At 43.9% G+C, this 71,642-nt stretch overlaps 2 protein-coding genes and 1 non-coding gene across 3 annotated transcripts; all 3 read left to right on the forward strand.

The window, feature by feature from the left end:
• The first annotated feature begins 21,957 nt into the window (after positions 1-21,957).
• APOLD1 (apolipoprotein L domain containing 1) lies at positions 21,958-29,428 on the forward strand. The gene is made up of 2 exons (XM_059682247.1): positions 21,958-22,103; positions 23,848-29,428. The coding sequence occupies exon 2, from the start codon at positions 23,851-23,853 to the stop codon at positions 24,607-24,609; it is 759 nt and encodes a 252-aa protein (XP_059538230.1). The 5' UTR covers positions 21,958-22,103; positions 23,848-23,850; the 3' UTR covers positions 24,610-29,428.
• A 1,059-nt stretch (positions 29,429-30,487) lies between these two features.
• Positions 30,488-44,866, forward strand: DDX47 (DEAD-box helicase 47). The gene is made up of 12 exons (XM_059682248.1): positions 30,488-30,624; positions 31,211-31,304; positions 33,946-34,134; positions 34,379-34,450; positions 35,330-35,448; positions 37,666-37,737; positions 37,831-37,947; positions 39,096-39,242; positions 39,764-39,901; positions 41,852-41,922; positions 42,821-42,950; positions 44,301-44,866. The coding sequence occupies exons 1-12, from the start codon at positions 30,538-30,540 to the stop codon at positions 44,430-44,432; spliced, it is 1,368 nt and encodes a 455-aa protein (XP_059538231.1). The 5' UTR covers positions 30,488-30,537; the 3' UTR covers positions 44,433-44,866.
• LOC132229083 (U2 spliceosomal RNA) lies at positions 31,818-32,004 on the forward strand. Its single transcript, XR_009451646.1, has one exon. It is a non-coding gene; the product is annotated as a U2 spliceosomal RNA (small nuclear RNA).
• Positions 44,867-71,642: the final 26,776 nt, after the last annotated feature.

Here is a 71,642-nt window from a genome sequence, read left to right on the forward strand (position 1 = left end):
CTGGCTCTCAGTGTGCTTTTCTTTCCTTCTAGTTGTAGAATTTACACTCAGCCAGCCTTCCTGTTGTTCTGGATGATGTCTGCTCTGTGCTTTGCGGTATTTTTCAATTGTTGTGGGAGGCGGCAATTTCCCGGTGTTTATCTATGCCGCCATCTTCTACATTTCTTATATATCTCTAATTTCATCTGGGTGGCTGTTTCTTGGAGGACCCGGAATAATATTGGATGGATACCATATGATTTCACTCATATGTGGAATCTGATGAACAAAATGAACTAACAAACAAAATAGAAACAGACTCCTATAAAGAACAGGTTGACAGCTGTCAGAGGGGAGTGGGGTTGCAGAGCTGGGTGATAAAGGTACAGGGATTAAGCAAAAACAAAAAACAACAACTCATAGACACAGATAATACTATGGTGATTACCAGAGGGAAAGGGGGTAGGGGGAGGTAAAAGAGGGTAAAGGGGGGATAAACGGTGGTGAAAGGAGACTTGATTTTGGGTGGTGAATACACAAAACAATATACAGGTGATGTATATACATTTTTATTGGGAGGGAGGAGGGAAGGAAAAAAGGAAAAATTATAGAATTGTACACCTGAAGGGTATATAATTTTATTGACCAATGTTACCCCAATAAATTCAGTAAAACATGTTGGATGAAAGGGCAAAGAAATGTGTTGTTGTTGTTGTTTTTGTTCTAAATATTTTAATACATACTGAGTTTCAAATGTAAGAAAATGTAGTACTTGGATCAAAAGAACAATTAAAAAAAGAAGAGAAAGGTAATAAAAAATGTACCAAGCAAATACATCAAGAGAAAGCGTTTGAACAATACTAAAGTTAGATAAAATAGGGACAATAGGGAATGAAATACAAGAGGAGAACAATTTTAAGTACATGTTTGAAGAAATATGAGGGGGGGGGCGTGAAATAATAAAAATGCAATTTTATGTAGTATCACACCACCCCCTCTTCAATGGGAGTAGCCTCACTTGTCAACCTGGTTGAATCTCAGTCTTGGGCCACTCCTTTAGCTTACTAACTTACTCTTAAATGACAGAAATCCTTTCTCCCAGTGTCAATTCGATAATTAACACTATCCAGTTTAATGTTTACCCCAAACTCCATCTTCATTTAAGGGAAAAGCTGCTCCTTACCTACCAGCTGGAACAAGAACCATCCTGTGGCCTTTGCTTTATTCTATTTGTCAAAGCAAGTTGCATGACTGACTCCAAAGTTAATATTCAAGGAAGTATACTTATTCCTGAGTGAGGAACACTGCAAAGGTACATGATGAAGGGTGTAGATAGAGGGAGGAACAAAAGTCAGGGTCAGTAGTTCACTCTTCCATAGTACCAAAGGGAAAGCCTAATTAGCTATGCTTGGTCATGTGTTCATCCCTGACCATTCCTTGTGGGCAGGGTGGGGACATGGCAGTATGACTGGCAGCTATAATAGGACCATGTGCTTGAAGAGGGTCAGAATTGCTGCTCCCCGAAATAACGAGATGCTGACCCTGGAAGAAAGGAGGCATGCTGGACAAACAAAACAAGCACTATTCATACCACACCCTCCAGCCTATCTCCCCAGTCTCTGTAATCATTCTTTCAATAGGTACTACTAATACCTTCTTTTTACAGTTGAGAAAATTGAGGTTATGTAACTTGTTCAAGATAACACATCTTGAGTGATGGAGATTTTTGGATTAAAAAATATAGGGGCAAGCCCTAATTGGTTTGGCTCAGTGGATAGAGTGTGGGCCTGCGGACTTAAGGGTCCCAGGTTCGATTCTGGACAAGGGCATATACCTTGGTTGCGGGCACATCCCCAGTAGGGAGTGTGCAGGAAACAGCTGAATTGATGTTTCTCTCTCATCAATGTTTATAACTCTCTATCCCTCTCCCTTCCTCTCTGTAAAAAATCAATAAAATATATTAAAAAAAATATATAGGGGCAAGATATTTTCCAATAGTGTGGGTCAACTGCCTCCTCCCCTGCGTCGTCCCCTCCATCCCCCCAGGCAGAAACCACCTGGATAGCAAAGATCTGCTTGAGAAAGGTGACCTCCCTAGTGTGAGGGAATGACTCAGCACAGGAAACTGGGGTGTCTGCCTTTTGAGCTCTAACCCCAGAGCCTCTAACCCTGGCTCTGCTCACAAAGCTCTAGTCCACTCTGCCCTGTCTCTGCCAGAGCCCAAGGTGAGTGGCTGCACACGAAGTTTTGTGCATTGGTCCTTTAAGAGGGTGCCTGCATTTCCAGCATCTTTCCTTGGCAGGCAGAAACCCTGCTGCTTTTCACAGCCAGATGTTATGTGGGCAACTTTCTCAGTTCTGATGATCTCTGCTGGGGAGGGAGGGGGGGCAGCTTAGGGATTAAACCCCAGAGTTCTCAGTGGCAAACCCCCACAGCTGAAATATCTCTCCAGAATTTCATCTGCTGTCTGTGGGAGCCCGGCCAGCCCTTTCATGCCTCTGCCCTTCCTACCAGTCTCTACACCAGTGGTTCCCAACGTGGGGCACATGCCCCACAAGGGGGCAATTTGATTTTTAAGAGGGGCAATTGGAGAATGAGTTATTACCAGTGAATCTTTTTGCATTTCTTATGGTTCTAGGGCCTCATATACAGTATCTATATACTGTAGGTCCTCGGGTTATGTTGGAGATCTGTTCCTATGGTGTGATGTAACATGATTTTTACCGTAAGTCAGAACCCACATACATAAGCACCTATGTCACTCACATGGAGCACATACACAGCAGTAATGAAGTGAAACAGTAAAAAAAATTTAAGAGAAAGATAACAATTCCTGACCTTTACTTGTGGTAAATAAATAATAAAAAACATAAAGTACATATGTACATATGTCGAAATGACAGAACTTTTTTTTTTAATAAATACTATAAATAGGAGATGGTGACGTAACCATGAAACTATGTAAGTCCAGTCTGACGTAACCTGAGGACTGCGTGTATATAAAAGGCTAAGTTGCCCTAACCGGTTTGGCTCAGTGGATAGAGCGTCGGCCTGTGGACTGAAAGGTCCTAGGTTCAGTTCTGGTCAAGGGCATGTATCTTGGTTGCAGGCACACCCCCGGTAGGTGTGCAGAAGGCAGCTGATCAATGTTTCTCTCTCATCAATGTTTCTAACTCTCTATCCCTCTCCCTTCCTCTCTGTAAAAAAATCAATAAAATATTTTTTTAAAAAAAGAAAAGGTTAATTGACCAGTCAACTGGCCAGTAGGTATGACGCACACTGACCACCAGGGCACAGATGCTCAACGCAGGAGCTGCCGAGCTGCAGTGACTTGGCAGTGGCAGTTCTCGAGTGATGCACCCCGGAACCAGAGAGGAGAGAGCCGATTCCTCACAGGACCGCGCGATTCTACCTTCAGCCATTGGTTATGCTGTTGCTGGGGCACTGTCAGCCCCAAATCTGGTTTACTGCACACTTGTGTTTTCGTTCCACACCCTGTACAACAGCAACTTTACAGAGTGCCCTCTCGCACTCTGGGACCCCTTGGGGGATGCCGGAGAGCCAGTTTCGGCCGATCCCCACAGGCCAGGCCAAGGGACCCCACCTGCCAGAGGGACTCTGCTCACTCCACAGACGCCCTTTGAACCGCAGCACCGCCCCAGGTGTGGCCGGCCAGGGAGGGACCACGAGAGATTGGCTCCAGGGCATGTCTGGCCCTCCTTGCCCAGTCCTGCCCTGCCAGCCACCTTCTGATTAATTTCCTTTCAATGTGCATGAATCCGTGCACCAGGTCACTAGTGTAAAGATACATTGTGACATATTTATGCATTTCAGTTCTCTATTATATGTTTTGAAACTTTATTTGCTTTTTTTCATATCACTTCATATTGTTATTTTTTTAAAAACAATTTCTTAGTGATTTCTTCCTCAGTTACTTCAACTGTCCTTTTATTCTTTTATTTTTCTCTTTTATGGATGCCATGTTCTTTGGAAGTTTGTTTAGACCAAGTTAATGGCCTCTTAGGCTTCCTCCACGTGAATAGGAGTTCACTTTTTGAATAATAAGAATTATATGTCATGGGGGGGCATCAGGATTTTAGAGATGCTTAGGTGGGGCATGACCAAAAAAAGGTTGGGAACCACGGCTCTACACAGTCTCCACTTTCCGTCCTTGGTTACCAGAGTTCTCTCCAGCTAGTCTTCAGCTGATTATTCAGGATTTTTGTTGTTGTAATTCTAGTTTGGTCCTGGGCTCAACATCTGTGTAGCATCCACTCACTCTGCTGCCATTTTTCATCTTCCCTCTTGTGTACATTCTGAGAACAGCAACCTAGAAAGGGATTAGTTGCAATAGTGTCCTCTTTAAAATATATATAGATTTATCAATTAACCAAAACTACTGTAATCAAGAGAGTTGTATTTATTGAAAGGATAGGCACAAAGATCAATGGAACAGAATACAGAGTTCAGAAGTATATCCACTCATGTATTGTCAATCAAGTTTTGACAAAAGTGCAAAAACAATTCAATGTAGGAAGAATAGTCCTTTCAATAAGTGGTGTTGGAACCAAAAGAAAAAAAAAAAAAGAAAAATAACCTTAGCTTATACCTTTCATCTTAGGCAAAATTCACCTCAAAATGGATCATAGAACTAAGTGCAAAGTGTAAAACTAGAAGCTTCTAGGAAAAATTCTTTGTGACTTTGAATGAGGGAATTTTTAGATATGACACTGAAAGCATTATCCACGAAAGAAAACAAGCATAAATTATACTTCATCAAAATTTAAAACTTTTGCAGCATTGAACAGACTGTCAAACTACAGTGGGAAGGCTGGGGAGGGTTAGGGGGTGGGGGGGGGTAAGAGATCAACCGAAGGACTTGTATGCATGCATATAAGCATAACCAATGGACATAAGACACTCTGGGGTAGGGGAGGCCAGGGGAATGTCAAGGGGGGTGGAAAGGAGACATATGTAATACTCTTTGTAATACTTTAAGCAATAAAACAAAATTTAAAAAAAAATTAAAAACTTTTTCTGTTAAGAGGATGAAAAGACAAGCCACAGAGTAAGAGAAATATTTTCAAATCACATAACTGATAGAGGACTTATATGCAAAATTTTTAAGAGCTTTCAAAACTTATTAGTAAGAAAACAACTCAATTAAAAATGGGCAAAAGATTTTGAACAGATACTTCATGAAAGAAGATATATGGATGACACATACACCCATAAAAATATGTTTAACATCATTAGTAATTAGGAATTGCAAATTCAAACGACAATGAGATAATACCGCACACCTATTAGAACGGCTAAAAACCCAACCCAAGTCAAACTACAACAAAACATAAAACTAACATGAAATGCTGACAAGGCTGTAGAGCAACTGAAACTCTCATACATTGCTGGTAGGAATGCAAAATGGTACAGCCCTTTTGGAAAAGAGTTTAGCAGTTTCTCATAAAGATAAATATGCACTTGTCATATGACGCAGTAATCCTAGATGTTTACCCCAAAGAAATATAAACTTAAATTCACACACACACACACACACACACACACACACACACACAAAACTGTACATGAATGTCTATTGCAGCTTTATTCATAATCACTGAAACCTGGAAACATAAATATCCATCAACAATTGAATGGATAAGCTGTGGCATATCCATACAATGAAGTACTACTCGGCAATAAAAAGGGAAAAACTATTGATACACCCAACAGTTGGGTGAATCACAAGTGCATTTTGATCAGTCAAAGAAGCCAAACCCAAAAGACTACAAATCATATGATTCCATTTACATGTCATTCTCAGAAAGGCAAAAGTAAGGGGATGGAGACCAGATCAGTAGTTGCCAGGAGCTTGGGATGAGGAGACGTGTTAATTACACACAGGCAACTTCAGGGAATTATTTAAGCTGATGTAACTCTTTTGTATCTTGATGGTGCTGGTGGCACCATACTGCTGCTTCACTTCCTAGTCAAGAAAAGAGAAAAGATGCACACATTTTTCTCAGTCTAGGGAGCTAATAGTGAAATATCGTCATTTCTGCTTTCCTAAATTAAAATAATCACATATACAAGTTGATTTCTCTATAAGGGCGTTTGACAGGGCACCTGTTGGAAATTCCGGAGTCATTGACAAGCTTAATGAAAGCTTAAAAAATTTCCATCATCGATAAAATTGTGGCATGCGGAATAATGGCTCCCCAAAGATGTCTACATCCTACTTACTGGTACCTGTAACTATGTTGCCTTGAGTGGCTTTTTACATATGTGATTTTATGAACACTGAGGTGGGGAGAATATTTTGAATTATGCAGGTGGGCTCAATCTAATTAAATAAATTCTTAAAAGCAAAAGCAGAGAACCTTTGCAGCTGTGGTCAGAGGAAGACACAGGTATGGAAGAATGGTCCCTTCCTCTCACCAACCCCTGTTTGGTCTTTCTCCATAGTACTTATATCACTGTGTCGTAGGCGGAATGCTGGCTCCTCAAAGATGTAAACATCCTAATCCCCCGAATCTGTGAAGATGTTATGCTACCTGGCGAAGGGGAGCTCAGGTTGCAGGTGGAATTAAGTTTGCTCATTTGCTCACCTTCAAGTAGGAAGGTTATGTTTTGGATCACCCCAGTGGATTCCAGGTAATCACAAGGGAACTGAAAAGTGGAAGAAAGCAGAAGAGGTCAGTGAAGTGATGAGAGGCTCACCTTACTCTTGCTGGCTGTGAAGATGGATGCAGGGGACATGAGTCAAGGAGTGCAGGCGGCCTCTAGAAGTTGGAAAAGGCCAGGAAAAGGGCTCCCCTCTCGAGCCTTCAGCAAGGAAGCAGCCTGGTCAACACCCTGACGTCAGTCCAGTGAGACCCATGTTGGACTTTTATCCCACAGGTATTGAGTTTCTATTGTTTGATGCCACCAAGTTTGTTACAGCAGCAATAGAAAACTAATACATAAGTAGAATGTATGATTTTTAAGCGTGAGGAGAAAATACCAGGATTAGGGAACTGCTTGGTTTGCTGGGTCCTCAACCCTGGACTGTAGGCAGGTGACCTATTTATCCAGTTTTCATAATCAGTCTCCTTGCCACAGGGATCAGTTCTGATCCTGGCAGGAAACGTGTGGGGGTGTTTATTAAGTATAACATTTACTGAGTTTTAAACCGCATTCCTGTTGCCCGTGCCCAGTATTCCTGAAAACCTTTTCTCACTTGGCCTCCTCTTGCACAGGCGATGTGGCCTCATTTGAACCCAGTTTTATGTTGCGTCTGCCCCTCCCTTGAGATCCATGTTCCCCACATGCTTTCCCTTCGCCAGATACCACGATAAACTGTGCTTTTCTAGATCCCATATTTGCTTCCCCCTGACATAGCTTTCTCTTCCCTCCACTTCTTGCCTGCTTGAGATTTTGTTTTATGTCTGTGTGACAGAGGGGAAATGTATTAAAATGATGTACTGGCAATACCCCCTTCTTGTCTACAAGGAAGAATGAATGCTTTGTGCACTCAGCTCACTGGAGGGCCTTTGTTGAATTAAGCAGGGTATTGGCAGTGAGGAGAATAAAAATGCCACGAGGAGACCAAATTACTCTACCCACCGCAGAATGAGGCCGAGACTTAGAAGGACATTTTATAAGAAGATTGGAGAAAGGAGGAAGTGGAGGTGGGTGAACTCAGAGCTGTAGAACCTTTGAGGAAAGAGAAAGAAACTCAAAGAATATTTAAGAGGAAGGCTTTCTATAGAATGTGCAGTGTAAGAAACACCCGGCAAATGTTAGCTTTGCGGGAGATTCGATGCATGAATCACTGGGGTTGGCCATAGGGCAAGAGTAGGATGACTCCAGCCGGAATAGTTTCATGTGGTAATGATGAGGCAAATGGGAAGGGAGGATGCAAAGTGGTCTTTCCAGTAGCAGGTCCTTCAGCAGGCACGCTTGCTCAGCACTCGGGAAGAATTCTTCAGAAAGGTTGCAGGAAGAAGCGACACCTCATGATAGTCCAAGAAAGAGAGAAAGAGGGCATTTACCTGCCTGCTCCCTCCCGTCTCCTTTCCCTTGGCCAAGGTTTATTCTGCAGAGCCAACTCCCCTGAACTCCCAGGCGGGGCCGCTTGGCTGCTCTGTAGCCACTCAGGAAATTAATGTCACACCTCATGGTGTGGCCATTTCATTCAGTCTGGAAGTGGATGTGGCTCGAATGGGTGAGGCACTGACGAAAAGAAAGAACAGAAGGAGCAATAGGAGGAATCTGAGAAGGCTATAAATGTTTGTCTCTGTGATGAAGAAAAACTTTTATTTAAATCTTGCTCCGCCCAGCCAGTGTGACTCAGTAGTTGAGCATAGACCTATGAACTAAGAGGTCACCGGTTCGATTCTCTGCCTAGGTTGTGGGCTTGCTCCCCAATGTAGGGCGTGCAGGAGGCAGCCCATCAATGATTCTCTCTCATTGTTGATGTTTCCATCTCTCTCCCCTTCTCCCTTTTCTAAAATCAATAATTTCTATATGTGACACGGCACCAGAGTTAAGTTAGGGTTTTTCAAAATGCTGACACGCCGAGCTCAAAAGGTTCACCATCACTGTAATAGATGATGCCCAAGAAATCTTATCATTAGACTTCCAAATTGTAATCATAGAAACCCAGTCCCACAAAGTAGCAGCTTCTATTATCTTGGTTTTTAAAAAATCAAGGTATTTAATTATCCAAGTAATACATACATATGTTTTACTAGATTAAAAAAAAAAAGGCTCTACCCAGTTTGGCTCAGTGAATAGAGCACAGGCCTGTGGACTGAAGGGTCTCAGGTTCTATTCGGTCAAGGGCACATGCCCAGGCTGTGGGCTGGATTCCCAGTAGGGGGCGTGCAGGAGGCAGCCAATCAATGATTCTCTCTCATCATTGATGTTTCTATCTCTCCCTCTCTCTTCCTCTCTGAAATCAATAAAAAATAATAATAAAACAAAAAATTTTAAAACAAACACTGAACTTCTAGGTGAAGGGAATTGCGTTAGTGTAATACCTGGCTTTTCTCTGCCCTTTCTTAACTCTGAACTGAGGAGGGCATGATTTCATTGACAAATTTGGGGAAAATATAGTGGGCATGTTCCTGTCCCCTTTCCTCTGTGGACTCCAGCCAGCACAGGTCTGCTCTGGGGGCAGGCTGACGCTCCCACCGCTGTGAGGCAAGCTGACTTTGGACCCGAACTGTGGCATCTTATTCTGCAGCTTAGTCCTGGGAAACTCTTCTGACTCTCCTATTAAGCTGCATCCTGCAACCCAGCTTTAGCAGAAATCAATGAATAATTTGGCCTTCTTCCGTTCCTTTATCTTATTAATTTGTTTTGCACCTAGAAAAGGAGGAAGGGTACTTTTTATTGGGTGTCCCTTCAAAGTTCCAACATTTGATGCATTTGGCCAGAAAATTAACATGTAAGCAACCAGGAACACACTTAGAGAGAAGCAATGAATACACATGGAGTGATTGAGGCTTCTGGAGAGGCCAGGGATTGGCCTTGGCCCTGGGCCTTGATCTGTGTGCAGGACATTTCAATCTTGGCAGTTGGTGAAGGCTTATATTGGGCCAGGTGGGTTTTTATGTGCACTTGGCTTTTGAAGCGGTGGCCTGGGGGGAAAGACCTTGGAAAAGCCACTCAGAGGCAGTAAGAGGGCCTTGGCATGGGCACAGGGACCAAGAGCGGGTCTTAGAGTCCCGCAGGCTGAAGAGGACTTTACAAACAGAGCTGAGGCAAGGATTCAATGACAGGGAGAAAGAAACAGTCTTTTCATACACTTTCCCTTTAGATATTAAAGGAGTGCAAAAATATTTTTGGCTCTTAAATTGTGGGGCAGCTGGGCTCTCTCTGGGCCACAGAACGTTGGTGAGAGATTAGTCTTTGATGTACTAGTGAGAGGTCTAGGTGGTAATGTAAACAGACAGCTGATTTTTATTTCTCTTTTATGTTATTTTGAACTATCTTTAAGGGCAAAAGAGGGCGGGGTGGATAAACTAAGTTTGCTTTCATGTAGCTCAAGAGTCATTCTCTCCCTGTCCCTAAGGCTGTTAGAAAGTGGTTATTTAAAGATGATGGAGCCCTAGCCGGTTTGGCTCAGGGGATAGAGCAACAGCCTGCAGACCAAAGGGTCCTGGGTTCAATTCCGGTCAAGGGCACATGCCTTGGTTGCAGGCTCCTCCCCGGCCTGGGCCCTGGTCAGGGTGTGTGCAGGAGGCAACCAATCTATGTGTTTCTCTCACATGGATATATCTCTCTGTCTTCTCTCTTCCACTCTCTCTAAAAATCAATGGAAAAATATCCTCGGGTGAGGATTAAAAAATAATAAACAAACAAATAAATAAATAAGATGAAGAAATATTTCCCAGGTCATGGTTTCCTTAGGCCCGAGGAAGAGGCAGTGGGAAAAGCCATTGCAGCACAGGAGTCGGCACGCTCAGTATTACTGTGGGTGCTCTGTTTGTAGAAGGAATTCACCTTCATTGCAATACCGCTGTGCAGGCACCTAAAGTTCAAAGGGGACAGGAATTAAAAGTTTTTGAATATCTGGGTGGGAAAGAACAGCTCCTCAAATCAGGTCTGATAACCGAGGATGTTGCCAGTGCATGTTTCTAAACTTTGCAAGAAGGCAGCACCTCCCTCCTTGCTTTGCCTGAGAGAGGAGGCAGCACCCAGAGGCAGCGCTTCCTGGAAATGGTAAGGGCAAGGTGCCATCGTGCGGAAATTGGCCTGCAGCTAGGAGGTTCCTCCTCACTGGGTGTTAATCCACAGGCCACAGGTTCTGGGCTCTTGCGTCCATCAGCTGGCATCGGGGTGAGGCTGCAGTCTCTACAATAGTCTTTGGCCAGAGAGAGTACCGGTTTTGAATACATATTTGGCTTGAGATGCCTGCTAGGAATTGGCTTGTTTTCTGAATGCGGTGGCTGTAGGGCTAGTGCTAAGATCATTCTGCATCTTCTACTAAACTATAGACTTTTAAGGGAAAAAAGATACATTACAGATGTGCTGTTTTTATTTTCTAACTGAGAGGCCCTGTAGGAACTGTGCCCATTCCAGTGAGATATAACTTAGGCTGCCATTGCTAAAAGACCCCTGATTCTACCCAGGCATGGAAATCCCCTCCAGCTGATACAGAGCAGAATAAGAAGTTGGGGAAGATGAAATTTGGATTTTAACTTTTTTGAATTTTAACCCACACAAGCAAGAGAATTTTAGCCCTGCCAGCGTGGCTCCGTGGTTGAGCATCAACCTATGAACCAGAAGGTCATGGTTCTATTCCCGGTTAGGGCATATGCAGACTTGATCCATAGTAGGGGGCGTGCAGGAGGCAGCCAATCAAAGATTCTCATCATTGATGTTTCTGTCTCTCTCTCTCTCCCTCTTCTGTCCTCTCTGAAATCAATAATAAACATTTTTTAAAAGATAATTTTATTTCCAACTTTACTTTCTTTGAAATGTAATGTCTCATGACTTTGCTTTTATTTCTTTGACATTAATTTCTCCCGAGATATTTGATAAAGGGAAGAGGATTCTGTTAAAACATTTTTCCCCTCAACATTATTGGCATTTTGTTGTGCATGTTATTATTGGAAGAGTGTACTTTTGTCATTTAATCTCATTGCTGACCCTCTGATATGGTATGCGGACAGTATGGATAGGCACCATATAAATGGATAATGGAAAGATGAATAACACTTCAGCCTTGGATATAGCTTGGCATGTAACAATTTAATTAATGCATATGAAAGCACTTGATGAGTGTGTCTCCTTTGTTCTTGGAGGTGGTGATTTATCTGATTGGTCAATTTAAAATAATACACTGAGCAGGACCAGCTTGGTTACATTCTTCTTCCTCTTTGGGAGCCAGTCACCAGAGAAAGAACAAGTTCTACTTCTTGTGGGGCAGGATGCCACCCGGGGGATGAGACCTGCCCCAGTCAGTGCTGCGGGGCCTGGCTGGCTAGGTTCTGTGGTTCAGTGTTAGCAAGTTCATTTGGCTTTCATGCTAAGCGAATTCTCTAGTGGCTTTTATCAGAATGAGTTGGTATTTTGGCCTCCACAGACCACTTCTTTGTCCTATGTCCCTCTTTGTACATAACTCAAGCATGGCAAGAGAGTGCATTTGAAGATACAGTAGTCTCCCTTATCTGCAGTTTTGCTTTTATGGTTTCAGTTACCTGTGGTCAACCATGATTTGAAAAATATTAAGTGGAAAATTCCAGAATAAACAATTCTTTTTTATATATGTTTTTATTGATTTCAGAGAGAGGAAGGGAGATGGGGAGAGGGATGGAAACATCAATGATGAGAGAGAATCATTGAATGGCTGCCTCCTGCATGCCTCACGCTGGGGTTGAGCCCACAACCTGGGCACATGCCCTGATGGGGAATCAAACTGTGACCTCCTGGTTCCTAGGTTAACACTCAACCACTGAGCCACACCAGCCAGGCACTCTCCCACAACTCTTTATGAAGGCTGGCAGCTTCTAAGGATAAATCTAGACCTTCTTAATTTCTTTTTTTTTTTAAATTTTCTTTTTATTTATTTATTTATTGCTTAAAGTATTACAAAGGGTATTACATATGTGTCCATTTTTCCCCCCACCCTAGAGAGTCCCCTAGCCTCCCCTATCCCCCAGTGTCTTATGTCCATTGGTTATGCTTATATGCATGCATACAAGTCCTTTAGTTGATCTCTTACCCCCCTACCTCCTGCCCCCCAACCCTCCCCGGCCTTCCCACTGCAGTTTGACAATCTGTTTGAGGCAGCTCTGCCTCTGTATCTATTATTGTTCAAAAGTTTATAATGTAGACCTTCTTAATTTCTTGATATGACTAATCTTTCGAAGAATTTTACATTTTACTTCAACTGGTTTGGTAAGTCATATAGTGAGCAACCTCTCCTTCCTCTACAGTTGCTTTCTATACAGTTTTTTTATTGTGATAAAATATGTATAATATAACATTTAGAATTTTAACCCTTTTTAAAAATATACATTTTTATTCATTTCAGAGAAGAAAGGAGAGGGACAGAGAGAGAGATAAAAACATCCGTGATGAGAGAGAATCATTGATTGACTGCCTCCTGCACACCCCCCACTGGGGATTGAGCCAGCAACCTGGGCATGTGCCCTTGACTAGAATCGAAACTGGGACCCTTCAGTCTGCGGGCCAATGCCCTAGCCATTGAGCCAAACCGGCGAGGGCATTAACCATTTTTAAGTGTACAGTTCGGTAGCATTAAATATATTACCAAAGTTGACAATATTTTACTAACCTGGCTTAACTTTGATACCAACAAGGATAAAGACAGCATAAGAGAAGAAACAAGAAAATTTGTAGAGCAGGCTGGCAGGCTAGAAATTCAGGGAAGAGTGGATGTTGCAATTTTCAGTGTGAAACCTGCAGGCTGGAAACTCAGTCAGGAGTGGACACTGAAATCTTGAGGAAGATTTGCCTCTTTGGAAAACTTTATCGTTTGCTTTTAAGGCCTTCAACTGATTGGATGAGGCCCACTTACACTATGGAGAGTAATCTGCTTTAATCAGGCTACTGATTGAAATGTAAATCACATTTATCCATTTTCATAACTTTTCCATCATCCCAAACAGGAGCTCTGGACCCATTAAACAAAAGCTCCCTACTTCCCCTACCCTGACCCCCTAGTAACCACTATTCTACTTTCTCTATGAATTTGCCTCATCTAGGTACCTCATATAAGTGGAATCATACAGCATTTATCCTTTCTACAGTTGCTTTATAACTGAGTAAAAGCTTCTCCAAAGCAAACAAGAGAACTACAAAAAAAATCCAGTAATTGTTGCCCACACTATTATCTTAAAGGAAATTCAAAGAGATTGGAATGTGGACTCATGTTTTCAGGACCCTGGGCAATAGTCTTGTAAACTTCTCCAGGAGACCCCTGGAGGCTGTCCCCAGCCCCTTCCTGGAGCCCATCCACCACAGTCCCGACTCTGGTGACCCTGGGCCCACTGAACCACAGCATACTTGCTAGAACACTCTGCAACATTTGACTGATGCCACCTCGCACTGCCGTCTTGGACAGCCTGTCACTGGTCTGGCCCAGGGCTCAGAGCAGCGCACTGAACTAGCCCTGTGCTCCCTCTTCTCACCCACGCCTTCAACATTAATGACTTCCTTTTACTTAACCTTTTACTGAAAAAATAAAACACAGGTTAGAAAACTGCACAAAACAAATTGTCATAACGAAAACATGTTTGTAATGCCCACCCAGGCCAAGAAATAGAACCTTGTCAGCCACCCCAGAAACCCTTGTATGTCCCACCTGCATCTCAGCCCCTTTCTTCCCAAAAGTAACCACCCTCTTGATTTTTTAACCACTTTATTGATATATAACTCCCATACCATTCACCTACTTAAAGGGTATAATTCAGTGGTTTTAGAATAATCACAGAGTTGCACAAGCATCTCCTGACTTGTATAGCTCTCTATTGCACCCAGGGGTATAGTTCATATAGGAAAGGCAGGATAAATGCTTGCTCTGTCCTTTCATTTACCAGTTTTCAGGATATTAAATTAATTTCCTTGCATCCTCCAAAGGTGACCAGTTAGTTGGGCGTTTTTGTTTTCTAGATCCTTTTAAACCATTATGAATGCATATCCTATATAATAAAAGGGTAATATGCAAATAGACCAAATGGCAGAACAACCGAACAACCAATCAAAGCATAATATGCCAATGATATGCTAAGGCTGCTCAACCTCTGCTATGACATGCACTGACCACCAGGGGGCAGATGCTCCAACTGGTAAGTTAGTTTGCTGCTGGGGTCTGGTGGCTGATCAGGACTGAGCAAGATGGGCCAGACATGCCCTGGAGCCCTCCTATGGTCCCTCCCCCACCCCATCATGCACCGGTGGGGTCCCTCTGCCTGACCTGTGCCCTCTCACAATCTGGGACTCCTTAGGGGATATTGGAGAGCTAGTCAGCCCGATCCTGCAGGCCACTCCCCTTGGGAGGGCACCAGATGCAGGACTCATGGCTGATGAGCGCTGCTGTGGCACTGATTGGGCGCAAGCCCATGGCAGGCACAGTGGGGCTGGGATGAGTGGGAGTGGCAGATAGGAGCTGCAGGCAGCATTGGACTGCAGGTTTTGGCCTGATCCCTGCAGGCCACCCAGAGGGACCCCACCCATGCATGAATTCGTGCACTGGACCTCTAGTTTTTAAATATGTTTGATGGGTTTCAATTCATTACAATTATTGTCCTTTGTGAAGCTCAAATTGTTCCATTTTGGCCAACATTATTTCCTGGGTCCCTTTGACACATTGGTAGTTGTCTTTGATAGCTTCCTTGCTATCTGGTGTGATGAGCTGCTATAAAGCATATCACAGACTTCGGTGATGTAAACAATGTGATGCTGATGTAGAAATGGACAATTAAATTAATAAAAATATGGGACTTAGTAAGTCATAAGGTTATGCAGTGGACATCTGTTTGCTTGTTTTCTTCTTTCAGCATTATTGCTTTTTCTACTTGGAATAGTTTCCCAAAATTTGTTTTGGACATCACTCTGATTCATTCAGCCTTATTAAAGTGTGTTGAGAAGGACTGAACCCATCTTCAGCTCCAGTTGCTGCCTTGATTGACTTAAGCCAATCAGCATATCCAGTTACCCTGCCCACAGGGACTAGTGATAGGCATGACCAGAATCCATGAAAGCCAAGAAGATTCAACTTCTAGGAAAGATGTTGGGATCATTGGCCTTCCATTGGGAGGCAGATATTAAATTTCTACTTCTTACCATTCATAAATATTCATAGAAGTGGTATTAAGAATTGAAGAGTTATTATTAGAAGACACAGAAAGATAAAAAGCCATATTGATTGATAATTTGGTTACATGATATTAGGACTACAAAACAGCATGAGTACAAAATAAAGCAAATTGTATGGAAGGAAATATTTTATATATATATAAAGAGTTAGCATCCATATCATAGTAAACCTTCTATATGTGGATAAGAAAAAAGGCAACACAATAGAAATATAGGCAAATGGTTGACTCTCTGCCCAGGAGGGAAAGAAAATATTCACACACATACACATACCCACACACAAGATATAAGCAGAAAATCCACATAGAAGGACATGAGCAAAAAGGGGCAACACCCCCCACCTCAAAACCACATTATAAACATATGAAAAGTGTTCAACTTCACTCATAACCAAGGAAGTGCATTTTAAGTTTAACTCACCATTTCCTTACTGATGGAAATGTAGACGATTCATTTATTACACACAGTGCTCAATGAACATCTCTATCTTGCTGCCTTGAACCTCTCTCTGTTTTTGCGATATTAAACCTTGTAAACTTGCCCTGACCGGTTTGGCTCAGCGGATAGAGCGTCGGCCTGCGGACTCAAGGGTCCCGGGTTCGATTCCGGTCAAGGGCATGTACCTTGGTTGCGGGCACATCCCCAGTGGGGGGCGTGCAAGAGGCAGCTGATCGATGTTTCTCTCTCATCGATGTTTCTGACTCTCTATCGCTCTCCCCTCCTCTCTGTAAAAAATCAATAAAATATATTTAAAAAAAAATAAAAATAAATAAACCTTGTAAACTTAAACCTAGAATGTGGTAGCAAACACCTTGGTATCTGGACCCCAAATAGACGTTGTATATTATGTGAATGTGCTCTGAAACAGGCTATCAGAATGTTCTTTGGATTTTATTCTTAATCATGTGCTTAATCTAATACACTTAGGGACTATTGGAACTTTTTCTAGCCAGATTAGTTCAAACAATCAGAAATTGTTCTCCTTTCTTGAATTAAAGCTGATTGAAGGACTATGTTGTCTGAATAGCTGTAGGATTCAGAAGCTCCTTATAAAGAGGTTATTTTTAGGTTAAAAATATTCACAATTTCTTTTGGATTGATGGTCTAACGTGAGTGTTTTACAATAGCCTTACTTTTTCACTTATCATAGCTATAGCTTGTTTGTTGCTCATTAGCTGTAAATATATTCCAGGAAGAGGAAATAGTTGATGTGCTGCCCAGGAGGGAGAGAAAATACTAATCAAATTTAAAATATGTACACTTTTTGTTCCAGCAATTCCAATTTTAGGACATTCTCCTACGGAAATACTCACCAAAAGTATTCACACACAAGGATGTTCACTATTACCACTGTAATAAACAACTCCCTTGAAAATATGGTAAATGCCCACCAATAATGGAATGGATAAATAAATCATGACCTGGCAATATGTTGAGTGACAGTTATGAGTATCACCTTGGAAAAAATATCTGTGCATGCAAGGGCCTGGCAGGAAGAAGAACTCATTCCAGGTGTTTCAAGTGAAGAGATTTTTAAGGAAAAGTTTACTTACAAGAAGTTGATTAGAGTGAAGCCAGCAAAGAAAAGATGGCAAAGTACCTACAGATCAGCAATAGATGAAAATTATTACCATTCCTAGGGCTTAAGGCACAAGGGAGAGGACACATATACTAGGAACCCAGGGAAATTTGGAACCATAGAGGCAGGGCCACCCAGGGAACAACAGCCAAACAGGGACACAGCTACCACAAAGGACAGCTGAAGGGTGGGAGAGAAGGGGACTTCTTTCCTCTTAGATCAGTTCTATTGCTGGTGCCTCCCATTGGCTAAACCCCATCAGAAGCCTCTGGCAGGGGAGCCTGAGTGAGGCAGTCCATAGGAGTCAGCCTGTGGGGCACAGAGCAGGCCAGAGAGAAAGGGAAAAATGACCTATGAGGATAGGGAATGACACTATTTGTGTTATATTTTTAAGTGGGGGAAAAAGTTGCATAGGAATATATACAACAACTAGAGGCCCGGTGCACAAAATTCATGCACTGGAGGGGGGGGGTGTCCCTCAGCCCAGCCTGCACCCTCTCCAATCTGGGACCCCACGGGAGATGTCTGACTGCTGGTTTAAGTCCGATCCCCGTGGACAGTTGTGGGCAATCGGGCCTAAACCAGCAGTTGGACATCCCTCTCACAATCTGGGAACTGCTGATTCCCAACCACTCGCCTGCCTGCCTGCCTGATTGCCCCTAACCGCTTCTGCCTGCCAGCCTGATCACCCCATAACCACTCTCCTGCCAGCCTGATCAACGCCTAACTGCTTCCCTCTGGCTCAATCGCCCCCAACTGCCCTTTCCTGCCAGGCCAGTTGCCCACAACTTCCCTCCCCTGCCAGCCATCTTGTGGTGGCCATCTTGTGATGACATGGGGGTGGCCATCTTGTGATGACATGGGCACAGCCATCTTGTGACCACATGGGACGGCCATCTATATATTAGAGTATGTGTGTGTGTTTTGGGTTTGATCCCAGGTTGGTTCCTCGGCCTGGCCTGTGCCCTCACACAATCTGGGATCCCTTCAGGGGATGTCAGAGAGCCGGTTTCGGCCTGATCTTGCTTCACTATAATGTTTAATGTGAAATGACTGAATTCTTTTATTAAAAATAGGCTATAAACAAAGTTAAAAATAAAAGAGAACCAATATTCAACATTCTCTTGCTTACTAGAGACACACTAAAAATGAAACTATTCAAGTTGTCTAAAAGTCGAGGGAGAGCTTCAGATTTATTATGACTCTGTATGCACAAGACAAGCAGATGTCATAATCCAGGTTGCAGTGATTGTTATATATGTCTGAGAACTTGAGAGATAATGACTAAGCCTGGGAAAGAGAGAGACCAAGGTAATAGTTGTCCTGTGTCCTGGTAGATAAAAGAATCTTTATGGCTACTTGAGGGGTGTGGACTCAGCTGCAGTCTTTCTGGCACCAGAGGCAAAAGCATATGGTAAAGAAGATATGCTGTAGAGCCATAGGGCAAACACTTCTATATTAATGATGTGCTGTATGTTTCACCCACATGATCCCATGTATTCTGTGCAGGTGTGCACACCTGTGGAGGAGGAAATAGAATAAACCTAAACTGACCTCAGTTGATCACATTAGGGAGACTGGGGCAATTGAATAGCTTCCAGTGTCATCTTTGTCCAAAAGAATAAGCAAGTAAAAAAAACAACAACAAAAAACACACAAAAGAATAAGCAAGTAAGAGTATATCTTTTTTTTTCTTCCAGAAAAGGGAAATGATAATAAAGTCTCCCTTTAAAAAGAAAAATCTTGCCCAGCTGGCATTGACCTATGAACCAGGAGGTCACGGTTCGATTCCCAGTCAGGGCACATGCCCAGGTTGCAGTCTCGATCCACAGTGTGGGGCATGCAGGAGACAGCCAATCGATGATTCTCTCTCATCATTGATGTTTCTCTCTCTCCCTCTCCCTTCCTCTCTGAAATTAATAAAAAATACATTTAAAAAAATAAAATCTTATGATGAAGCAGTGATTATAGCAATGTGGAACAAAAGCCACAAAAATGTTCATTCTTACCCTGGTCGGTGTGGCTCAGTTGGTTGGAGTATACCCCAAAAGGTAGCAGTTTGATTCCCAGTTAAGGGCACATACCCAGGTTTTGGGTTTGATCCCAGGTTGGGGCCTGTTCGGGAGGCAACCGATCCATGTTTCTCTCTCACATCAATTTCTTTCTCTCTCTCTAAAATAAAATAAAAAGTTCACTCTCTTTCACCTGGTATTTTTTCCATATGTGAATATTCCCCAAAGAAATATCCAAAGAGGGGAAATTTACACAGATGTTTCTGGCACCTCTGATTATAATAGTGAAAAAAAATTGGAAGCAATCCAAGTGTCTAATAGGGAAGTGACTAAACAAACAATGGGATTATTACATAGCTATTAAAAATGACAAGAGGTGAGGACTATGTCAACACAGAGAAGTGTGTATCTGCAGGAACATTAAGTGGACAAAAGAACACAGAGCAGTATTTAAACACTAGTGGTTAAGGATGTGTGTGTACATTATCAAAGGCCAGAGGCCAAGAAAAGAAAAGAAGATAGCTGGAGTTCAATGTTCACTGAACTGCATAATTCCATGAATTTATGACAATAATAGTTCAGATGTCATGCAATGTGGATATCCTGGAAGTCCCCTGCAGAATAAGAGCTCTAACTTACCCACCAGGCTGTATATTCCAAGAGATAATTTAATGCCAAATTCTCATCAAATTATTATGAAAATAGTGCCATTTCTTTAAGAGAACATAATACCTTTCTTTAGTTTTATTCAACAAGCAATTCTGAGGAGCTTAATGATATGCTAGAGCAGTTACAACCTCATGGAATTTACAAAAAACATGGGCGAAATCCTCAGGTGGATATGAGCTATTATCTTCATTTTTATTTGAGTGCCTGTATGTATTAGGATCTATTACAAGGGAAAGGTCTGGAAGATCTATGGCCATTGTGAATGAAACCTCACAAATTGTCTTGATTTTATACTTTTGATGTTGTCTCCAAAAGGAATCCTATGTATAGTCACTGAGATTATACTGATAAAGATGAAAAGGAAAAGGTCATCATCATACTCTAAACTTGTGTCAGATTACCATTGTAGTGCACTATGGATTAATATTTTATAGATCCTGTGATTATCTGGTGAGTAGCAAAATATTGACATTGCAAAAATGTATTATGTTGTAATTAAAAGATATAAACCACACATTTTCATATCTTGTCTTAGAATTTATTTATTTATTTATTTAAATATATTTTATTGATTTTTCACAGAGCGGAAGGGAGAGGGATAGAGAGTTAGAGAGGAACATAGATCAGCTGCCTCCTGCACACCTCCTACTGGGGATGTGCCCGCAGCCAAGGTACATGCCCTTGACTGGAATTGAACCTGGGACCCTTGAGTCCGCAGGCTGATGCTCTATCCACTGAGCCAAACCAGTTAGGGCTCCACCTCTTAATTCAAAAGCTCAGGCAGATACTGAAGGCATCTTGACTAAGGTGATATTTACCCTTTGAGGAACTCTAACCAGAATATTTGCATATGGACCAATGATTCAAAAAAGTCAAGTTCAAAAGGACCATGGTTGTGAGTAGTAACAAATGGCGTTGTGTTGATAACGACAAAGTATAGTTATAAAGGTGGCGCAGTTCACTGTGTTCCAGAAAGATATGGCTGTTAAGATGAACTAGAGAGTTGAGACGATAATCATTTAAGGGAGAAACCAATTTGGCCTTCCTTATTTTAAGGTGCGAGTGTCAGAAGGATAACACATTAGGGGTCCTGTGGTCAGAGGCTGCCAGGCTGAGCTCCAACCAGCAGAAAGCACCCACAGATGCCGTACTCCCCGTTTCCTCCTGAATTATTCAGCCAACTGCCCTTCCAGTCATGCTTCACTGACCTGGAGATAGAATCCATTCATTTAACTATTGCATGGACTACAATTGCTACTTCAAATGCAAACCCAGGAAGCTGAATCCCTGCTGCTGTTTTGAGTATATAATTAGCTCCTTGTGCAGCCTGACCCCACAGATTTTTTCTGACGCATTTGGCCTGCAGCGTGACCTTTCTGAGACCTCCAATATCTTCCCCGCAGCTGGAGATGCCCAAAACGGCACGCAGCACTTCCTTCGGGTGTGGCCTTGTGGTTGCTTTTTTTTTTTTTAGGGCCTCATGCTTATTGGATCACATTTTTCAACCACTCTCAGATTCACATAGCTTTTTAAAATACAGGAGTGGACTATAAGTGGCTACCTCAAACATAACAGTTCCCGCCCTCCCCCCTTTTTAAAAAAAAATGATTTTGGAATTACGGCCTCTCAAGAAACACTATAATTGGTCAGCCTGGGGTGCGTTTGATGTCCTCCCAGATAACGTCATTAGCTATTCTCAGGAGAGGAAAGGCAGCCTATTACCCTCCTGGGAGAATGACACACTCGTTTCAAGTTGGGGAAGAGCCTGCTGTGCTTTTCCTGCGTTTGGGGGAAAAGTGAACACACAATGTCCACTTCCTAAATACGGGATGTGCTGTGAGGCTGGCAGGTCATTTTCCACCATGTCATATCCTTCTGGGTGAAGGCAGCGGGGGCCAGGACAGGAAAAGGCAATGCTCGGGGTGAGGCAAGGCTTTCCCAGGGCAGCCATTGGCTCTCGGGAACTATAAAGCATGCTCATCCAGAAACAGCCTCCGATTTCTCTTCCCGGAGGTAGCCAGAGGTGAACGGTAAGTGGGGAGCCTAGAGGGACACTACCTGAAAAATTGCCATAGGACTTGTAATACTGGGCTTATATCCCTGGTCCATTATATATTTTGAGTGACTTCTTCCCACTTTGCTAAGAGTTGTCTTGGAAATGTATCACTGGTGGGTGGAATTATGGAGGCATACAAGTAAAATTAAGACCTAGGAAGAGTCAGGAGACCAAGATTCTAGACTGGGCTCTGTGAAGGACCGGCTGCATCTAGAATCTGTCTGTGTTTCGATTTCCTCATCTTTCGGATGAGAAAAACGATCTCTGCCCTGATTATCTCACAGGATCGGAACGCTCCATTTCTGTGACTTATTTGCCACTTTAAAGAAGTTCCTGGTAATGATGAGTACAGCGGATATGAAGGGGGGAGTTTTTGGCAACTAGCAAGGATGTACTTTTACCCCATAGTATACAGTTCTGTCTTTTTTGTTAGTCATCTGTAATTGGCTTCAATTCAATTTGGTGCAAGGTTTGCCCTCCGTGAGTTGTTAAACAAAAAATTTGGGTTGGGTGACTATTTTATTCAACTGTTATTCATTTAAAAAAAAATAATTTTATTGATTTCAGAAAGGAAGGGAGAATGAGAGAGAGAGAAACACCAATGATGAGAGAGAATCATTGATCGACTGCCTCCTGCACTCCCCACACGGGATTGAGCCCTCAACAGGCGGAATCTAACCGTGACCTACTGGTTCATAGGTTGACGCTCAACCACTGAGCCACACCAGCCGGGCCAACCGCTATTCATTTTTTTAAAAGGAAGCTTTTATAATAGAGACATAGTGGTATTAATTTAATTTAGTTTTAACTAAGCACCCCCCAAAGAGTGAGACCTGATGAGCTCTACCTAGAATAAGCAGCAAAACCCACATCTTAGGCCCTAGCTCTTTGGCTCAGTGGATAGAGCGTCAGCCTGCGGACTGAAGGGTCTCAGGTTCGATACCGGTAAAGGGCACATGCCCCAGGTTGCGGGCTCGATCCCCAGGGTGGGGTGTGCAGGAGGCAGCTGATCAATGATTCTCTCTCATCATTGATGTCTCTATCTCTCTCTCCCTCTCCCTTCCTCTCTGAGATCAATAAAAATACATATAAAAGAAAACAACACCACATCTTAGGCTTAATTCTAAGATAAGAGCCTGGAAGAATAACAAGCAGAACTGTTGCTCCAGGCAACCATCTAACTTAGAAAGATTAGTTTCTTTCACTTGATAGATAATACGATTTTCGAGTTTTTGGTGACTTGTTTCTTGAGAGGAGAGAGAGAGAGAGAGACTGTATCACAACTCTTAGGATCCAAGTCTTCATGTAACAAACAAAAGGACTTTGTAAGCAGGTACAACCTCCCGCTTGTGAAGTATTATCTTCCCAACAGAGCAGAGGCCTGAGCATTGAGATGTTAAAAGGCTCCTTTTCTCCACAGGCATTGACATCCTAGTAACAAATACTTAGTGAAGTGCATCCTTAGCGTCCCCTGGGAGGAAAAGCCGAGGACAGCATTAGCCCTACTTGCAAATGCGGACTCAAGGTCCTGAGAACTTGGGCGACCTGCCCCAGGTCACTGGACACACGCCTCGCGGCAAAGTGACCCCTTGGCCCTTGCGTGGCAGTAGCTGCTAGGTTTAACTTTTGCCAACTGCCCCCTAGCGCGTGGAGGCCGCGATGGCGGGCCGCTGTCGCTCAGGGGGACTCTGGAATAATGCGTGTCTGTGTCCCCGCAGGGCATGGAGCGGCCGGCGGCCGGGGAGCTGCAGGGCGCCGAGGCGCTGCGGCGCTTCCAGGGGCTGCTGCTCGACCGCCGCGGCCGGCTGCACGGCCAGCTGCTGCGCCTGCGCGAGGCGGCCCGGCGCCTCCAGCGCCTGCGCAGACGCTCCCACGGGGCCCGCGTGGCCGGCAGCTCGCTGACCGCCGCGGGCGCCGTCACCGCGCTCGTGGGGCTCTCGCTCAGCCCGGTCACGCTGGGGGCCTCGCTCCTGGCGTCGGCCGTGGGGCTGGGGGTGGCCACCGCCGGAGGGGCCGTCACCATCACGTCCGACCTCTCCCTGATCTTCTGCCACTCGCGGGAGGTGCGCAGGGTGCAGGAGATCGCGGCCGCCTGCCAGGACCAGATGCGCGAGCTGCTGGGCTGCCTGGACTTCTTCTGCCGCTGGCAGGGCCGCGGGGACCGCCAGCTGCTGCAGAGCGGGAGGAACGCCTCCATGGCCCTGTACAACTCCGTCTACTTCATCGTCTTCTTCGGCTCGCGCGGCTTCCTCCTCCCCAGGCAGGCCGAGGGGGCCACCAGGGTGAGCCAGGCGGTGCTGAAGGCCAAGGTGCAGAAGCTGGCGGAGAGCCTGGAGTCCTGCACGGGGGCTCTGGACGAACTCAGTGAGCAGCTGGAGTCCAGAGTCCAGCTCCGCACCCGGTTCAGACGTGGCCACGACCTCAGGATCGCTGCCGACCAGCCCTCGGCGCTGTTTTTCAGAGAACATCCTTTCTCCTAAGGACCGAGGCCAGAAGGCACCCCTGTGGGATGCTCTGGATTTGTGGCTCCCTCGGGAAGCACCCAGCTGCGTGAGGAGCTGAGTGCAAAGGAGGAGAAGGAACTGTGCTGGAGGGGAAGCGGCCTCGCAGCCCTTCTTTTCCCGTCACCGTGACATTCTGCTGAGGACTGTGTTATTTTCTGATCCTCGTGGAACGGGTGACCTGAAAACTGTTTTTCCTTGATCAGAACCGTCCAGTCTTCACATTACTGGGCACTCGGGTTTTAAGTTGTTGGGTGGTCCCTGCCCCTGCCCAGGTGGTTTGAGCTGAGGCTGGAGGGGGTGCAGATATGGCCATCCTTTGGGTCCTCTCTAAGCTCTCCTTGGCTTGGAGGCCCGCAGAAGGCCTTAGTGGGGAGACACAAGCTTAAAGCCTCTCTTCCAGAGTCTCTGAGTACAAAGACCTCCAGAATCCAGAGCCAAGTGACCCCCTCTGAACAGTGTAGGAGGGTTCAGGATCCAAGAGGGGCCCCTCCCTCTGACGTAACATCCCCCCTCCTTCCCCTCTCAGCTTATCCACTCACAGCTCCAGCCTGGGGATGGAGTGGACCTTCCTGGGTGGCTTCATATTCAGGCACTGAGAGGGGGGACCAACCCATCTCTAAGTGCTGTCCCTTGCAGGACAGGCTGAGGCCAAGGAAGATGAAGTGACTTACAGCTTCATGTGCTGACTTCCTAGTGTACAGAGAGAGCAATGGCTTTGAGTTAGATAGTCCTGGGTTTCTTACGTACCCTGTCACTACTGTGTGACCTTGGCCACTTCTCTCTCTGAGACGTGGCTTCCTGGTCAAAGAGAGATGCCAAACCCTTACTCCGTTGTGAGTCGTCTGTGCGATACAGTGCCCAGCACAATGCCTGGCTCATTAAGAGTAGCCCCTGGACTGGCAGTATCGGCATCACCAGGGAACTTGTTAGAAAGGCAAATTCTTGGACTCAACCCCTGACTTATGGAGTCGGAAACTCTGGAGGTGCATTTAAACAAGCCCTCGGGGTGATTCTGATGCCTTCTGAGGTTTGAAAACCACCTCAACAGATGTTCGTTTCTGATCCCCTCAATGAGCTTTCACTCAATCTCAGGGCCTCTCTAGGAGCTCCATGGTCTTCAGACTGAAGGTCAAGGACTGACTGTGGCCCAGAAGTAAAAGAATGTGTGTGCATTGATCAGTGCATCTTGGGGCACCGTGCCGCCATGTTAGCTAAGGGCTGTAACATAAGAAGCCCTTTTGAGGGCAGTGTTGCCCACTCATTGTAGAAACTGGTACAGAAAGGAATGTGAATTTATTGGAAATTGATCTTCATTACCTTCTCTGAAAACTGCTAGACCATGTATTATTTTTTATTTATTTTACGTTTTTTTTTATTTATTTACTTTTTATTATTTGCATTTAATTTTATTTAATCGTGACATTTAGGAAATAATAGGAATAGCAAGTGATTGAATGGGAGACTACTGAGGTTCTTTTCATGAGATGAGGTTGAGTTTGACTTTCTGAGGCCGGTCGCAAGTTCTCCTTGAATAAGTCTCTCTTCCCAGTTGGAGTAAATGTGGGAAGTTCTGAATAGACAGACCCAGGGTTGAGTTTAAGCTTATAAATGGAGGCTTGACTTGCAGGATGTGGAAATGATGCAGGCATATTTAACCCGAAGGTACTTTGCCAGCAGATAGCACTTGACCTGAAAGGAGAATCTGTTTAGCCCTGGGCTCTGAACTACTTTTCAGGGGAAAGCAAAACACTTAAAGGCATGTGAAGGAATCACCTAGACCTCGGAAGCCTGATGTCCCGTAACATTGTCTTATGGGTTATAAACAAAATAGCTTGTGTGATGGGGGCGATGTGTCCTATTTTCACATTGGGGGCTGTGAAAAGTCTGTAAGCTGTCTCTAAGAAAGAAAATATAATTTCACTTTCCATTCCTACAACTGTAATGTTGACAAATAGGTTGAAAAGTCTTTGAGGCTACGTACACAAAATCTTGGCTGTGTGATGAATGAGTTAGCAGGCTTTAACTTGGTTCTGTTTTCCCCCAGGCTTCCCAGTGACGGCCGTGTGTCTGAGGAAGTACAATGTTAGTGCTGGGGCCAGGTGGTTGGAGGTCCTAAATTTTAATTTTTCGTATAAATTTCAATCTGTGTGTATCCTGGCGTGTTTTCAAGTTGGTACTGGTTTCTTTTTAAACTGGTGTCATTTCCTAGACTGCCCTGCACAGATGCTAACATTTTAGGTCACCAGAATGTACTTCCTGTTGTCATTTTGTGCCATGTCATAAAGGTACAAGCACTCCCTAACTCCATCTTCTATTAATGCTTAAGTTTGAATTATATTCTTCCAGGGCCTGAGCTGTTCCCTAGAAATATATGGGGCACTTTTGGCAGCAGCAGCAGCAAACATTTCCTATCATTAGGGTATTTTGACTATATCAAAGTCCTAGGCCCACTTCACATCTAAGGAAGAGTGTCTACTTTGGAACCATTCTTTGAATAATAATTATTCAAATGTATTTGAATAATTTAATGAAATGCTTAGCTATTTTAGTAGGAATTTATTGATAATGAAAGACTATCCATCCTCTACATGCCTGTTATAAAGACTGGAGCCTCTATCAGGATTTAGTCAAGTTCAGTTCAATGGATCCTAGAGACAAATATTCATTTCTTTTGTGGGAATGTGAATAAGGCTTTTCCTTATGGCCTACATGCTTCAAACAAGCAGATTGAAATGGTATGTTGCAATAAGAAGGAGGCAAAGGAGTATTTAGATCACAAGCATACTCCAGAAAAATGTCCCGAGTTTGAAAAATAAATGTGTTTGTACTAAAGGCTTAAGTGCTTCTGGTATTTTCTGTGGTTTACAATCATTTGAATGGTTCTCTTTCACAATAAAGGGGATTCAACAAAACTACATTCTGCTCTATTGAAAAACAATCCTTCGCAAACATGCTGATCCTAATTGCTTTGATGCGTTTGCCCTAAGGCATCTGTCATTTCCAATATGGCAAATATCAAAGTCAAAAGTGTGTACTGGGAGAAAAAAAGAGAGAGAGAGAGAGTGGTGTAGAAGCCACTTTAAATCAGATATGTCAAACCATCAGTCAACTTGATATAGTTCTCATTCAATGCCTTGGTGTGAAAAGAAAGAGGGAATTGAGACATAGAGATGAAGACACTACAGAGATAGAGGGGTTCAGTTAAATGAAGCAATTTTTGAATTTTATGGTTTTTTCCCCCCACTGTAGCAAAATCAGTTCTTTCCCCAATTGAAATAAACTGTCTACTCCTCAAATGTTTTGATCTCTGAAATTAATCACCTAATCTCATGTTTGCCTGTGTACGAATTAATAACTGAAAAGGGCAGATATTTAATCATTTTCATTTAGAATATTCAGTATCAAACCATGTAAATCAATTTTTAAAAAGCAGTTAGCTCATGTACAGGAATATTCTTATTACCTAGAAATCAGACTTCCAGCAGTTTTTCCCAGGAGGCAAAATTTCCCCACAAATCTCCAGAGAATTTCACCTTGCAAATCAGTGATCTTGACCGCGCAAGGGAAATGTAATCATTTTTAGCTAAAAACTGGTGGATCCCAATATACCTATATTCTGTTAGGAAGATGGACATAGGATAGGGGGCCCAGCAATCCAATCAGAGAGCCTGCAGTGGTTGCTAGAGTCAGACAAGAGCTCCTGTGTGGAGGTGGTCTCCCTATCTGAGTGCCAGCCAGCCTGAGTCTCCCCACCTTGGAAACATGCCTGGGTCCAGATGCTGTACTGTTAGTGGGTGTGCAACCAAAAAAAAAAAAAAGACCCTGACTATTTGCAAAGCCAGCCACATGCTGGGATCCTGTTTGTGCTGTAGCAATGTGTTCCTGTCTTAACAAGTGTCCATTTAGTTAATTGCAATAAATCTCTCCTTGTTGCGTTGACATAGGTGGGGATGTTAACTTTTTGCTCCAGGCAAACCTGGGGAATTCTGCTGTGGTCTGGAATAAGACAAAGAGTGATGTCAGATCTTAGATTTTACTGTTTCTTTTCTGTCTCTTCACAATTTTTGCTACATTCTTTAGGTTCCATATGGTAGGCCTTGGCAGCTTCCGGCTCATCAGCACACCAAATCTAGCATGAGAGAGAGGAGAAGCACGCTTAACCGATAGTTCAAACACAAGTCCCAGAATTATGTGTTGCTGGCCTTGATTAGCCTTACTAGGACACTGTGCACACTGTTGAATCAATCATTGTAATAGAGGATGGGAGACATGCACCAGTTGGCTTATTCTAGGTCATGTGCTCCACCCCTGGATCCCAGGAGGGATGGGGGATCTGAAGTAGTGGGCTGGTTTTACAGTTGTCCTACCTGTATATCACACTCTTTCCTAGGGTGGTGTCTTCTAAGAGTATCATTTGAGAGCCTGGGGTGTTTATTGGACTCCTTTCTTCTTAGCGGATGTTGAACTCACCAGACCTTGCTCCTTCAGATTACCACTTGTTCTGAGTGATGGCACACGCACTTTCTGAGCAGCACTTTAAAACGTACAAAGAAGTGGAAAATTGTGTCTCTGAATGGTTTGCCTCAAAACAAGAAAAGTTCTATTGGGACGGTATCCACAAATTACCTGAAAGATGGGGGAAATGTGTAGCTAGCGATGGACATTACTTTGAATAAAGCATTTTTGATGTTTCTCTTGAAATTATTGTGTGTTTTTTTGGATTACAAAATTTGCATTATTAACCAGTAATGGCCAATCTGCACTATTAACCGGGTAAGGGCCAATCCACATTATTAACTGGTTAATAATTAATCCACAATTTGAAAGAATCTGTGATCATTTATTTATTTTTTAAAAATATATTTTTATCTTATTTTATTTAAGGATTTGTATTTTTTTCTTTATTGATTAAGGTATTACATATGTGTCCTTATCGCTCCATTACCCCCCCTACCCCCCACTCATGCCCTCACCCCCTTCTTGTCTGTGTCCATTGGTTAGGCTTACATGCATGCATACAAGTCCTTTGGTTGATCTCTCCCCCTTACACCCACCCTCCCCTACCTTCCCTCTGAGGTTTGAGAGTCTGATCGATGCTTCTGTCTCTGGATCTGTTTTTGTTCATCAGTTTATGTTGTTCATTATATTCCATAAATGAGTGAGATCATGTGATATTTATCTTTCTCTGACTGGCTTATTTCGCTTAGTGCAATGCTCTGTGATCAGTTATTTATTTTGAAAATATATTTTTATTGATTTCCAAGAGGAAGGGAGAGGGAGAGAGAGTTAGAAACATCAATGATGAGAGAGAATCATTGTTCCTTGCCTCCTGCACACCCCCTACTGGGATTGAGCCTGCAACCTGGGCATGTGTCCTTACCGGAATCGAACCCAGGACCCTTCAGTCCGCAGGCTGACGCTCTATCCACTGAGCCAAACCGGCCAGGGCTGTGATCACTTATTTATTATCTGTCTTCTCCACGAGGGTAGAGGACGCTGCCCTTGTCACTAAGCATACATTGTCACTAAGCATAAAACAAGCCCTAGCATATGGTAGGCACTCAACAACTGTTTTAATAAATGAAATAATAATTATAATAAATAGTACTGTGATATCAACCTGTTTAAAACTCTATGGTTAGGAAAGTAAGGAGCATAATGGGTGGGGATCTGAAGGGCATATCGGAGGCCCTGGTCGTCGGCCCCTTCTGTACTGGGTTCAGTTCCGCAAGTCCGTTCCTAACTTTCCCACTAGGTTTCCGCGAAGCCACAGCCCTCCGGTCCGTTGGTGCAAAACCCGGCGAGGCCGCAGGGGGGCGCCCAGAACACGCGGTCGGGAGAACTCCAACTACATTACCCAGCATCCCGCGCGCCGCCGCCCCACTTCCGGAGCCGCCGGACAGCATGGCGGCGCCCGAGGATGCCGGTTCCCCTACGGAAGCGCCGCAGCCGGCCGTGGAGGAGGAGGAAACGAAAACATTTAAAGACCTGGTGAGGGCAGTTTCTCTCTGTACTGCGGGCGCCAGGCGCAGGCAGAGACCAGTGGCCTTAGATCCCGGCTGGTGGTGGACACAAGCCGCTGGGGCCTAGCTGAGGCGTCCCCCGGAGTTCCCGAAGCTCGGGCTCCGGGCGCGCTCCCTGACCCGCGGAGCTTGGTCGTCGGGGGCGCGGGTGGCTGCCGGCCGGGCTGTGAGAGCCCCGCTGGCGCTTTTCTCCGTGTTGATGTGGCGACGCGTGGGCTTTGGGGGCAGATGAGCCAGGGTCGGATTCTGGCCCAGCCTCTCCCCAGAGCGGGTGGCTACGCCTCTGCCTCCTCGACGTCTGTGAGTTGGGGAAGAGCCTCATGGCATCATCTGGGTTAAATGAATAATACGTGTCAGGAACCTGGCTTTGTCCCTGGCGAGCAGCAGCACTTATAGGAGGAGCGGGACGAGCGGACGCAGGGCGCAGGGCGGGCGCCCTTGGAAGGAGTGTGAGGGATGCGCGCACGCGCCGCCGGCCCGCCCGGGGCTCCGACAGCCACTTGATGAGGGGCGGGGAGTGTGTGCTGATGTCCGCGTTTTGTTTTTATTCCAAGGGTGTGACCGATGTGCTGTGCGAAGCTTGCGACCAGCTGGGATGGACGAAGCCCACCAAAATCCAGGTGGAAGCTATTCCTTTGGCCTTGCAAGGTAGGTCGGCGGTGAACAGGTGGCCTGGGACAGCCGGTGTGAGCTTAGGAGAGTGTCAGAACTGCTCCTTGCTGCTTCAAGTGAAATAAAAGTGTGCTCACTGACCACGCACAGTTTTGGTGGCGCGTTGGTTTCTGTAAAGGTTCTTCTCCACTTTTACTTTCTTTTTTTTCTTATAATATGATTTGTGAATCACTTATTCTGTGAAACTACATATCGTCACCTGTTTCTTCTGTTGAGAGAGAGAGGAAAGCAGAGAGAGAGGGGGGGGGGGGGGAGAGAAACATCTACGGGGATGGAACCTATAGGGCATCCCCTATAGCGTGGATATGTGCCCCGACGGGAATTGAACCCACAGCCCTGCGGTGCCCGGGATGACAGTCCCGCCGCCTGAGCCACCCTGGCCAGGGCTGAGCTGACTTTGTATCAGGAGCTTCAGTGTCTGCAGTGGATGCTGACCCAAGGAAGCACTGGATTAAAACGTACTAACACGAGACTTGTTAGAAATCATGACTCGCTTCTCGGCCTTTTGGCTAAGATCAAGTGCAATATCTGTTCTTAGTTTAATATCTGTTGCATCCTCTTTCTGAGGACATTATATGAAATGTATTTTTGGAATAGGGAGATGGAATCGGAGCTTGCTCCGTCCACTCCACGCATTGACCTGTATTGCAGTACCTCCAGGAACGGTGCACCAAACAAAACAAAACAAAACAAAACCAAAACAACAAAAAAAGGCATCATGAATAATAAGTGCAGATTTACACAAGGGTCCCTGGAACCGTTGTTAGTATCTGGAGCTGTTGAGAGCTCTTGCTATAAGACATGGGTATCAGATTTGCAGAAGAGTGGCTGATGACTAGTGGGCCTGGAGCTAGCGGGGTGAACTTTAATAAGGGGAGAAGTGAAATCCTGTTCCTGCATTCCCAAAACTCAACTTTAGAGGACCAGGGTGGGTGGAGAAAGACCCAGAAGTGTTAACTGAAATTCATTAAGATCCTCAGAGAAAGTGAGGTACATTACCATCGGAGAAGGGGGACATTTTTGGGGTTTCTTGCCCCTTTGAGAATCAAATAAAAGTTAAAGAGTTTCTCCCCAGAAAAAAACACATAAATCTATCCACACACAAAATTTATCCCTTGCTCTGACTTTATTCCTCTCCCACAAGTCCCAGGTCAAGAACGAAACTAGCTCTAGGGAGAGAATAGTGCTGTGAACTGTATTTCTAACCCCCACTTTTCTTCCGAGCCCCACGCAAGTATTCCCAGCTGGTTTTTAGATATTTCTCTCTGAGCTTATTGTAGGAACCTCCGGTTCACTATGTCCAAACCAGAGTCATTATTTTCCTCACCGGAACTAGTTTTTCTGTAGTCCCTATCTCAGTTTATGGCCTTTGAGTTTCCCATGCCAGAAACCTGTGTGTCAAATACATTTCCTTTTGGAACTTCCTAAATTTCACTGGTTTCCGTTCTCAATGCCTTGTAACTCCCCTGGTATCCTAATTGAGCTCCCGTTTTCCTGTGTGTTCCCCATTGTGGGAGTTTGGGTCATTTTAGATTGTAAAGAACAGAGTCATGTTCAGGTTACTTCGGGGGCTAATGTCTAGGTAAGGAAACCTCAGCAGTCAGCAGTCAGGAACAGTGGGAACAGTGGGAGGTCATAGCTCAGAGGAAGCCGTTCCATTGGGCCCTGTTCTGGTGGTTTGGCTTGGGAGATGTTTTCCAAATCTTATCCGTAATGGCTTAAGGGATTACTTATGACATCCTTCCCTCAGAAGAAGGGACCTGGATTGTTAGCTCCTCGACTCCTCCCTGTGCCATCAGGCAGGCCTAATGAATAACATTGGTCATGATATTCCCCGCTTCAGATCATCTCGCTATCGGAAGATAACAAAACTCTTTAGCAGGGCTTATGAGTTTCCTTTCTAGCCTCATTCTTCTCCCCTTTCCCCCTAAGATGTCTGCTCCAGCACATTGCACAGCTCACTCTCCCTACTCTGTCTGCTATGTTTTTTTTTAAAAATATATTTTATTGATTTTTTACAGAGAGGAAGGGAGAGGGATAGAGAGTTAGAAACATCGATGAGAGAGAAACATCGATCAGCTGCCTCCTGCACATCTCCTTCTGGGGATATGCCCGCAACCCAGGTACATGCCCCTGACCCGAATCAAACCTGGGACCTTTCAGTCTGCAGGCCGACGCTCTGTCCACTGAGCCAAACCGGGTTTGGCAAGTCTGCTATGTTTTTTAAAGCTTTCAGCCTCTCGTCATCCATCCTATGGGAATGCCCTTCCTTACCTTCTGTGCTTACTTCCATATTTAATTTAGTCATCATCTCTTTTATCTTCTTCTGACTCTTTAGGGCAGTAAGTTACTCATTCCTTTGTGTTCTTACTGTATTTTGCAGGGGCTTATATTAAAGCCCTTATCACACTGTACTGTATTTGTGTATCTCGTCCCTGGATTTTGAGCTCATCTAGAGCTCATCTCGTCTGTCTATTCAACCTTCTTCTGCCCCCAGTTCCTCAAATATTTATTCAGTGTTTACTTTGTGCCCAGCATTGTGTCATTGTAGAGAAAGTGGAAAAATGCAGAGAAAATCTCTTTGCTGTGAGATGTTTTCTTTTTTTCCACCCCCTAGGTCGTGATATCATTGGGCTGGCGGAAACCGGCTCTGGAAAAACAGGGGCCTTTGCTTTGCCCATTCTGAATGCGCTGCTGGAGACGCCTCAGCGTTTGTTTGCTTTAGTTCTCACCCCCACCCGAGAGCTGGCCTTTCAGATTTCAGAGCAGTTTGAAGCCCTAGGATCTTCTATTGGAGTACAGACTGGTAAGTTCTAAGAGGAAAGGAGTCTTAGGGCTCCTTCACTAGTTGAGAATGAGTGTGAAAGGAGAATGGAAGGAAGTATAATTAGCATAAGTTTATTGACCAAAAAGCTGATTTGGTATTTTAGCTTTGGGGAAAGTTGTAAATTTAAGTAGAAATCTAGCATTGGCTTTAAAAGGTGATCAGTGAACTATGGAAAACTAAGGGTCTCTTTCCTATGTTTATTATTATTATTTTTTTCCTGTAGCCGTGATTGTAGGTGGAATTGATTCAATGTCCCAGTCTCTGGCCCTGGCAAAAAAACCACATGTAGTAATAGGTGAGTAGTTGCCAAAGGTAAAAGATACTGGCAATGATGAATTGGAGAAAATCTACCAATGTTGGGAGTTACTTACTTGTGTGGAAATGTTAGCAGCGAATGTGGACCTCAGTTTTTGAGTTCGGCTAGGAAAGAATTCAGAGCCAAGAACTAGCTCAGGAGGCAGTTTATTTAGCAAGCAAAGCAAAAGTATACTCAAAAGGAAGAGTTGAATGGGCTGCTCAGAGAGCTACCCTGGGGTATTGTCAAAGGCTCCTTTTTAAAAATATATTTATTGATTTCAGAGAGGAAGGAAGAGGGAGAGAGAGAAACATCAAAGACAAGAATCATTGATTGGCCGCCTCCCGCACACCCCCTACTGGGGATCCAGCCCTCAACCTGGGCATGTGCCCTGACCAGAATCGAACCAGAAATCGAACCATGACCTCCTGGTTCATCGGTTGATGCTCAACCACTGAGCCACACTGGCTGGGCTTAGCTCCTTCTTTAAGCTAACCTATCAGGGCCTTTCCTATTCTCGTCTCCTGTTCTCATACGGGAGTAATAGGAGGCTATTCTCCATCCCCTTGTTCCTCCTCTAAGGAGGTCTAAACCAATGACCAATGACATGCTAGGGGAGGAAAGGTCACCCTGGGCAAGGTGCCAGCCTATAGTAGTTGGCACCTGGAACTTTCCCCTCCCTAGTATCATTCCATACGTTGCTGCTCTGTTTGTGCCTGCTTACTCTAACAGAAAGACTTTGAAGAACAGGTTTTTGTAAACCTATTTAATTTTTCATTTCTGAAATTGAGGGGGGTGGTGGTGGAGGAGGGGCTTAGTAACTTCCTTTTTGTCCTTGTTCTTAAACATTGCTCTTTCTCCTCAACCTTTCTTTGGTAGCAACTCCTGGTCGACTGATTGACCACTTGGAAAATACAAAAGGTTTCAACTTAAGAGCTCTCAAATACTTGGTCATGGATGAAGCAGACCGAATACTGAATATGGATTTTGAGACAGAGGTGAGCTCCCAATTTCTTTCCTCCTCTTAGAGCATCTCAAGTGCCCTGTTTCAGACGAGATCGGGCGCGTTCAGGGTGGTATGACCGTAGACCCAAGTGCCCTGTTTCAAAATTTGATTCATTGCACACCTGCTGTATGGGGAGAGCTGCATCATTATCAGCTGATTTAAACATCTGCCTTTTTCATTCGTGGCGCTCTTCCCATTGTTAGTGGCCTCAGCATCCTCTTTAGAGTATAGTTGACTCCGATTTCAGAGATGAGGAATATCAAAACCAGATTTTCTTTTTCCATTTTATTTGATACTAGAGGCCCGGTGCACAAAAATTTGTGCACTGGGGGGGGGGGTCCCTCAGCCTGGCCTGTGCCCTCTAGCAGTCTGGGACCCCTCGGGAGATAACGACCTGCTGGCTTAGGCCTGCTCCCGGGTGGCAGAGGGCAGGCCCAATCCCTAGGTGCAGCCCCTGGTCGGGCTCAGAGCAGGGCTGATTGGGGAGTTGGGGCGCCGCCCCCTGTCACACTCAAGGCAGGGTCGATGGGGAGGTTGTGGAGCAACCCCCTGTCACACACAGAGCAGGGCCCATCAGGGGGTTGGGGTGCTGCCCTCTATCACCCACAGAGCAGGGCGGATCAGGGGGTTGGGGCGCCGCCACTCTCACACTCAGGGCAGGGCCGAGGGGGAGGTTATGGCTCTAGCCCGTCACACACAGAGCAGGGCCCGTGGGGGGGGGAGCTCCCCCCTATCAGGCACAGAGCAGGGTGGATAGGGAGGTTGTGGCCCTGCCCCCTGTCACACATAGAGCCGCAGGGCGATCAGGGGGTTTGGGTGCTGCCCCCTGTCACGCTGATTCCAGTGCCGGGAGGCCTCACGGCTCCGCTGATCCTGGTTCTGGGAGGCATGTTACCCTTTTACTATATAGGGTAGAGGCCTGGTGCACGGGTGGGGCCGGCTGGTTTGCCCTGAAGGGTGTCCTGGATCAGGGTGGGGGTCCCCACTGGGGTGCCTGGCCAGTCTGGGTGAGGGGCTGAGGGCTGTTTTCAGGCTGGGGGTGACTGAACTCCCAAACGCTCCTTTTTTCCTTTTTTTTTTTTTTTTTTTTATTCTGGGCCAGCTTTAGCTTGAGGCTTGGCTCCAGCTCTTCGGCCTCCGGCTGAAAGTAGGTTTCTGGCCTTTGCTTACAATGTTGCGAATCTGCTGGCTGAAGTCCGGCGGTATTTGTTACAGAGTTTCTTAAACTGCCCGCTCAGAGGCAGCCGAAGGCGGGGAACGCTGGTTTCCTCCGTCACTGAGGCAACCAAGCCTCATGTTAGTTTCAAGCTGCCTGGCTGCCGGCGGCCATCTTGGCTGACAGTTAATTTGCATAACTCGCTGATTAGCCAATGAAAAGGGTATCGGTCGTACGCCAATTACCATGTTTCTCTTTTATTAGATAGGATAGACCAGGGGTCCTCAAACTACGGCCCGCGGGCCATATGCGGCCCGCCGAGAACATTTATCCGGCCCGTCGGGTGTTTTTGCCGCTGCTGTGCGCATAGGAATTTGTTCATAGTTGTTTTTTAGACTATAGTCCAGCCCGCCAACAGTCTGAGGGACAGTGAACTGGCCCCCTGTTTAAAAAGTTTGAAGACCCTTGATATAGACCTTTCCCACACACTTTAAAATATCTGTGCTTTTTTTTTGATGACCTACTCATCATAGCTTATGTACTTGATTGATACCTATTCTTGACTTTTCTCTTAGATTAGTTCTTATGTACTAATCTAAATTGTTCTTTTTCACTGAATCACATTGTGTTTTTTTTATAGCATTTGGTATGGTATCAAATAGTAAATATTTTGTAAATTTTAGCTGGATTGAATTGAATTTTTGAGTCCCCAAATCCCCACAGTGTTGTATTTAGTTTGTTATTCTATTTTCTGTCTCCTTCACAAAGAATATTTGCAGATGTCTAGTCTAAATATTGTATTGAACCCTAGCCTGTTTGGCTCAGTGGATACAGTGTTGGCCTGCGGACTGAAGGGTCCTGGTTTGACTCTGGCCAAGGGCACATGCCAGGGTTTCAGGCTCAATCCCCAGTGGGGGGTGTGCAGGAGGCAGCTGATCGATGATTCTCTCTCATCACTGATATTTCTATCTCTCCCTCTCCTTCTCTGAAATCAATAAAGAAATTCATTTTTAAAAAATACTGTATTGATACCCTTTCCTCTTTGTGCCTTAGGTTGACAAGATTCTCAAAGTGATTCCCCGAGATCGGAAAACTTTTCTCTTCTCTGCTACCATGACCAAGAAGGTGAAATTTTCTAGGACTTCTTATTTCTTCCTTATAAGAATTGATTAATGCAAACAACAATAACAATAGTAAAACTATTTGTTTTTTTTTTAGGTACAAAAGCTTCAGCGAGCAGCACTGAAGGATCCTGTGAAATGTGCTGTTTCCTCTAAATACCAGACGGTTGAGAAATTGCAGCAATATTATATTTTTATTCCCTCTAAATTCAAGGTGAAGTGTTCCCTCTCCTTCCTTTCCAAAGCATCTGAAAATGAGTCAACTCTCGATTAGTTAAGAGCTGTGCTACAGATTGGAGTTCTTTCTGTTTGCTTTAGAGAGCCGGCTGTGGTTCTGTTTATCACTGATAAAGTCAAACATTCCACGAATTCACAACATACTAAGTAAACCACAGTAACGAAATTATGATATAATTCCTTCCCAACCCCATCCTTGAAGTCGTTTTTCTTTTGTGTGCTTATTATGTGGCTTTTTTTGTAGTCAAAGGACCCTGTGTTGTGCCTTGATGTGAGGACTTTTTCTGATTGCTGAGTACAGATCTCCTTGTGCTTGGCTCAGGCTGTATGAAATTCAGAGTTCACAGAGATGATAATGCTGTTTAAGGAGTGCAAAGCTGACCTGGCTGGTGTGGCTCAGTGGTTGAACATTGACCTATGCACCAGGAGGTCATTGTTTGATTCCCAGTCAGGGCTCTGTCTCTCCCTCTCCCTTCCTCTCGGAAATCTTTAAAAATATATACTTTAGACCTAACTGGTTTGGCTTAGTGGATAGAGCCGTCTGCCTGTGGACTGAAGAAGGGTCACAGGTTCGATTCTGGTTGGGGGCACATGTCTGGGTTTCAGGCTCGGTCCAACATTCAGGAGGCAACCAATCAATGATTCCCTCCCATCATTGATGTTGCTGTCTCTCCTCCCTTTCTCTCTGAAAACAATAAAAATATATTTAAAATATATATATATTTTCGCCCTAGCCAGTTTGGCTCAGTGGTTAGAGTGTCGGCCTGAGGACTGAAGGGTCCCAGGTTCAATTCCAGTGAAGGGCATGTACCTTGGTGGCAGGCTTCATCCCAGCCCTGGTTGGGGCGCATGCGGGAGGCAACCAATTGATATGTCTCTCTCACATTGATGTTTCTCTCCCTCTGTCTCTCCCCCTCCTTCCCACTCTCTTGAAAAATCAATGGAAAAATATCCTCGGGTTAGGATTAACAAAAAATGAAATAAAGAGTGAAAAGCTGGCAGCTAGGGGTTTGTATAATTGAGAAGCAAGTATAAGTTTATTATTTTTATGGAATTTATATGCCCAGGACCCCAACCTTTTTTTCCAGGTTCAATTACATGTATTGTCTTTTGTTTGTAATTTAGGATACCTACCTGGTTTATATTCTAAATGAATTGGCTGGAAACTCCTTTATGATATTCTGCAGCACCTGTAACAATACTCAGAGAACAGCTTTGCTACTCCGAAATCTTGGATTCACTGCCATCCCCCTCCACGGACAGATGAGTCAGGTAAAGATTCCTCGGTGTCATTGGAGGTGATCAGGTGGCAGGAGGAAGATAAACCATATAGCAGTAGATTTGTACAGTAACAGCACATGGCATTAGTGCATCTTCCCAGGATTGATTTTACGCACTTGGCGTGTTGCTCTGGATGCTTACTAACTCCTTTCAGGATAAGCAAGAGATTCTAGTTAATTCCATAGGTAGTTTCTGATATGGAAGCCATTGAGTTGATTTATTCAGCCCTTGTGGTAATAGTGATTCTCTGATCTCTAAGAATTTTTAATAAATTATTGCCCAATTATCTATTATGTTAAACAATTCTTATGTCATGCTAGTATTTTCTAGCCTTAGTCTTAAATATTTTTTTGTTGCTTTCATGTTTCTTTTTTGGCCCGTGAAGTCCAATGTGGACTTGGGGGGAAATATCTTTTAAAAAATTTATCTCTTGTATTTAATATGTCTATTTGGTATGTCTGAGATTCTAAGAGTCCTTAAATTGTTTTCATGTCTTTTTTTCATCATTTCAGAGCAAGCGCCTAGGATCCCTTAATAAGTTTAAGGCAAAGGCTCGTTCCATTCTTCTAGCAACTGATGTTGCAAGCCGAGGTTTGGACATTCCTCATGTGGATGTAGTTGTCAACTTTGACATTCCTACCCATTCCAAGGTGAGTCCTTTTCTGACCTGACTTTCTAGTCCCAAAGTGAAATTGAGGTGTAATTCACGTATAACATTATATTCGTTTCTGGTATACAGGGTAAAAGTTCGATATTTGTATATATTGTAAATGATCATTACAATAAGCCAAGTTAACAGCCGTCACCACACATAATAATCAGTATTTTTCTTGAGAACTTTTAAGATCTATTCTCTTATCACCTTTCAAATATGCATTACAGTATTACAGACTATAATGTTACATTCCCAAGACTTTTTTATTTCGTAGCTGAAAATTTATACCTGTAGACACTGCACCCCCATCTCTTTACCCATTTCACTCCCCTAACCCCACCTCAACCTGTGGCAACACCACATGTGTTCTCTGTGTCTATGAGCTCAGTTTTTTGTTTCTGTTTTCGATTTCACATATAGGTTAGGATCATGTAGTATTTGTTTTTCTCTGAACTATTTAACTTAGCATAATGCCCTCAGGATTCATCCATGTTACCAGAAATGGCAAGATTTAATTCTTGTTTTTTATGGCTGAATAATATTCCATTGTATTGAGAGTGTATTTTTTTTTTTTAATTTTTATTGATTTCAGAGAGGAAAGGAGTGGGAGAGAGAGAGAGAGAAACATCAATGATGGCCCTAACCGGTTTGGCTCAGTGGATAGAGTGTTGGCCTGCAGACTGAAAGTTCCCAGGTTCGATTCCGGTCAAGGGCATGTGCCTTGGTTGCAGCATATCCCCAGTGGAAGGTGTGCAGGAGGCAGCTGATCGATGTTTCTAACTCTATCTCTCTCCTTTCCTCTCTGTAAAAAAAATCAATAAAATATATTTTTAAAAAAAGAAAGAAACATCAATGATGAGGGAGAATCATCCATCGGCTGCCTCCTGCACACCCCACACTGGGGATTGAGCCTGCAACCCGAGCATGTGCCCTGACCAGGAATTGAACTGTGACCTCCTGGTTCATAGGTTGACACTCAACCACTGAGCCACAGCTGGGCCAGAGTATATTTCTTAATGAAATGTTTACTGTATTTTCTTTTTCTTTCTTTGGTCCATGATTAGTTAAGTGTTAAAAACTAGGAAAGCTCCTGATTTATTCATTCTTACCATTTTGCACCTGCCTGCAGATACACTATTAATAAAGGTGAATGAAGGTAGCCAGAGAGAGGTGTTAAATAATGATCACAGTCAGAGGGGCAGATGCAGTGTGCTGATCTTTGTCAGTCTCATTTTTTTAGAAGTGACAGCTTGTGGTCCTTAGTGTACCTTGGGTTTCTCAATCTGGACACTGTTAACATTTGGGGCCAGTGAATTCTTTGTTGTGGGGGCTATTCTTTGTAGTGTAGGATGCTTAGCAGAATTCCTGGCCTTTACCCACAGGTGACACTATGACAAGCAGATAAGTTTTCAGATTTTTCTAAATATTCCCTGGGGAGGACAAAATCCTCCCTGGTTGAGACCAACTCGTATCTCTTGGCTATATATTTAACTGCTGTAGACAAGGTGCTGTCTCATTTGATTTTCACAATCACTGTGAGTTTGGGCATGTCTTCTATCCCTGTTTTATAGGCAAGCAGTCAAAGTTCAGACAGGTTATGTGATTTACAGACAGTTATGTAGCTGGTAGGTGGTAAAACCAGAGCTGTGACTCAGGTCTGCCTCTAGATCCAATGCTGTTTTTCTCTGCACCATGTGAATATGCTTAGTGACCATGTAGATATGCTTTGTAGATTTGTCTTTCTATAAAAGAAAGGAAAAATGGGGTCAGTTTGTGTTGTGAGAATAAAAAAGGTGATGCCGATTTATCTCAACAGAATTTTAAATCCATTTTCCATGTTCCAATACGAATTTGTTTTCTTTCAGAGGTTTGCAGTAAGACCTTACTTACATAGTTTTTATTTATACTACATGTAACTCAAATCCATTTCCCCTTTTTGTTTCAGGATTACATCCATCGAGTAGGTCGAACAGCTCGAGCTGGGCGCTCCGGAAAGTCTATTACCTTTGTCACACAGTAAGTGAATTGTGTTAGGGGCAGAGCAGTGTTGAGAAAAAAGCAGAGCTTGGGAGCAAACCTACTTGGAACCTGACTCTACCAGTTACTTAACCTCCCTGATCCCAGTTTCATCGTTTGTAAAATGGAAATAATGCCTTTGGAAAAGTCTGAAAACATCAGTTTGTCACAGTGCCACCTGTGGGTAGAGGCCAGGAATGCTGCTAAGCATCCCACACCGCAAAGGACGCCCCACAACAAAGAATTCACTGGCCCCAATGTTAATACTGCAGGGTTTTAATGAGATTGGAGATGTTGTCTACAAGGGCTAGTATAGTATTTAGTATATAGAAGGACAAAAACCACCCTATTATTTCTTTTTTTTAAAGTTTAATGTTTTTAATATATTTTATTGATTTTTTACAGAGAGGAGGGAGAGGGATAGAGAGTTAGAAACATCGATGAGAGAGTAACATCGATCAGCTGCCTTCTGCACACCTCCTGCTGGGGATGTGCCTGCAACCCAGGTACATGCCCTTGACCGGAATCGAACCTGGGATCTTTCGGTCCACAGGCCGACGCTCTATCCACTGAGCCAAACCGGTCTTTAACTGCTAGAGCCAGAGAGCACTGACCTCCCCTCACCTCACAGAATTAGTATAACTATTTCTGATTTTCTTTTTAAAGGAAAAATTTTATGAACCCGGTGCTTTTCTGGGAGTAAAGACTGTATTGGGGGATTTTCTAATGGGCTATGCACAAAATATTGCATTTAGTTAGTATTCTGAAAAGGAACAGTAGATTCAGTATTGTTTAACACTGTGGCTCCTGTTGCATCATATAATGTAATATATATTTTGGAATGGGCTGACGTTTGCATTGTCAGTCCACCAAAACCATGCCAATGTTTCTTTCTCAGGTATGATGTGGAACTCTTCCAGCGCATAGAACACTTAATTGGGAAGAAACTGCCTGTCTTTCCAACACAGGATGACGAGGTTATGATGCTGACAGAACGTGTGACTGAAGCCCAAAGGTTTGCCCGAATGGTATGCAACTTATTTTTTTTACCAACTTCTTTGCAAATGATATTAACTATGTGCTAGATATTGTATTAGTCCTCATAATAAAATGTAGGAGCTGGGTAATGTATTCTGAATTTAAGAATAAATGCATTTCTAAGCATGCTAAAGCTTAGAGATGGTAGGTCCATCATTAGACCATGCAACTAAGTGGTTGAATCAGGACTCAGACTCAGTCTGACCACAGTGACCACAGTCTCAGCCACTGTTCATGTTTCACATGTGGCAGGAAAGCCTTAGAACTTGAGATCAGATGTCCCAGTTGTGACTGATTTCTTAGAAGCAGTTCCTCACCAAGCGTTTCCTATCCTAATTTAGGGAGTAATGCTTACCTTGAATACCTTACAGGATTCTGTGAGCACCAGGTAAGCTAATATAAACTGCATAGTTGCTAGTAGTAGCAATAACAGTAGCAGTGGAGATGAGAAGATTCTAAAGGAGAATCCTTGCAAGTGTCATCTGCTCCCTGGAATTCTAGTCTGAGGGACAGAGGAACTTCGCCCGTGGGGTGCCTCGGAGTAGCTGAAGTGTGGACTTGGTTTTATTTTTCTTTCAAAATAGAATTCTTTGTTTGATATTTTTGTTTACATGTGCATTGGGAGGGGGGAAATTCAGAAAATACAGAAAGGATTCAAATAGTAAATGGAACGTATAAGCCACCCCTCACAGAGAACCATAGGTAACCGTTGGCTATTTTTCTTTTCTTAGCCATAATTAGACTATCTCATTGTATATGATTAATATTTTTTGATTTCAGCAAATTAGATCCATGTGATCATTTCTTCATGGCTGCAAAGAATTGTTATGCATATGTAACATGATTTACATTGATATGTATTTAGGCTTTTTGTAATTTTTTCTATCTTAACTAGCACGGTTGAACATCCTAGTATGTACAGTTTTACGTACTTGTCTTGTTTCCTTAGAATAATCCTTAGAACAGTTGGGCTGAGGAGTATACAGTTAAAATTTGAATTCACATGGAATGCTGCATTGCCCTGTAGAAAAGCTATAGCAGTTTACACTGTCAGTGAAAGTATATGTGAATGTCCTCACATTTTGACTAATACTGGATATTACCATTCTCTAAAATCTTTGCTAGTCTGCCATGTGAAAATAATAGCTTATTGTTTGAATTTGTATCTTTGATTGTTAATAAGGTTAACATTTTTGTATATTGGGATTTTGGTCTTATTTCCTTGCTAATGTGAAACTTTAGGAAGTTACTCATTGTTTGATTTTATGGAGGAGAGACCAGGATGTGTTAATCTTCAGTGGCAGTGGTTCATTTTCAGTCCTATCCTTTCTGTTTTGCAGGAGCTAAGGGAGCATGGAGAAAAGAAGAAACGTACACGGGAGGATGCTGGGGACAATGATGATACGGAGGGTGCTATGGGTGTCAGGAACAAGGTGGCAGGAGGGAAAATGAAGAAACGGAAAGGCCGTTAGTCTCTTTTATAAAGACTTGATTTCTGCTTTCGGTTGTGTGAAAGGGGATTGAGGAAGAGAAAGAAACCTCCTGCCGTAGTTCTTCAGACCGAAATCTGTCAGAATTATGTCCAGAATCTGCTCAGCTGCTTCAGTACTTACTCTCCTTTCTATGTGTTGGAGTGTCATGACTGCAGAATGTTTTGTACAGGTTTTACTGTTCTTCCACTTTGGTTCCTGCTCATGACAGGAGGAGGATGTGCCCTTCTGTCACTTCACACAGACCTGTTGCTTTCTCAGCTGCAAGGCAAGGACTATGTGATGCAGCCCTTGACCTGGAATTGTAAAGAAGCTTCTGCATCTGTAGAATGGGGGGACCTAGGATCCATAAGCAATCTCAGCGTGTGCTTCGTTAGACCCCATGTGAATAATAAATTTAAATATTATTTTTTAAAGATTGAAACTTCTTGAAGACCTTTATAAGGTAAAGGACATAGATTTAAGAAGATCTTGCTCATAGGTAAGAAACTAACAGTGGCAGTTATGTGGCAAATTCATTGGTGGTTCTTAAGTTAAACGTGGTTGGGAATCTGCAGATGTGGAAAACTCACTGTATGCATTGTTTTACGCTATTTTATATAAGGGATTTGAGCATCTGCAGATTTTGGTATCTGCAGATTTTGGTATCTGCAGGGGGCCCTGGAATTAATCCCTCATGGATACTTGGGGGCAACTCTAGTTATTTTTTGGGGGGAGTCAAAAATTATATGCAGCCCTGGCCGGTTTTGCTCAGAGCATCGGCCTGCGGACTGAAGGGTTCTGGGTTTGATTCAGGTCAAGGGCACATGCCCAGGTTGCGGCCTCGATCCCCAGTAGGGGGCGTGCAGGAGGCAGCCAATCAATGATTCTCATCGTCAATGTTTCTATTTCTCCCTCTCCCTTTCTGAAATCAATAAAAATATATTTTAAATTATATGCAGATTTTCAACTGCATAGGGCAGGGGAAGGATTGTTGAATTACTAACTTGTGTTCAAGGATCAACTTTTTACCTGCAAAGACCCTCTTTCCAAATAAGGTCACATGTTCTGGGGTTCCAGGTAGACATGAATTTTCTTGGGTACACTAGTCAATCCATTACAAACTCTTTCTGGACTGCTATGTTCCTTAGGGTTTAAGATTGCATTGTGAAATAGAAGTGGTAAGAGTTGATTAGAAGAGACAGGAGATAGGTCTTCAGAAATGGTGGGATGGGTAGAAGTTTAGGGGTTTAAAATGACTTTCTTTAAATGAAATGTAAATTGTCTTTGCAGTCAGGTTACCAGTGGCTCTAGTTAAGGAATGGGGAAGGAGGTCTGTGGCCTTTGTTCTGTTCTCTTCTTGGTGTAATTCTTTAGTTCTGTTTTCCTGATTTAAGAAACAGCTTCAACCAACTGACCAACCTCTCCACCTCTCCCAACTGCAAACAAACACACCTCACCTGACTTTTAAGACCTTTAAAGGGCGTATCTCAATAGTCATGGAATGCTGGCCCAGAGAAAAAGTTCTCTATTTCTCAGCTGAATCATAAAACCACTTTTTATAGCTTTACGGTGTCATGACTTCATGATCCTAGTGAGCCTGGTTTTACCTCTTCTGTACAGAGCTAACGTGAGATGAGGAAAATACCTCCATCTTATGAAGGGGTCAGTTAGGCCATTCCAAGCTTCAAGCAGGCGCAGAATCCCAGGCACTCTGGAATTTCGGGCACTCTGAGGGCATTCTAGTGGTTGCCAGAAGGGGTCTAGACTCATAGATCACGATTCTTTTAGTCCTTAAACAATGTAATGAATATCCTAGAACTTGGCTGACTGTCAAGACAGCCAGCTTACAGCCAGAGTGTTTTCCAGGTAGCTTCTCACCTGCAAAAAATGTAAATCAGGTACTCTAATCTGCCCCAGGTCCCTCAAAGGCCTGGGAAATGGGACTAGAAAGAACCTCGGGCTGTGCTATTGGTTACAGAAAATGAAGGCATTCCAAGTTATCAAAAGCAGGTAACAAAGTAACATCCAAGAAAGCATGTTCCAAAGAGCAAACACACACAAAGACTTGAATAAAAAATTAGAGAATATACAGGAGGTTTTAATCCACATATTTCTTAAGGTGAAACCTAGCCTTAGTGCAGATAATAAATCAGGGTGTGAGTCACCCCTCTTTGGCTGGAATGACAAGAGACCCAGACCCTGGCACTAGAGATTCAAGGGTTACCCACACCCACATTCCTTTTCATGCCTCACCTGTCCCAGGTATGCAGTAAAATTCCAGCTAAAAATAACTGTAGAAACTTGAACTCTGGGAAATAGCCCTAAACAGTCTCACCTAGAGTAAAGAGCTGATTTGTGCCAAGTGGAAGAGAGACAGGAAGAAAATGGGCCCATTAGAGACCGTGTAATCTCTATGATGTGGTCCCCGATGTCTGCTCATATTGAAGTTTTTATCTGCTTATAGCCATCCACTCACCTGATACCCTCAGAAAGTATTACCTTCATTAACCTCTGGATACCACCTGGGGGCCTAGAAGAAAGCAGAGGGATGGGGGAGTGCAATGAAGTTGGTAAAAGTATCAGTCGCTCCCACTTGCTCTTGCTGTGTGATCTTGTGATAGGTCCTGAACCTCGGTCTCTCTCACTTGCTAATATGGAAATTAAGGGCATCTATCCTGTCTGACTCAGAGTCTTGAACCTAATTTTATTTTATTTTAAAAATTCTGTCCCTTCCCTGTGCCTGCTATATCCTAGCCACTGTGCCAGGTACTAGGAAAACTATGCCGAAGAAAGTTAAAAAAAAAAAAAAGTCCGATGCTGTCTTTGCTGAACTGTCTTAGCTGAACTCGGTCTTAGCACTGTGTTGTAATTGTGCTTGCCTAGAGGGCAGGGACCATGGCTCATTCATGGATGTGGATGCAGCTTTACGATCTTGCAGGGCCCAACCCCCAGGGAATGATCAATAGCTGTTGTTTTTAAAACGTGCTGTGTGTCAGCAGCTTTACCTGTGTTGCATCTAAGTCCTTGAACAATCCTGAAAGGTGGTTATCGTTCCTGTTATGACTGTGGAGTCAGACTGTCAGGTCTGCTTCTTATGAGCTGTGAGACCATGGGTGAGGTAGTCACCCTTTCCATGTTCCAGTCTCCTTATCTGAAGAGCCATAGATCTTATGTAAGGTGCCTACCTTACAGGGTTGTGAGGTTTACATGACTATACTGTGGCTCATCATAATGATTAATAATGTTAGCCACTATATTTATCACTATTATTACGATTACTACAGATGAAGACTGGCTAAGTGGCTTGTCTAGGTTGTATAGCTGATAAGGAGTTAAGTAAAAATTTGAAGCCTCTATATTATATATACTGTGTTTATATGTGTATACTTTCATATTATGTTATTCATAAATGCTTATTTGATGAAGGAAAGATGGAACCATACATATTTTTTCCTTTGGAAAAATGCCTTCCACATAACAAGTATTAACATAAATGAGCTTTTGGACTCCAACCTATTTGCAAATCAGGAACAGTCAGGTGAGGGAATATATGTTCATTTCCACCAGTAGATGGCAGAAGGGAGAAAAGATACCCCTGAATGGGAAGGAGTTTTCATTCTGAGCAGTGACTGCAACACAGGGACTCATTAAAAGGACTCTTTGTGCAGTGCTTGGCCCACAGAGACAAAGGGTTGGGAGTCAGGGTGCGTATGGGAGCTACCTAGAGGTATTTGAAGGGTGTCAGCCTTCAAGAAGATCTGCTAGGCTGGCCCAGAAGACGGGGACTGGGAAACCGAAGTTCAGATGTAGTAAGAACAAGTTGCATTCCACTATTATCTCTTCTTCACAGCCCCAGTCTGCGTTTCCTCCCTTTCTGCTTACAAGCAGATTTTTCTTTCTAAAAGTCTGCCTTTTCCTTCTGGAATTCTGGTTAAGTCATTGCCCTCTGTTCATGTCCTCCCCCTCCCCCCCACACTCTGTAACGTAGGAGTACTGTTACTGCTTATCCCAGTACATGTTGTTTGTGTTTATGAGTGTAAATTGTATCTCTCCTACTCCATCGAGTAAGCTTTACCCATAGCCCTCCATCAAATAAGCTGGTGATCTACTTGTTTGTTCATCCTGTCCTAGGCATGTCTTCCAGCAGCAAGTGATGGGGAATTGTCCCTCTGGTTCCAAAATAGTACGAGTAGCAGCAATCATATGGGATGGTCAGAAATATTGGACTAGGCGGCTAACTCCACTCTGATTTCTATGTTGGCTCTTTCTCCCAACATTCCTTTTGGGGGAGGAGTGTACTCCTGCTCAATTCCTGACCTCTTGGACACTCTAACACAGTGATGCGAACCTTTTGAGCTTGGCGTGTCAGCATTTTGAAAAACCCTAACTTAACTCTGGTGCCATGTCACATATAGAAATTTTTTGATATTTGCAACCATAGTAAAACAAAGATTTATATTTTTGATATTTATTTTATATATTTAAATGCCATTTAACAAAGAAAAATCAATTAAAAAAATGAGTTCGCGTGTCACCTCTGACACACGTGTCATAGGTTCACCATCACTGCTCTAACCCAAACTGTTAAATTCAGTGCCGACTTCCAACCACCATTGTGTCTTCTGGGTGGTCAACAGAGTAGGGACCATGAGAAGGTTTCTCATGTCATATATTTCTGTTTGGAGATTTGTGATGGTTTGTTTGCGATTCTTTACAACGAGACTGTGGAGACCTTGCTGTGCAGGTGGCATTTGCTAGGTGCTTGCCATATAGTTTTTTTTAAAAATATATTTTATTGATTTTTTACAGAGAGGAAGGGAGAGGGATAGAGAGTTAGAAACATCGATGAGAGGGAAACATCATCAGCTGCCTCCTGCACACCCCCTACTGGGGATATGCCCGCAGTCAAGGTACATGCCCTTGACCGGAATTGAACCTGGGACCCTTCAGTCCACAGGCCAGCGCTCTATCCACTGAGCCAAATCGGTTAGGGCTTGCCGTATAGTTTTAAGTTTCCTGGAGGTAATGAGTCATTTCTTGAGGAAACATTGAAAAACTTGTTTGTGATATTTTAAAACCTGGTCATTCCTTATTCTGCATCTTCTGTGATTTCCTACGTTCACCCAAGGGTATTCAGGAACTCTGCAGGGTGAGCTCATGCCAACAAAATGCATAGAGATGTGGTCACATCATCGTTAATCCATGTTTCTGTTTTCATTTCATTGGTTTTGGTGGAATTCAGAGGCCTGGGTGAGGGGGAAGGATTCCCTGCTTCACCGTAGTTCTCTAGTTTCACCAAGTCTCTGGGAAATGTGTAAGTTTGACCTTTGGAGTCTGCCATAACGTTCATGTAAAACTTCACACAACATCAGAATTTTAGGGTTTGTTGGCTGGTATGGCTCTGGTTGAGCTTCAACCTATGAACCAAGAGCTCACGGTTCAAGTCCCGGTCAGGGCACAAGCCCAGGTTGTGGGCTCCCCCCACAGGAGGCAGCCAATCAATGATTGTCTCTCAGCATTGATGTTTCTATCTCTGTCTCCCTCTCCCTTCCTGTCTGAAATCAATAAAAATATATTTTAAAAAAAAAGAATTTTAGGGTTTGAGATGATGTTAGTGATCAAACAATTTGTTCATTTTCCCTTTGACGATACTTAAAGGAACTACGAGTATGTTTATCGGTTTGTATGTGCTTGGCAATGTGTAGGTTTGTGTATGTTTTATAATGTGTTCCAATGGTTATAGCTACTTAAAGAGATACACTAAAGTAGACTTCTCCTATTCTTCAAAATAGTTGTAGTGGAATTTTGTTTATAATATCTGCCCAAGGAAAAGATGCTTGCTTTTCAGAATTAACATCTTAGAGACTGAAGTCTCCTTTCTGAGAATAGTGGTGGAAGATATGGGGGGACAAAAATGTGTTTTAGGTAACCCTGGTTAGCCTAACTAATTTCCCTAGCCAATGCTAGTGTTGTCCTTAACCAGGTTGTATCTTGGAAGGAGTATGGGTAAGTCACATTTCATGCCTCATCTCTTTAGCATCTTTGTCCAGGTGATCTCCAGTTCACGTGTGATCACCAAGAGGAGCCTGGAAGGAGGCAGCAAGCCCCACAAGGAAGGACTCAGGCTAAGAAGTTTATGTGGGAATGAGAGAAGAGGAACCCACTCTGGGTTGATCACCTGGGGAGGGTGCAGGGACAGAAGAAAGGAGGGGGAGAGGAAAGGAGAAGAGAAGTGTGTCATGTAAAGTGTATAGCCTGTACATAAACTTCAGAATTTTCTGGAACTCAGCAGCATACAATCATTTCCTGCCCCTTCTCCACTCGCTAGACTCCCTGAGTCACTCGCTGGCCAGCGGCTTGTAGCTGTTCCCTGTGGCCTAGAGTGGTGGTTTCCACAGTAGGACTGAGCATCCAGGGAGAGCATCACAGTGTGTCGGGGTGTGGGAAGAAGATACAGAACTTTTATTTATATTTTTGAGTTCCTATTTTTGTATGTGTTTTATTTTTTTAATTTTTACTTTTTTATTATTATTGCTTAAAGTATTACAAAAAGTATTACATATGTCTCCTTTTTTCCCCCTTGCCCTTGACAATCCCCTGGCCTCCCCTACCCCCCAGTGTCTTATGTCCATTGGTTATGCTTATATGCATGCATACAAGTCCTTCAGTTGATCTCTTACCCACCCCCCTCCTGCCCTCCCACCTTCCCCGGCCTTCCTGCTGTAGTTTGACAGTCTGTTCGAGGCAGCTCTGCCTCTGTATCTATTTTGGTTCATAAGTTTATAATGGCCTTTATTATCCAGAAATGAGTGACATCATGTGGTATTTTTCCTTCATTGACTGGCTTATTTCACTTAGCATAATGCTCTCCAGTTCCATCCATGCTGTTGCAAATGGTAAGAGTTCCTTCTTTTTTATAGCAGCATAGTATTCCATCCTGTAGATGTACCACAGTTTTCTAATCCATTCATCTACAGATGGGCAGGCACTTAGGCTGTTTCCAGATCTTAGCTATGGTGAATTGTGCTGCTATGAACATAGGGGTGCATATATCCTTTCTGATTGGTGTTTCTGGTTTCCTGGGATATATTCCTAGAAGTGGGATCACAGGGTCAAATGGGAGTTCCATTTGTAGTTTTTTGAGGAAACTCCATACTGTCTTCCATAGTGGCTGCACCAGTCTGCATTCCCACCAGCAGTGCACAAGTGTTCCTTTTTCTCCACATCCTCTCCAGCACTTGTCGTTTGTTGATTTGTTGATGATAGCCAGTCTGACAGGTGTGAGATGGTACCTCATTGTTGTTTTGATTTGCATCTCTCGGATGCTTAGTGACTTTGAGCATGTTTTCATATGTCTCTTGGCTTTCTGAATGTCCTCTTTTGAAAGGTGTCTATTTAGATCCTTTGCCCATTTTTTGATTGGATTGTTTATCTTCCTTTTGTTAAGTTGTATGAGTTCCCTATAAATTTTGGAGATTAAGCCCTTATCAGATATGACATTGGCAAATATGTTTTCCCACACAGTGGGTTTTCTTGTTGTTTTGTTGATGGTTTCTTTTGCTGTGCAGAAGCTTTTTATTTTGATGTAGTCCCATTTGTTTATTTTCTCTTTAGTTTCCAGTGCCCTAGGAGCTGTATCGGTGAAGAAATTGCTTTGGCATATCTCTGAGATTTTGTTGCCTTTGGATTCTTCTAGTATTTGTATGGTTTCCCGTCGTATATTTAAGTCCTTTATCCATTTTGAGTTTATTTTTGTGTATGGTGTAAGTTGGTGGTCTAGTTTCATTTTCTTGCATGTATCTGTCCAATTTTCCCAACACCATTTATTGAAGAGACTATCTTGACTCCATTGTATGTTCTTGCCTCCTTTGTCAAATATTAATTGAGCGTATTGGTTGGGGCTGATTTCTGGGCTCTCTATTCTATTCCATTGATCTATATGTCTGTTCTTGTGCCAGTACCAGGCAGTTTTGAGAACAGTGGCTTTGTAATACAGCTTGATATCTGGCATTGAGATCCCACCTACTTTGTTCTTTCTCAGGATCGCTGCAGCTATTCGGGGTCGTTTTTTATTCTAGATGAATTTTTGGAGAGTACGTTCTAGGTCTGTGAAATATGCCATTGGTATTTTAATGGGAAGTGCGTTGAATTTATAGATTGCTTTGGGCAGTATGGACATTTTAATGATGTTGATTCTACCAATCCAAGAACATGGTATGCTCTTCCATCTCTTTATGTCTTCCTCTATCTCTTTTTTCAACGTCCTGTAGTTTTCTGAGAAGAGGTCTTTTACCTCTTTAGTTAAGTTTATTCCTAGGTAGCTTAATTTTTTTGGTGCGATGGTAAATGGGATTGCTTTTTTAGTCTCTCTTTCTGCACATTCACTATTGGTGTATAGAAATGCCATAGATTTCTTGGTGTTAATTTTGTATCCTGCTACATTGCCGAATTCTTTTATTAAGTCTAATAGTTTATTGATGGAGTCTTTAGGGTTTTTTAAGTATAATATCATGTCATCTGCAAATAAGGACAGTTTTACTTCTTCTTTTCCAATTTGGATGCCTTTTATTTCTTCTTGTCTAATTGCAATGGCTAATACTTCCAGTACTATGTTGAACAGGAGTGGTGAGAGTGGGCATCCCTGTCTTGTTCCTGTTCTTAGGGGAAATGGTGTTAGTTTTTGTCCATTGAGTATGATGTTGGCTGTGGGTTTGTCATATATGGCTTTTATTATGTTGAGGTATGATCCTTCAATTCCCACCTTGCTGAGAGTTTTTATCAAAAATGGGTGTTGAATTTTGTCAAACGCTTTTTCTGCATCAATTGATATGACTATGTGGTTTTTTCCTTTCAATTTGTTTATGTGATGTATCACGTTTATTGACTTGCGGATATTGTACCATCCTTGCATCCCTGGGATAAATCCTACTTGGTCGTGGTGTATGATCTTTCTGATGTACTGCTGGATCCGATTTGCTAAGATTTTGTTGAGGATTTTGGCATCTATGTTCATGAGGGATATTGGCCTGTAATTCTCTTTCATTGTGTTGTCTTTACCTGGTTTTGGTATTAGGGTGATGCTGGCTTCATAGAATGAGCTTGGAAGTGTTCCTTCCTCTTAAATTTTTTGTAGTAGTCTGAGGAGGATATGTTTTAGTTCTTCCTTGAATGTTTGGTAAAACTCCCCTGTGAAGCCGTCTGGTCCTGGGCTTTTGTTTGCTGGAAGCTTTTTGATGACTGCTTCAATTTCTTCCATAGTTATTGGCCTATTGAGATTTTTAGATTCTTCCTGATCAAGTTTTGGAATGTTGTATTTTTCTAGGAATATGTCCATTTCCTCCAGGTTGTCTAGTTTGTTGGAGTAGAGCTGTCCATAGTATTTTTTAACAATCATTTGTATTTCTGTGGGATCTGTTGTTATTTCGCCTCTATCATTTCTGATTTTGTTGATTTGGGTCCTTTCTCTTTGCTTCTTGGTGAGCCTGGCTAGAGGTTTGTCAATCTTGTTTATCCTTTCAAAGAACCAGCTCTTTGTTTCATTGATTTTCTGTATTGTTTCTTTGGTCTCTATGTCATTTATTTCTGCTCTAATCTTTATTATCTCCTTCCTTCTGCTCACTCTGGGCTTTTCTTGTTGCTCTCTTTCTAATTCTTTGAGCTGTAGATTTAGATGATTTACTACCATTTTTTCTTGTTTGTTGAGATAGGCCTATAGAGCTATAAACTTCCCTCTCAGGACTGCTTTCATTGTGTCCCATAGGTTTTGGATTGTTGTGTTTTCATTGTCATTAGTTTCCAGGATGTTTTTAATTTCTTCTTTGATCTCATTGGTAACCCAATCAATATTTAATAGCATGCTATTCAGCTTCCAAGTGTTTGAGTATTTTGGGTTGTTTTTATTGTAGTTTATTTCTAATATGGCCTCGTGGTCTGAGAAGATGCTTGGTATGATTTCAATCTTCTTGAATTTGGGGAGACTTTGTTTGTTACCCAATATGTGGTCTATTTTTTAAGATGTCCCATGAGCACTTGAGATGAACGTATATTTTGTGGCTTTGGGGTGAAGTGTTCTGAAGATGTCAATTAAGTCCATCTGATCTAGTGAGTCATTTAGGATTGCTGTTTCTTTGCTGAGTTTTTGTCTAGTGGATTTATCCAGTGATGTCAGTGGTGTATTAAAGTCCCCTACTATGATTGTATTGTTGTCGATCTCTCCCCTGATATCTTCCAGGAGTTTTCTTATGTATGTGGGTGCTCCTGCATTGGGTGCATATATGTTTATCAGGGTTATATCCTCTTGTGGTATTGATCCCTTTAGTATTATGAAGTGGCCTTTCTTATCTCTTGTTATGGCCTTCACTTTGAGGTCTATTTTGTCTGATATAAGTATTGCTACCCCAGCTTTTTTTTCATTTCCATTTGCCTGAAAGATATTTTTCCATCCCTTCACTTTCAGTCTGTGTGAGTCCCTTCTAATGAGGTGGGTCTCTTATAGACAGCAAATATATGGGTCATGTTTTTTTATCCATTCAGCCACTTGATGTCTTTTGATTGGACCATTTAGTCCATTTACGTTTAAAGTTATTATTGAAAGGTACTTGTTTGTAGCCATTTCTATTTTTTTGTTTGGCTGTTTTTTTTCTGGGCTTTTTAGTTCTTCTTTTTACACCAGTCCCTTTAGCATTTCTTGCATTGCTGGCTTGGTGGTGATAAACTCCCTTAGCCTTTTTTTGTCTGTGAAGCTTCTTATTTCCCCTTCAAGTTTGAATGATAGCCTTGCTGGATAGAGTATTCTTGGATTCAGTCCTTTGCTTTGCATCACTTTGTAAATTTCTGTCCATTCTTTTCTGGCCTGATGTGTTTCTGTTGAGAAATCATTTGATAATCTGATGGGGGATCCTTTGTAGGTAACTCTCTGTTTCTCTTGTATGTGTTTTATAACATACATACGTATTATAACAAATTAAAAATATACAAACATGGAAGTATGTTTTAAAAAATTGCATGTTAAATAGGGGCACACTGTGAGACAAGTTGGAGACTGAAGCCCTGGGAAATTATTCTGACAGCAGTTCTTTAAAATAATTATTTTGTTTCATTCTGAAATTAATTTTCAAATAAAACTCTGATACAGACTTTTTAAGAAAAGACTTTAGAGCAGTTTTAGGTTCACAGCAAAATTGAGAGGGAGGTACAGGTATCACCTTTGACCCCACACATGCATAGTTTCCCCATTAGCAACATCTCCCCCTAGAGCGGTACCTTTGTTACAATCAGTGAACCTACATTTATGTTAAGGTTCACTATTTATTTTTTAAATCCTCAGCCAAGGATATTTTTCCATTGCTTTTAGAGAGAGTAGAAGAGAGGGGGTGGGGGGAGGAAGGAGAGGGAGAGACTGAGAGAGAAAAAGAGAGAGAGAGAAAAAGAGAGAGAGAGAGAGAAACATTGATGTGAAAGAGAGACATTGATTGGTTGCCTCCTACATACCCCCTACTAGCGATTGAGCCCGCAACCTGGGCATGTGCCCTTGACTGGAATCGAACCTGGGATCCTTCAGTCTGCAGGTCGATGCTCTACCTACTGAGCCAAACTGGCTAGGGCTCCCCACTTTTTAAAATGTAGTAAAATGCTCATAACATAAAATGTATCCATCTTAATCATTTTTAAGTGTACAGTTAGTTCAGTGGTATTTTTTTTTTATTGCTTAAAGTATTACAAAGGGTATTACATATGTGTCCTTTTTTCCCCCCCGCCCTTTACAATCCCCTGGCCTCCCCTACCCCCCAGTGTCTTATGTCCATTGGTTATGCTTATATGCATGCATACAAGTCCTTCGGTTGATCTTTTAACCCCCACCCTCCTCCCCCCCAACCCTCGCCGGCCTTCCCGCTGCAGTTTGACAATCTGTTTGAGGCAGCTCTGCCTCTGTATCTATTATTGTTCAAAAGTTTATAATGGTCTCTATTGTCCATGAATGAGTGAGATCATGTGGTATTTTTCCTTTATTGACTGGCTTATTTCACTTAGCATAATGCGCTCCAGTTCCATCCATGCCCTTGCAAATGGTAAGAGTTCATTCTTTTTTACAGCAGCATAGTATTCCATCGTGTAGATGTACCACAGTTTTCTAATCCATTCATCTACTGATGGGCACTTAGGCTGTTTCCAGATCTTAGCTATGGTGAATTGTGCTGCTATGAACATATGGGTGCAAGTTCAGTGGTATTAAAAACATTTACGTTGTTGTGCATCTATCCCCAGAACTCTTTCATCCTGAGGAACTGAAACTGTTTTACCCTTTAAACAATAACTTTCCATTCTCCCCTACCCCAGCCCCTGGCAATCACCATTATACTTTCTGTTTTAATTATTTTGTCTAAGTACCGCATGTAAGTGAAATCCAACAGCAGTTGTCTTTTTGTGACTGGCTTATTTCACTTAGCATAATGTCCTCAAGGTTCATCCATGTTGTAGCATATTGCAGGATTTCCTTTTTATGGCTGGAGAATATTCATTGTATGTAAAGACCACATTTTGCTTATCCATTCACTCTTAGGTTGCTTCCATGTTTTATCTCTTGTGAGTAAGGCTGCTATGAACATGGGTGTCAAATGATCTCTTTGAGACCCTGCTTTCAATTCTTTTGGGGTATATACCTCAAAGTGGAATTGCTGGATCCTATGAATTCTATTTTTAATTTTTTGAGAAAGCACCAAATGTTTCTGTAACAGCTGGACCATATTCCCTTCTCACTAACAATGCACAAGGGTTCCAGTTTCTCTACATCCTTGCAATGCTGTTGTTATGTTTTGTTAATAGTAGTTATCCTAATGCAGTGGTTCTCAACCTTCCTAATGCCGCAACCCTTTAATACAGTTCCTCATGTTGTGGTGACCCCAATTTCATTGTTACAAATTGAACATAATTAAAGCACAGTGATTAATCACAAAAACAATATATAATTATATATGTGTTTTCCGATGGTCTTCGGTGACCCCTGTGAAAGGGTCGTTCAACCCCCAAAGGGGTCTCGACCCACAGGTTGAGAACGGCTGTCCTAATGGGATTAAGGTGGGAAGTCATTGTAGGTTTAGGTTTTTTTTTTCCAGTTCCTTACTTAAGTTGTAAAGTTAGGTTGTTGATTTGATGTATTTTTTCCCCTTCTCCACCACTTTTATTGTATCTTTATATTTAAAGTGGATTTCTCTTTAAAAATATATATTTTATGGATTTCAGAGAGGAAGGGAGAGGAAGAGAGAGATAGAAACATCAATGATGAGAGAGAATCATTCATTGGCTGCCTCCTGCATGCCCTGCAATGGAGATCGAGCCCAAAACCTTGATATGTGCCCTGACTGGGAATCGAACTGGCAACCCTTCAGTGCATGGGACAGTGCCCAACTAACAAGCCACACCGGCCAGGGTCAGATAGATTTATTTATTTATTTATTTATTTATTTATTTATTTATTTATTTATTTATTTATTGTTAATCCTCACCTGAGGATATTTTTCCATTGATTTTTAGAGAGAGTGGAAGGGAAAGGGAAAGACAGAGAGAAAGAAACATGGATGTGAGAGAGACACATTTGATGGGTTGCCTCCCACACATGCTCTGACTGGGGCTGGAGATTGAACCTGTAATGAAGGTACGTGCCCTTGACTGGAATTGGACCCAAGACCCTTCTGCCTGTGGGCCAATGAGCTATCCACTGAGCCAAACCGGCCAGTGCCAGGTTTTTTTTTAATTAAAAAAAAAATGTTTAACAGCTTATTTTTTAAAAAATATACTTTTATTGATTTCAGAGAGGAAGGGAGAGGGAGAGAGAGAGAGAAATGTCAATGATGAGAGAGAATCATTGATTGGCTGCCTCCTGCATGCCTCCTACTGGGGATTAAACCTGAACTCAGGCATGTGCCCTTGATCGGAATCGAACCTGTGACCCTTCAGTCCGCAGGCTGAGCCAAACCAGCTAGGGCTTTAACAGTTTACTGAGATGTCATTTACATAGCAAAAAAAATCCACCCAAAAAGTTTCCTTGTGCCCATTTGCTTTGTGTTTCTATTATTTCGTCTTTTCTTGTGTTTTGGTTTTTTTTTTAAGACGAAAAAATTATGAATTCATATTGTTATTTTTAATTCTGGCCATCCTGTAGGCGGCATCTTCTTTTGCCACGCCTTGTAAATCAGACGGGTTTGGTTGGAGTTGAACCTGAACCTGAGACTACTACCATGTTAAATGGTGTGTGGTGACCCTCCCACCTTCCTTTGGAAGAATTCCCTAAGCTGCTGCTAACAAGCCTCATTTAATCTCTTCCTCCACCTCTCTGTCAGTTCAGATTGGAGTGCTTCGGCTCGCTTTTCTTTTCATCCCCAGATTTGGGAAAAATACTTAGGCATAAAATGAAGATCTCTTCTGCAAGATAGAAGCCAAAATAAGCAGTGAGGCCACACTGAGGTTTTCTAATTTAACTTTCATCTGATGCCAAAATGCACAAGGGACTGTACAAAGCACAGCATTAACCCGAGTCACTAGCTACGGGGATGCAGTGGGAGTGCGGAGGCCAGGAAAACCCAGGAAATGCACCGCACCATCTGACCCCATCCCCGCAGTTGAGAGGAGGTTGCTATGGAGAACCGCCATGGCTCACTTCTACACGGCGGAAGTATAGATTTCTGGTGACAGTCCCTTTTTTTCAACCTCTGGTTTTTCAAATTAGGAAACAGCAAATGGAGAATTCAGGTGATTTGCCTCAAACCTCCAGCTGGGTGGGGCAGACACAGCCTTGCTTGACCCGGGCAGTGCCCGCTCCCTGTAGCGAGGCACAGGAGAGACCGTGAAGGAATGGGGATGGTCCTGCTCAGACCAAGGGTGGACCATGTTTTCTATAGGACTTCAATGGCATGACGGCTGTGTGGGCAATGCCACATGGGTGTTTACGCTCCCTGCACCCTTACCTTTCCTTGTTGTTAGAGGAGGCAGACTGTGCCAGTCCAAGGAGATATTTGTCACTAGTTTTGCTTTTTCCAGAGTTCCCCACTAGGTGAAGCAGCCCTTGTCAACTCTCAAAAAGACAACCAACCCACTCACCTACCACCTTAGTGCCTTCCCATTGCTCTTCAGAGAAAGGAAAGACAAAGCCACTCAGCACAGCCTACAAGGCTCTGCGTGGTCCCGTTAGCCTCTCCAGCAACTCTTCCACTTGTCCTTCCTCCCCCACTGGCCTTTTTCAGTCCCTGAGCTCCTGCCTGCCACAGGGCTTCTGCACATGCTATTTTCTCTGCCCGCTTTCCTCTTCTGCCTCTTCTCCTATGCAAGCCAGCGTCTTTGCCAATACGCCATCTCATTCTGGTACTGCAGTGGCTACTGTTTCTATGCACTCAATGTGCTATATTTACTAAACAGTCAGTTACTAGGGCATAAGCTTCCTGATTGAAAGGGGCTGTCAGTGCATTTTTTAAAATAAATTTTTAAAATATGTTTTGTATTGATTTCAGAGAGAGGAAGGGAGAGGGAGAGATAGATACAAACATCAATGATGAGAGAAAATCATTGATCAGCTGCCTCCTGCACACCCCCAACTGGGGATCGAGCCTGAAACCCAGGCATGTGCCCTGACTGGGAATTGAACCATGACGTCCTGGTTCATAGGTCAACGATCAACCACTAAACCACACTGGCCAGCCGTATTTTGAGCCAGGATGTGGAAGACAGTCTGGACTATCTTAACTTCTTGCAGGAGAACTCAAATATCCGTCCACACATCCATGGCCCCCAAAGGACCTACTCATGGCCATCCACCCATCACCTTCCTATTGTACAGGCTCTGGGGTTCATCCCTTCAGAACAGCCCAACTGTCAGTGCAACGGGTTAACAGCCAGGACTCATGAGTGATCACTAGCCAAACCACTCTGTTCATTCAGCCCACTGGCTGCTGAGGTTCATTCCTTCGTGAGAGGCTCTACCTGGAGGAGCCCAGTGTGCACTGCTAGGAGCTGTGGCTCTGTTGGGTATACCGGGTTTCTGTTCCCTTCCAGAGCTGGGACTAAAATCCTAGGGGCACTCTCTCCTTCTGCTGTCTCTGCCACAGTGCCTGACCCTTACCTTCCAGAGTCACAGACACAGCTAACTCGAATGGCAGCCCTCTTGAGAGGTGCCCAGAGCTTTAATCCGTTTCAATCCATTTTTGTCTTCTCAAAGGCAGCTTGCTGCTCTGATCCCCAGTCCCACACGTGCCCTTTCTTTCGTTTGTTTTTTTTAACCAAGATTTAATGTGCATTTATTCTTAACAGGTGGAACATATAGTATAAAGATTTCATACTGAATAAATGATATTCATTAAGCCAAAAAAGGAAAAAAGGAGGAATTTACATCAAGTTTTAGCTACGTTGTTTGAGATACAAATATGCAGATTTTATCACTGAAAAAATCTCAATTGTGTTTCTTCATCAGGAACTTTAACTGAACCAAGAACATTTTCACACCTTGATTAGAAACAAAACAAAAACCCAGGCCTTTCTTTACCAGGAGACAGGACAGAGGCACTGTGCCAGGCGGGGATAAAACTACCCCCAAGCTCCCATATCCCTATAGATGCTTGCACTTCCTTTACATCTTTATGGGTTGGATAGGCTTGCCTCTTACCATTAAGCTTCTGGAACAACACACGTCTTATCTGATCAAATGGCTCCCCAAACCTTACAGCAGTGCCTGGGCCTTGAGTTTTCTGTGGGTTCCTCTCCTATTTTCTCCCTGGCAGATGTTCCCACAAAGTCTGCAGAGTGTCCTGCAGCAGAGGCAAGTCACATGTTAACATATGTCATCAATACAACGGACTCATTTTACCGACGTGGGGAAGGGAGGGCAGGGACAGGTCTCAGGCTACCGTCCATGACATATTGTGGGCTGTGCAGGGGGCCTTGGGGAAGAAGCACTTGAAAAGCTCATTGTTGCCCCTCCCACGTGAAGGCAAATTGATCTTACTTATCAGAAACCTATACTTGTCTTTCCATGAATCTCCTTGAAGGTGAAGCACGTTGGCAGAAACACTTTTGCAAACGCATCAGAGCAAAACAGTAACACTCTTAAGTGACAACAGGCTTAAAAATGGCCACAGTTAAAGATCTGGTGAGAGTTCACATACACACACAAAATGTAGCAATTGACTGAGTTATCTATTCCAACTTAGGCAGCTTGGCCACACAAAGTTCTTTACTCAAGATCCCTTTCCAGCGAGCCTTCCACAACTTCCTCAAACCTGCAGCTTTCACAGACGTCCCAGCTTTTGTTCTATCTTTCCTTTCTTATTTTGAAACAATCATTTTACTTCAGGATAAAATTACATTTTTCTTTTACCAAGCAATAAATCTTCTTTATATTTTTCCTTATGTCATCATAAGAGACATCACCCAAACCTGTAGAGGATTTTTGCCAGAGTTTGTTTGAGTTAAACTGATGATGACACATGCCTGGAACAAGATCTCAGATGTTTCAGAGAATAAATTTTACAGCCTCTTTTGTGCATTTGAAATTAAGGAAGGGACTGAAACCAAGGTTATTGGATTACAGGATGGCTAACAAGATTATGTGCTTTCTTGAGGGTGGTTACCCTTATTCCAAAGGTGTGTTAACCTAGATACACAGGAACAATGGACAGGACTTGCTTACGGCAAAGATAAATCTTTTAATAAAGAAGTTATGTGCCTGGGGTGGGACTACCCACCATGACCTGCCAGTTTGGAATTTATGACCAGACCAGTGGCCACTTCCCATAGGGGCCCCTTACCTCCACAACACTCCCTTGACAAAATTACATCTGTTTTTTTCATACCTGCTTTTACTGAGAACACACATCCTACTTTCTATATACAGGGTGGAGCAAAAGTAGGTTTAGAGTTGTTCATGTAGAAAATAATACAAGAATAAACTGTGTTTCATATACTCACAACTGTAAACATACTTTCCCTCCACCCTGTATGGTCCTTTTTTTCCCTTTTCTTTTCTTTTTTGGTACATCCTTATTATTTTTAGTAGTTTTTAAAAAAACCTTAGCTCTTTCACAAATCCATTTGACAAGTGAACACTCCACAGCAGTATGCATTTTTAAAAGGCCTTTTTCCTTTAGTGTCTGTGGGCAATGGTTTGGTTAACTCCTGGGTGTTTACATTTCACGGATCTGATAAGATTTAAAACTTTAAGTGATAAAGAAAGAATGTAAACTTTCTCCTAGGTGTTTTGGAGTAATTCTGTTTAAAAATTTTCTTTGTATGGGACTGCATGGGGCACTTAATCTGTTTCTGTTTCCCTGTTCCTCACCACAACACCCTCCCCTTCACTCTCCTCACTTTCCCATGGATTCCACCTCTTAGGGTCCCAATCAGGCTGTCACAGGCAGAGCCTCAGTAGGCCTTAATCCACAGCAGTTTGTGTGGATTTAGCTTTATATCTTTTTTAAAATTTTTTATTTTATTGTTTAAAGTATTACAAATAGTAGTACATTTGTCTCCTTTTTTCCCCCATTGACCTTCCCCTGGCTTCCCCTACCCCCCTGTCACCTGCCCTCATGCCCCCCCCCCCGCCGCGCCCCCCCCCCCCCCCGCCTCAGTGTCTTGTGTCCACTGGTTATGCTTATATGCATGCATACAAGTCCTTCGGTTGATCTCTTACCCCCTGCCCCCAATACTCCCCAGCCTTCCTGCTGTAATTTGACAGTCTGTTTGATGCTGCTCTGCCTCTGTATCTATCTTTTTGTTCATCAGGTTATAATGTTTCTTTATTATCCATAAATGAGTGAGATCATATGGTATTTTTCTTTCACTGCCTGGCTTATTTCACCTAGCATAATGCTCTCCAGTTCCATCCAGGCTGCTGCAAATGGTAAGAATTCCTTCTTTTTTATAGCAGCACTAGAGGCCCGGTGCACAAAAATTTGTGCACTGGGGGGGTGGGGGGAGAGGGGATCCCTCAGCCCGGCCTGTGCCCTCTCGCAGTCTGGGACCCCTTGGGAGATAACGACCTGCTGGCTTAGGCCTGCTCCCAGGTGGCACAGGGCAGGCCCAATCCCTAGGTACAGCCCCTGGTCGGGCTCAGAGCAGGGCCGATTGGGGAGTTGGGGTGCTGCCCCCTGTCATGCACAGAGCAGGGCGGATCTGGAGGTTGCGGCGCCACCCCTAGTCATGCTCAGGGTATGGCCGATCAGGGGGGTTGGGGCTCCGTACCCTGTCACACACAGAGCAGGGTTGATCAGGGGGTTGGGGAGCTCCCGCTGTCACGCACAGAGCAGGGCCGATCGGGGGTTGAGGAGCTCCCCCCTGTCACGCACAGAGTAGGGCCAATAGGGGAGTTGGGGCACCACCCCCTGTCACACACAGAGCAGGGCGGATCAGGGGGTTGGGGCGCTGCCCCCTGTCATGCACAGACCAGGGCCCATCAGGGGGGTTGGGGCTCCGTACCCTGTCACACACAGAGCAGAGCTGATCAGGGGGTTGAGGAGCTCCCCACTGTCACTCACAGAGCAGGGCCCATCAGGGGGATTGGGGCACCGCCCCCCATCACACACACAGCAGGGCGGATCAGGGGGTTGGGGCGCCGCCCTCTATCACCCACAGAGCAGGGCCAATCAGGGCGTTGGGGCGCTGCCACTGTCACACTCAGGGCAGGGCCGATGGGGAGGTTATGGCTCTACCCTGTCACACACAGAGCAGGGCCAGTGGGGGGGGGTGGTTGGGGCGCCACCCTCTATCACCCACAGAGCAGGGCAGATCAGGGGGTTGGGGCGCTGCACCCTGTCACACACAGAGCAGGGCCGATCAGGGGGTTAGGGCGCTGCACCCTGTCACACACAGAGCCGCAGGGCAATCAGGGGGTTTGGGTGCTGCCCCCCTGTCACGCTAATCCCGGTGCCGGGAGGCCTCGCGGCTCCGGTGATCCTGGTGCCGGGAGGCATATTACCCTTTTACTATATAGAATAAAGGCCTGGTGCACAGGTGGGGGCTGGCTGGTTTGCCCTGAAGGGTATCCTGGATCAGGGTGGGAGTCCCCACTGGGGTGCCTGGTCAGTCTGGCTGAGGGGCTGAGGGGCTGAGGGCCGTTTTCAGGCTGGTGGGTGACTGAAGGTCCCAACTGCTCCTTTTTTTCTTTTTTATTCTGGGCCAGCTTTAGCTCTGAGGCCTCGGCTGCTGAAAACAGGTTTCTGGCCTTTGTTTACCGTCTGTATTTGTTACAATGTTGCGGTCAGGCTGGCTGAAGCCCGGCTGAGTAAAGCAGGTTTCTGGGTTTTTTTTAGCTTCTATATTTGCAACATAGTTGCTTAGAGTTGCAGCTGAGAGGCCGGCAAGTCAGGCGGGGAATGTTGGAGTCCTCCGTCACTGAAGCAAGCAAGCCTCCCTGTTCTCATCAGCTGCCTGGCTGCCGGCCACCATCTTGGCTGGCAGTTAATTTGCATATCTCCCTGATTAGCCAATGGGAAGGGTAGCGGTTGTACGCCAATTACCATCTTTCTCTTTTATTAGATAGGATAGTATTCCATGGTGTAGATGTACCATAGTTTTCTAATCTACTCATCTGCTGATGGGCATTTAGGCTGTTTCCAAATCTTAGCTATGGTAAATTGTTTAGCTTTATATCTTGTTCTCCCATCTTGTCTGCAAGCCTCCCCCTGCCCCCCCCCCCCCCCCCCCGCGCCCGCATACCCTTCTCTAACTGCAGTGTCACCTTCTAGCTGGGCTTTGTGATCAGCTGAGCTGTCCACAGTAGAGGCCACTGCGCTGCCTTGCGCTCCCCTTCTTTGCCACAGTGTGTTATGCTCAGTTTCTCAAACAAGCCCATTAAGTCAGCCGGCATTTTCAGGGGATCCCCATACTCAGGTGACAGTGTATACACATCTAACATATTGATCACCCCTCCCCACGTAGACATAGTGGCCAACTCAGGATTTCCCCCAGGGTGTCTCTTTGCCAAGACCCATTTCTTTGGTCTCCTGGATGACTCACCAATTGTTAGGTCACAAGTTTCTTGGGGTCTTCCCAGGTGTAATCTGAAACTAAGGAGAGACAGAAGAAAGGGGCAGAGCAATCCAGATTGGCAGGTGGCAAGTTTAATAAGCAAGGGAACTTTTTTCCAGCTGTCTTGGGCTGGGGCAAGATGAGTAGTTTCCCCTGCCTGCCTGCCAAATTTTAAAAGTTTATATGGAGACCCTAACTGGGTTTAGTCATGTACCCAGGGGGCGTTACCTGGGGTCAGTCACAGTACTGCAGTCCAGATGGTCTCAACATTCCATTTCTATCTCAAGACTGTATCCTTGGGGCAGCTTCTGGGCGTTTACGAGGTGTTGAATGCTGAAGAGTGGTTTCAACCTGAAATAATGGTATCACCTGTATCATAGGGGGTTGTGGAAGGAAATGAGATAGTTTAGGTAAAACACTCAGCCTCGTTCTGGCCCTTTGAATGTTGTCATTTATTGTGAGTCCTGTTCAGTCATTCATTCATTCAACTCATTCTGAGTAAGCAGCTACTATGTACCAGGTGCTGGTATCAACATGAGTGAACCCTCAAGGAGTGGCCAGTCCAGTCTCCTGTTTAGTATACACCAAAGTATAGGGTATCTCAAAAAATGTATACATACACTTTGAATAATTATAAAGTCAGGGTTTATTAAAATACATTTCATTTTCAAAATTGATCTATCAGCTGTTACAGTGTCTATACATTTTGGGAACACCCTGTAAAGGGAATAATCCCCCTCTTAATTCTCTCCCAAAGATATGGGCTTTCAAGTATGTGAAATATAACTAATGATTTAGTCATAAAATGTACAACATGGAGATAAATTCACAGGTCTAGAGGAAATTTTCTGCTGTGTTCATTTGACATGACTTTTGACAAGCCCAAGTTACTGTTGGGCAATATTCTTTTTCTGTAATTAACTATAAATATATTTGGTCACATGTGATATAGTATATGTTATATGTAGAATGTTACCATGTAGTAGGCTATGTGATAAACATTACAAATATGTAATTAATTCTTACAACCATCCTCTAAACTAAACTTTGTTATCCCTGTTTTACCCTGATGCTCAGAGTGTTCGAGAAATTTTCCTTAAGTCACTCAAAAAGCAAGTGCAGGACCAGGATTCAAAGAACTCCATCTGACTCAAACGCTCATGCTTTTATCAACCGCACTACGATGCTTTCCTTTGTTAACTTTCAGCTTGGTGTGCCAAGGCCTGGACAGCCATTCCCTCACCCTTCCCCCACCACTCAAGCTCATCACACCGTGTTGTACTTGCTTGGCGGTCTTTTCCATTAGACTAGGGCATCCTTGAGGGTAGATACAGTCCGTTGTTCACCACCGTATTTCCGTCGTGAGAACAAATACAAATAAGTTTGTCACTTATCACCGCTTAACAAAACTACCCTCAAGATTAGTGGCTTAAAAGAATAAATCACAGTTCAGTGGGCTGACTGGGCTTAGCTGTATGGTTCCCCTCTTGGGGTCCCTCATACAGCTGTAGTCAGGTGGTGGCTGGGGCTGGTGTTGTTCGAACATCTGAGATGACTTCTTTATCACGTAGCTGGTGCATGGCCCTTGGGTGGCTGGAACGGCTAAAGATTGGCTGGACATCTATCCCCACGCAGTTTTCCATGTGGCTACCTTGGCTTCTTCACAGTAGGAGGAACTTCTTACATAGTGTCTGAACTGCCCCAGAGTGAGCATTCACAGAGACTTGGGTGGAAGCTGCCAGGCTTTTTATGACCTGGGCCCGGAAGTTACTCAGTATTACATCTGCCATCGTCTGTTGTGAGTCACCGGGCCAGCTGAGAGTCAGCGTGAGGCAGCTATGTGAGGGCATGAGTGTCGGAGGCATCACCCACTGGGGACCATCCTTGGAGACTAACTCTCACTGAGGGGAGAGGGCAGTCTATGGGGGGAAAGCTCAGAGGAGGCACTGTATACATGGGGACTCTCAGAGGAAGAGTAGGAGTTCGCCAAGTGAAGAAAGGGGGCAGAAGACAAAGGATGAGAGAGGAAATCGTCTTCCAGGCAGAGGGAACCCGCTGTGCAAAGACTTGGAGATGAGAAGAGGGGTTGAGGGGATGATGAGCATGGTGTATTCAGGTTCTACCATTTATTGTCAGATAATTTGGATAATATTTAACCTTTCTGCATCTGGGTTTCCTCACCTGTGAAATGGAGATAATCAGTTATTATTTAGTAGCATTGAAAAAATTAAATTAGTTAATGCATGAAGAGTTCCAAAATCTGGTATCTAGCAAACAATAAGTGTTGGTGATTGTTAGTATTATACAGGGAAACCTGGGTAGTTAATATGACTGGAACATAGGACTCTGGATGGGGAAGGGTAAGACATGGGTGTGGAACAGTAAGCAGGGGCCAGAGCACGACTTCGGAAGTTATACAAGGGCGTTTGGATTTGGTCCTAGAGTAAAGGAAGAGATGTGGCAGATTTTAAGGAGGAGAGAGTTGACCAGATTTGGGATTTCCGGAAGCTCTCTATGTCGGAGGTCCCCAGAGTGGGGAATAATTGGGAGAGGAGAAAAACCAGAGACAGAGATCAGTTAGAAGCTGTTGTGGTCCAAGAGAGGGACACAGTGGCCTGGCCTAAGGTTATGGTAATGGGGATGGAGAGACGTGGAACTGCTAAAGGCCACAGTGCTGGTTAGTGACAGAGCAGGGACTGCGCTGCTGACTAATTACACAGGAATTTCCTGCCAGGAAATTAACCTTTTTTACTTGTTTATTTAGGCAGGCGTTTAATATGTGCTATTTGATGGAGACAGATAAGTAGTTAAAGTAACTGGGCAGGGATAGTTCAGTTGGGAGGTATGGTCTCCCTTTTCGTTGCTTATGCCGGCAATTGCTAATAACAGGTACACTCCCATAAATCACTTCTCCCAAAAGAAACTGGGCAAGGTGAGCGATTTTCTTTGAAGGAGAGTTTTTTTTTCTCCTTCCAGCTCTACTGGAAGGGTCACACCCCATCTATCATAACCGCCTCGTCTGTTCTCCTTTGGGTCACACTGGGAGTGTTATTTGCCTTTTCTGGTTTATTTGGCATGTAAACCAGCGGTAAGATCTGGTTGGCTACTCTGTTGGTGCACCCTTTGCCTTTCAAGTTGTGTTTCTCAAACATTCTCTGTAGACACAGGTTGGTCATGGAGCCCACAGTTCTTAGAAGGTCTGGGAATAGCTGGGAACAGGGGACTCCAGGCTGCTACCTGGGGGCGTGGGCTCTTGAGACATTTGAGGCAACAAGGGTGGCTGCTGAGACTGTGGGCAAAGAATGAGCTTGGTGTTGTCATCCACTGAATTAGGCGACCGTGAAGGTCTAAGATGACATTCTAAATGAACGCTGACAGGATCCACTCTAATCTCTTCTCTTGTCCTTCAACACCCCATGCTTGTTCCTAATTCCATATGGGATGATAGAGTCCTATGTCAATAGAGTCCTACAAGTTCTTCAAGGCTCAGGTCCCACCTCTGCGGGAGCCTCTCTTCACTCTCCCAGCCCTGTGGGTCACGCCCACTCTCACCTCCAACCTTTGAAGAGGAAGAGTAGGCACCATATAACTCAGCACTTACTCACCTGCTGTGTATGTTGTTCTCCCAACAGGATGCTACTCTTAGCATCTTCTTTTCTGGAAGTCCTCTGAGTGCTGAGTTCTCCTTTACTCCCACAACACCTGTCAGAGTTTTTGGGCAACCTCTGTTGATTGACAGATCCAGAAATGTGGAAGATCTGTTAGCCCGAAATTATAGATTGGGAAGGTTAGGAGGAAAGAGTTAAGTCACCTGCCCAAGGATGTGAAGGTTGGCTCTTATCCAGGAACTAAGCAGGAATGGTCCCTAGTTAAACATTTCACATACATTTGTGGTTGACTCTTTCCAACAAGGCTAAGAGATAGGTCCTATTGTCCAAACTCTACTGCTGAGGAAACGGAAGCTTACACTTTGTAAGGAACTCCACAGCACTTATGTGCCAAACCCACCCAGAACTAAAACCCAGTTATGAGTTTTAATGCTTCTCCTTTTCAGCACTTCCTACATCGAAGCACCTGTTTACCCACTTGTTTCCTCTACTTAGGCTTTTACCTTTTCTAAGGGCAAGGGCCATGCTTTCGGTTTTATTTTCATCTTGGTCACCCCCCAGGGCCTAGCATAGAATTTGGTGCTCAATACATGATTATTAACTAAGTGTGAAATGAATAAAAAGCCAACGACAAAGCTCACTTTGGATCCAGGCAGCACTGCCTCCCTGCGAAGCCTAGGTTGGTCTGTCCCCTCTCAGAGTGGAACCTCATAGGCGCCTCTACTCCCCTCAAAGTGTTAGCATCCTTCCGACACCTTGTAAGAGGAGAAATCTTACTTCCCAGCTTCGTTGAAAGCCCTGTGGGAGGAGGTTTGGAGGCCAGGTGAGCAAGCAGCCTTCAGACCTCCTGCCCTGGCCGGGGCGGGTGGGGCGGGGGTTGGGGGAGGGTGGGGGGGGAAGGGGGGGAGGAGGGGGGCACCGGCGGCAGGAAGCCTTCAAACCTGCTGTGCTGGACCTCCCTTCTGGCTTTCCTCTGTGCAGAGGTTTAGTCTCAATCCACAGAAACCCTTGAGAGAGTAATCATCAACCTCAACATGGTCAGGGCATTGAGGTTGGTCCTGGCTCCCCCCTGGCCAGGTCTGTGGCCTTGAGCCCATTATCTAACTCTATGAAGCCTGTTTCCTCCCTGTAAAGTGGGGATACAATTGACGTCCACTTCACGGGGCTGTTGTGAGGATTACCTGAGAAAAGGTGTGCGTGGCCTTCTCACAGCGCAGTGGATGATAGCCATGGCTATTGGCCATTGAAAGACTGGAGACAGGCCCTAGCTGGTTTGGCTGAATGGATAGAGCATCAGCTCGTGGAATGAAGAGTCCCAGTTTCGATTCTGGTCAAGGGCACATACCCGGGTTGCATGCTCGATCCCCAGTTGGGGGCATTAGGAGGCAGCCAATCAATGATTTTCTCTCATCATTGATGTTTCTCTCTCTCTCTCTCTCTCTCTCTCTCTCTCTCTCTCTCTCTCTCTCTGAAATCAATAAAAATATATTTTAAAAAAAGAAAGGCTGGAGACAGAATCATGAAAGAGTAGCAATAATACAACATTGGACACTGCAGGGTGCTCTGCCAATCACTCGTCAAATACCCTGTCTCAGGCCCCTGGGTTCCTTCCTCAAAGGACCTTCCCAAGGCAACAACAGGCAAACAGTGGGAATGTATTTTGCAGGTCTTTCCATTTTCTTTCTCTGGCTTTCTGGTGCAGCATCTCCCCTGTTCCTGTGTGTAGGTCAGAATCCCAGATGGACCTCCCTGACATAGCTCATGTCAAAGGCTGGCTTTCACTTCTCCAGAGATGGGAGTAGACTTGAATTTGTCTTATAACGTGCCTGAGCTCAGGAACCCCTGCCCACAAAGTGCCCTCCACCTGAGCTGGGGTGTTTGCAATGCAAATTATCTTTCTCACTCAGAGAAGGGGGCAGGGCACACCGCTGGTGTTTCAACTGCATTGCTGCCCTCTGAGGAGTCGCAGGCTGGAAGTCAGTGCTTAGTACTCAGTGTGGGTCAGCGTCTGTTGAGTCAATGTGTGCAGAATGGAAGGCAACCCTCAGAGGACAGCAGGTGTTAAGTGTCTTCTTTGTTGTGTCTGATCTAAACTTATTCTTCAGGTTGTCAGTCACTCCTACTGTGAAATCTCTCCTGCTTTATCCAAGAGAAATTGCCCTCTTCCTTTTGAATTCCGTTTATCTACTTTGCTTAACTCACTGTGTTGTAATCATGTGCTTATATGTCTGTTTCTCCTATTAGACAGTGAGGACCTTAAGGACAGGACCTACTGTACTTATATCCTTAACTCCAGAGCCTGGTTCCAGGTAGGATAAGTGTTGATTGAATGCACGAATGAATGAACCAGATGGCTAACCCGGATGCCTGTTGTTTTACATTACAATATGAATATATGTATGCAGGAGTCCCTCTGATCCGTGTTGTTGCTTTCTGCAGTTTCAGTTCCCGCAGTCAACGGCAGTCTGAAAATATTAAATAAAAAATTCCAGGAGTAAACAATTCATCCGTTTTAAATTGTGTACTGTTTTGAGTAATGTGCTGAAAACTGGTGCCTTTCCTCTCTGTCCCACCCTGGGTGGTGAATCATCCCTTG

This window comes from Myotis daubentonii, chromosome 2, assembly GCF_963259705.1.
Source record: "Myotis daubentonii chromosome 2, mMyoDau2.1, whole genome shotgun sequence".
NCBI lineage: Eukaryota > Metazoa > Chordata > Mammalia > Chiroptera > Vespertilionidae > Myotis > Myotis daubentonii.

What these genes read in the sequence shown, in the direction of transcription:
- APOLD1 (XM_059682247.1), top strand. Translation starts at nt 23,851, where the DNA reads ATGGAGCGGCCGGCGGCCGGGGAGCTGCAGGGCGCCGAGGCGCTGCGG.
- DDX47 (XM_059682248.1), top strand. Translation starts at nt 30,538, where the DNA reads ATGGCGGCGCCCGAGGATGCCGGTTCCCCTACGGAAGCGCCGCAGCCG. An exon ending in AAAACCACATGTAGTAATAG is followed by an intron (nt 34,451 to 35,329) that starts GTGAGTAGTTGC and finishes TTTCTTTGGTAG; the next exon opens with CAACTCCTGGTCGACTGATT. An exon ending in CTGCTACCATGACCAAGAAG is followed by an intron (nt 37,738 to 37,830) that starts GTGAAATTTTCT and finishes TTTTTTTTTTAG; the next exon opens with GTACAAAAGCTTCAGCGAGC.